At 48.2% G+C, this 60,948-nt stretch overlaps 2 protein-coding genes and 1 non-coding gene across 4 annotated transcripts; 2 read left to right on the forward strand and 1 right to left on the reverse strand.

Moving 5' to 3' along the window:
- The first annotated feature begins 7,916 nt into the window (after window positions 1–7,916).
- On the forward strand, window positions 7,917–21,062 carry CST7 (cystatin F). 2 transcript variants are annotated; one of them, XM_045529080.1, is made up of 4 exons: window positions 7,917–8,040; window positions 17,779–17,951; window positions 19,917–20,033; window positions 20,423–20,531. In XM_045529080.1, the coding sequence occupies exons 1-4, from the start codon at window positions 7,974–7,976 to the stop codon at window positions 20,426–20,428; spliced, it is 363 nt and encodes a 120-aa protein (XP_045385036.1). In that variant the 5' UTR covers window positions 7,917–7,973; the 3' UTR covers window positions 20,429–20,531. The 2 variants fall into 2 exon arrangements, with proteins under 2 accessions (XP_045385036.1, XP_045385035.1); XM_045529079.1 differs by lacking the exon at window positions 20,423–20,531 and adding an exon at window positions 20,548–21,062 and having other exon boundaries at window positions 7,922–8,040.
- Window positions 21,063–24,064: 3,002 nt separating this feature from the next.
- On the reverse strand, window positions 24,065–55,906 carry LOC123622583 (adipocyte plasma membrane associated protein). The gene is made up of 9 exons (XM_045529078.1): window positions 55,746–55,906; window positions 47,223–47,339; window positions 42,663–42,778; window positions 33,589–33,681; window positions 32,203–32,319; window positions 30,959–31,133; window positions 30,397–30,531; window positions 29,752–29,944; window positions 24,065–25,154 (listed from the first exon to the last, which is right to left on the reverse strand). Exons 1-9 carry the CDS (start codon window positions 55,835–55,837, stop codon window positions 24,945–24,947), a joined length of 1,248 nt encoding a protein of 415 aa, XP_045385034.1. The 5' UTR covers window positions 55,838–55,906; the 3' UTR covers window positions 24,065–24,944.
- On the forward strand, window positions 34,075–34,181 carry LOC123622998. The gene has a single exon (XR_006729726.1). It is a non-coding gene; the product is annotated as a U6 spliceosomal RNA (small nuclear RNA).
- Window positions 55,907–60,948: the final 5,042 nt, after the last annotated feature.

Here is a 60,948-nt window from a genome sequence, read left to right on the forward strand (position 1 = left end):
GCCCATGTGGCTAGGAGCAGAAGGTGGCCCCAGGCCACAGCCAGCAAGGAACTGAGACCCTCAGTCTGACAATCTCAAGGAACTGATAGCTGTCGACGAGCCCCTGAGCTAGGAAATGGCTCTTACCCCAGTCGAGCCTCGGATGAGACCACAGCCCAGGCCAGCCCGCACTGGAGCCTGGGGAGACCCTGGCCGGAGGACCCAGCTCAGCCCAGACCAGTCTCCGGGCCCACAGGAACTGTGAGGTAGAGACGCTGCTAAGCTTGTGGTTATTATGCAGCAACAGGCAACTAATACCAATAACTGGACACCCCTCACTGGATTTTCCTTACATGCTGCACACTTGATCCATAGTCAGGTGACCCTGAGGGCAGAGCCTTCCTGGGGGGTCCGCACAGCAATGTCGTCAGTGCCAAGATGGGCTGTGTTTGGTAAAATGCAACGTGTTCGAGCCGTATGCTGAGCTGCGGAAGATGGAGTACAAGAGAGTGGGGGAGACCCTGCCACCCAGGCTGCACCTCCGTCTTCTCCACCCTGCAGGGAGGCAGGGAAGAGCTCCCGGGAGGCACAGCCAGCGGAGAAGGAGAGCATAAAACACCCTGTCGCCACCAAGGTCTGGAATTCCAGAACTCAAACTAGACAGGTAACATTTCTGCCACCTGCGCAAGAGGGAGAAGGCACCCAGCCACAGGGGCTGGCCTCAGAAGTCCCAGCGCCATGCAAGTAAAACCAGAAGTGCAGCTTCACAGCCAGCCCAGGGAGGAACCGGCGGCGGGCGTGGCGTGGCGTGCGCGTTGGAAGGAAGCGTGTGCTCGTGGCCTCCTCGCTATGCCAAGCACCTCCCCCCACATCCTTCTCACCCCGGGGGCCAGGGGTCTCGGGTAGGAGCTCTGCTTCATGACCAGGTCGCCAAGGCCAGCAGGACACTGTGTGCGCCTGCGGGAAGAGGGCAGGGGAGCAACAGCACAGCCAGGGCTTCTCAAGCTTCGGGCCACAAGGCTCCCGGAGAGTTTGTGAAGACGGATTCCTGGGCCCACCCGCAGGGAGTCGGACCCAGTAGGTCAGGAGTCCTGAGAATCTGCATTTCCGTCACATTCCCAAGGACACTGGTCCAGGGACCACACTTTAAGTAGGAAGGAGTTACGTGACAGGTGAGTGAATGACTGGATGAACAGGTAAACGGATGCCGGAGGCCCATCACCCCGCAACAGCTCAGGTGTGCCTTGGATGGGACAGAAAGAGAGCACCGAACACGTCCGCACACTCACACACAGGCACAGAGAGATACACGCAGGCGCTCGCACACCCAGCACGCGTGCACTTGCACACGCTCACACCCACGCACACACATACAAAGCCTTTCAGCCAGACCCGGAAGCACACACAGACACTCGCACACGAGACACGTGCGGGCACAGACACGAGTGCACGTGTGTACCAGTCGAGGCTCTCCTGAGACGGGGCCCCCAGCCAGGCGGCCTTGGAAAGTGGGAGTCCACGACGCTGAGTCCATGCGTAGCCTCTGTCCCTGCCACACGGCCACTTTGTTCATGGGCAATGACGGGGGTGGCTGGGAAAGAGGCTGGCTGGGGCATAATCATCCTCTGCACTTGATTATTAAAATCCCCCTCTGCTGAGTTCACCTTTGGTGAGGTGTTCACATGGGACACAAATATCTTCACATTTTTTGCCCATTCAGAGAGATCTAGCCACATACCTCTTCCCCAAATTTCCTTGTCACCAATCTTCTTCTAGTCATGTTCCTTCTACGGCCCTGACCATCCAGCCAAACCACTGGCCACAGCCCATGAGCTGGTACAATCACATGTCTGGCCGTGTCTCTTTCTAAGCAAAATAAACACCAGGTGCACGGCCCAGAGTTCTGCTAACCAGAGGATTTCCCCTCACCGCTGTCCCAGAAAGGGGCTGTCCCAGAAGGGGGCTGTAGAGCCACCACTGTCCACTTTCAGGTGGCACCTGCATGTCGTGCAGAACCATCTGCAGCTCAGGGCTGTCTTCTCGGCCTCTGTCACCTGATTGCAGGGACTGCCAGGAGGCCATGGGTGCAGGCTGGTGGAGAAGGCCGTGCAGCAGGCGTGGGGACCACAGGCACTTGGGCCACTTCTCCACATAACTTACTTGTGCCCTCAGGGCCTGCTCTGGCCCGATCGAATTTACACCACGTCCGTCTGATGTTGCAGCGCGGCTGTGCACGCCCAGCTTTAAGGCTCGGTGCATCAGACAGCACCCAGTTAGTTCATCATGGGCAGCTCAGGTCGCATGGTAACTTGGTGACCCGTGGTTAAGCTTTCAGTCTCTACTAAGGCCTATGGCAGGCCAAGAGCTATTCCTCAAAGCAAGAGTAGTCATCGAGGAAGACAATAGGACTTCACTCCAAAATCCCACGGGCCTCCCCCTGTGATTCACCTATTGGGGCCTCCCAAAGGCTCCACGCAGCATCCCCGTCTGCCACAGATACCTCCAGCACCACTGGATCTGCCAGGTCCTATGGCCCGAGCGGCAGAGCAGCTTGCACGGCAGCCTGGACCTGTTGCAGAGCCTTGTCTTGTTCTGGGCTCTACTCAAAACTATCAACTTTTTTAGTCACACGGTAAATGGGCTGGAGTCGCACACCCACATGAGGAACATGTCACCTCCAAAATCCAAAGAGGCCCACTACGTGCGCATCGTGCCTCTTTGCTGGTTGTAGGAGGACCACATAAAATGAGTTACCCTTCACCTTAGAAGGGATGTATCAACATGCTTCACACCACTGGATCTCAAGGAATTTCACTAAGGTAGAAGGCCTTGAATTTCTTTGGACTTATTTCCCACCCTCTGACACAAATGTCTTACCAGTAAGTCTAGAGGAACTGCTACTTCTCATGTGCTCACTCGTTCCAATCAGCATGATGTTGCAAATGCAATGGGCCAGTGTGGTGTCCTGTGGAAGGAAAGGCAGTCACGACCCCGGATGACTAAATCGTGACACAGGGCTGGAGAACTGCTGTGCCCTGTGGTAGACAGTGCAGGCATATTGCTGGCCTTGCCAGCTGAAAGCAAACTTCTTCTGGTGGTCTTTACTGACAGATAACAAGAAAAAAGCATTCACCAGGTCAACACATACCAGGAGATGTGTCAATTTCCTCGGGCAATGGAAACATCTGCTACAGCAGCTGCAATTGCAGTCACCACGAGGTTAAGCTTACAAGAACTCACTGTTTTCTCCAGGATCCGTCTTCTGCACGGGCCAAATGGGAGAGCTGACAGGAATGTGGTGGGAATCGCCACCCCTGCGTCCCGCGAGTCCTTGGTGGTGGCACTGATCTTTGCCATTCCTCCTGAAATGTGGTGTTTCTTTTGGTTTTACTGTTTTCCTCTGTAGAGGCAGTTCTGGCGGCTTCCACTTGGCCTTTCCTACCATAGTACCCTCACTCTATAGGTCAGGGAACCAACGTGGGGGTTCTGCCAGGCGCTGAGCATGCCGGCTCCAGTTACGCACTCCAGAGCCGAGGAAACAACCACAGGTGGGTGCGGGGGCCGTTGGACCCACTGTGAGATGGGCCTGAGCTAAACTCCTCTGATCGTCCGTGCTCCATAATCCCCTACTCCGACTGGTGCGCCATGATGACATTTCAGGTCTCCCGGAACAGTGTCAGCTCAGAGCCAGCATCCAGTAGTCCCCAAAAGGTCTCATTGTTTCTTTCTCTCCAGTTAGCCAGGTCAAAAGCTGTAAGTCCCCTTGGGGAAGGCTGGGACAAAGATCAACGAAATATATTTTGGCACTGTGCCAGTGTCCTTCCTCAGGGGGACCTGGCCTCCCCTTCATTCAGGGGGTCTGGGTCTGTAAACTGACTCAAGTCTGGGGTTGATTGAGAGACTGTGACTCTACTTTTATGATACAAGTTAGAATTTTCTTCTCTTTACCTAGAACTTTTCTGCTTATAGAGATCAAGGAAGAATTTAGTGAGCTTCCATTCTATTTCACTTCTAAGAACACCTTGATCAACTAGCTGGCGCCATAGGTTCTCTTGAGTCAGAGGACTCTGAGTGCTGCCTCAGCTCTGCTGTCCATCACAGTGACCACACCCACCTTGCCTTTGTCCTGCGACCTCAGGATCCAATTACTCCCATTGCATTCAGGTCTCCTAGCTGAGTGGCTGCCGTTCCCAAGGCAAGGTCTGGCCTGCAGAGAACAGCGAGCACAGAGCTCTTCCAAGATGCTGGGCTCCCTCACAGTAGAGGTAAAAGTTACATCTTCTGAACTCTCCCAATGTGGGTGAGTAGATCCTCAATGACAAATCCACTCAAACATTCCCATCTCCCTGGGCCTTTGAATCCCTTCCTCTATGTCAAGCCAAGGCAGACCTGGCATTTCCAAGTCACTTACTACGGCCACCGTTTTGATCCCTGTGTCAGGCAACATACCAGACAAACCGTTAGAGCCCTTTCTCACTCTCTGAGCTGCGACATTAAATTAGAATCTCTGTTTACTGAGCCCATATCAGTACATTCAATCTGATCCAGCCGTATGTTCCTTCCACCATTATGCAAAACCTTCAATACCTATTTTCACATAACTCCCCTAGATTCCTGTTTACATAAATTAGAAAACTCAAGTAGTTGCTTTGGAGTGCAGTACACCTCCCCATGGGTCATACTTTGTACTGCACCTTTGGGGGCCTGCTGGGACTTGAGTCTAGTTATAAGCCTAGAAGAAAAAGGGGTTGTTAGGGGTCAGTACTAACAAGAATCAGCATTGTCTTGCATGGCAACTGCCTCAGGGAAGGTCATTACCATTTTCTCAGGAAATGAAGAGTGAATCCCCTCAGACAGGGCATGGGATGCCCCTTTCATGGAAGGTGGGAAGGCCTCTTCCACTGGCAAAGAAGACCTGTCAGAATTTAGGCGCTCAGTGTCCCCGGCTTCGTCCGAGTCTTCCCACACGTCCCCATTCCAACTCACAGGGCCCCATTCTTTCTCAATCAACCCCTCATTTTAACAGTAGACCCCTGAAGGGCTCAGAGTTCAACTTATTGTACATTCAGACAACTAAAGTATGAGATTCTACATTTGATTTTCAGAAATCTCAACCTTGTGGCTACTGGAGATAAAAGTCTCCTTCACAGCATATGTGGCAGCTTTCAGGTCATTTATGCAGCACTTGAGCTGGAAATTCAAATCCCTGAGTTTATCCTCTTCTTTCACCACTTTGTCCAGTGACATTAGAAGCAGCCAACCTCATTATATTTGTCAGATTTATAAAAATGTTCAAAATTATCATATACATAGTCACCTAGCAACTTGCTTCTCACAACTGGTTGATTAGGAGAATCCAATGGAGATATTTTTGCATACCTCTGTTGCCACACCATGGATTACCAATGCTCTCTTCACTACTGGAAGTAGAGTCATTAACAGTCTGTACATCTAATCAGATTAAAGAGCCAATTCCAGAAATCCCAAAACCAATTCAGAAAACTCATCCTTAATATTTTGTTCCATTACAACCGTACTCCTGGTACCAAAATCTGTATTAGTCAGGATTCTCCAGAGAAACAGAATCAATAGGAGATATAGATAGATAGAAATATCTAAAAACATACATACATTTATTATAAGGAATTGGCTCACACAGTTATGGCAGCTCAGAGGTCCAGCCCTAGCAGAGCTGATCATGTACATTTCAGTATGTGTCTGAAGATGAGAACAAGGACAGCCCATAGTGTAAGTTCCAGTCCAAGTCCACAGGCAGGGGAAACTGATGTCTCAGCCAAAAGACATCAGGCAGAGAGAGAAGTCTTTTGTACTCAGCCTCTTTTTCCATTTAGGCCTTTAAAGAATTGGATGAGGCCTACCCACACTGGGGAAATCCATCTGCTTCACTCAGTCTACCAATTCAATGCTAATCTCATCCAGAAACACCCTCACAGACACAGCCACCCAGAAATAGTGTTCAACCAAATATGTGGCCACCCTATGGCCCAGTCAAGTGAACACATAAAATTAACCATGAAAACATACAAACACAGACTTATACACTATGCGTATATGCACATACACCTGCCCCTTTCATACATACTCAGAAAACATATACATTCACACTAAAAGACAGACTCCTAGACACACACGCGCACACACAGAGACACAAATAAACATATTTACACACATCTACACACAAAATACCATGTATACACACACACTTTCCCCCCAGAACCCTGTAACAAGGTTGTTTTAACAGTAGTCCTTCCTGCTATGGTACTTTATGACTTACTGAGGACTACCGTGTGCCTTCGCTTGCCCAGCAGGCCAGGGGATTGGGGGGTGAGGCCATAGAATGTGAGTGGCCATCACCCGCACTCACAGATGAGAGGGTCCAAGGCCCAGAGAAGATGCAGTGCCTGGGTCAAGTCCCATATTCACTCAAAGCTACATCCAGTGCATTTGAAAGTGAGAATAACACATGACACTAACCATAATCTGCCCTCCTGACTTACTGGAGGATAGAGTCTGTCTCCTTGCCTCATGTTTGGCCAATACCAGGGCACCCAAGGCACCGTGCCTCTCCTCCTGGCAGGGTGAATCCCAGACATGACACACATGAGGGCACAGAGGCTGGCAGAAGAGACACCACCCTGGAGCCCTCATGTCACAGCCAGTGACAGTCAGAGAATGGAGGTCCCAGGACTTGGCAGAGCAGGGCAAGCAGAACCATGGGGTATGGTCACAGCAGCCTCTCTTTGCTGAACATCACCATCCACCATGCGCAGTGCTAGATGCATTTCCTGGCAACAGTCCTCACAACAAACCTCTGAGAGGCCCTGAGAGATTATGTGGCTTGTCCAGGTCCTACAAACACAGATCTCACTGCCTAAAATCCTACATGACCCTGCAGGACCCACCTGGTGCAGAGCTTCCCCTGGGATCATGTTAAAATGAAGGTTCTGAGTCAAAGTCTGAGTGTCCAAGAGGCCTGGGGTGATGGCCATGCACATGGCTCCTCCCACGGCGAGGTGCAAAGCTGGCTCTGGCATCTCCTTCCCACTATTCACATTGCCCAGTTCAGAAGGGGATGCATGAAGCTAAAGCCATAACTGCTTGCTCTATTTCAAGCCCTGAGCATTAACATCGAGGAAGTCCCCAAATCCTCACCACAGCCCTTTCAGGGGAAATTGGGTGTAGAGAGGCTGTTCCTTGCCAAAGGTCACCCAGATGTTAAGAGGCAGAGTGGGGATTCCAGCTCCAGCCGTCTGGCTCCAGAACCCCACTCCTAACCCCTGATGCATGGCCAAGGTGCCGGAACTTCTGGGCTACATACTGTTCTTTCCTCTATTTTGCAGGCTTTGAGCCAAAGATAAGATGTAATCAATCACTTAATCAGCAAGCCCTGCTAGTCTGATTTCCAGGTGCAGAAATCATTCATTGGGAGCATTGTGCTGAGGATGTTTCTCTTCTGAAACTGCCCTCTGCAGCGGGAGCAATGCTTGCCTGCTGCTGGACAGATGCTCCCTCGCATGCCAGAGCCTCCTGCTGGGGGCCACTCAGAACGTCGGAATTTGGGGCGGCAGGGGTGCATAGTTTGGAGAAGGAGAATTAAATGATTCTACTTCTGAGAATTCCTGCTAATGTTTTAATGCAACATATCTTCCCTGTATGCTTCGGGGGTACAAAATTGCACCAGGATTTGTTCACGGGTCTCATTTCGCATCCTCCTCCCCCAGCAAGTGATCGCTGCCAGGAAACTTTTATAAAGGAAGCGGTTGACTTTGTGGCGAATAGATCTGGAGGTGAGGAACTTCTGCTAAAAGTGATTCAGCAAGAAACCACCCCTCTCCAGCACCGAAGTAGGCAGCCCCCCAACCCCGCCCGGCCGGGGGGCGGTCTGCTGGGCGGGGCTCCCGCGGCGGCCCCAGCACGGCCCGGCTGCGCAGCCCCTGCCCCGCAGTGCCCGCTCTGCGCTCCGCGGGGCAGCCATGCGGGCCGGCGCGCTGCTCGCGCTCTGCTGCCTGGTCTCGAGCATCGCGGCGGGCCGGGCCCCAGGTAAGTCGGGGGTCTCCCCTGGCCGCCTGGCGCGCAGAGCTCAGGGCTCTGGCCGCTCCCCAGCTGCTTTCCCGGGATTCCCCGACGGCGGCTGGAGCTCCGTCCCCGCCTGCGGTCCTCCCTGCCTCGGGTCTTCCCGCACTTCCCAGGCTTGGAGACCCCAGGGGACAGCGCGGCGACGAGAGGCACAGGGCTCCGGGGCTCTGCCGGCTGAGGGGTGCAATGAAGGTCCCCTGCGATGCGCTCGCGGTTAACCGATTTTATCTGACCGCGCGTCCTTCCTTCCTGGCGATTGCTGTCCTGTGACTTGGCTGCAGGGACCCTAACAATCAGACACTACATCCTTCTTGCTGTCTGCACCCTGAAGGTCAGCGCTGGGGAGAGGGCGGGGAAGAAGCAGAGGACGATTCCTCTGCGCAGGGAAACTGAGGCACAGCCGAGTTGGGTAATTTGCCCAAGTTACATGGTCAGTGAGCTCCTGTCCCCGCCGGAAGGGAGCTGGGCGATGCCCTCCCCAGCACCAGGAATCAGACCATCGTAGTGACCTGCTCAAGTCACACAACCCACTGCCCGGCAGACCAGGACAGCACCCAGACAGGGCTGGTGTCTGCCCTCCCCTCTCTTTGGGAAGGGGCTGGAGCCTGGTCAAAGATGACCAGGCAGAGGGTTTTCAGGCAGGACCAGTGAGGGGGATGGCCCCAGAGACCGCCTCATGGTGAGTCACGATGCTGAAGAGTCAGTGACACTGGGGGACAGACACTGCCTCAGGCTCCCAGATCTGGCCTGGGGTGGGTGCTGCAATTTGGGGGTTTGGGGACAGGGTGGTGAGGGGGCAGCTTCCTCTGTCAGTGACAGAGCCAACCTCAGCGGGAGCAGGGTGGGTGCTCAGCAAACACGTGGTTAACTCGTGGTTGACTGGGAGGGCTGGGAACAGCACACCCCACCCCTGCCTCCCCCTGCTCTGCCTCTTCCTAGCTCACTGGTGATGCCCCCCACCCCCTCCTCAGCCTCCCACCAGCCCTGCTGTCTTCCTGTGCCCTTCCCCCATAGTATCATCCAAGGGGGGGGGTTCAGTGCAGGGAAGTGGCTCCTTCCCAAAAGGGATGGGGAAGGGTCTCCTGGAGGGGACGTGGAGCCCAAGGTCTTAACACGTGCGGATCTAGTAGTTTCTCATGCTGACTGTTGATGGTGTGTTCATCGGCTCATCTCGCAGTGAGCCAGGGACAGTGCAGGGGCGCATGGGGAACTGTTGTGAGTGCTGGAAAGCTGTTAGCGTCGCTTTTGGAGGCAGTGTTGCCTGCTCGTTTGCTGGTGTGTAATTCGGGACACAGCCCTACGGATCCATTCCCCCCATTCCCCAGCAGACCTGCTGTCTGTTGCTGAACCCCAGAGGGAAGCTCCAGAGTCCACACACTCGCACAGGGACACTGGGGCACCTCAGAGCCATACCTACTGGCGGTGGAACCTGGAACCTCCCTGAGCCTCAGTCCCATCATCCATGAAATGGGACGGTAACTGCATTTCCCTCTCGGACCCTGAAGAGGCTTAACTGAGGTGGCTCAGGGAGAGCACTGGCACACGGTGGACCTGGGGGGCCCTCTGCAGTGGCCTCAGCCCCTTGCTCCATCCAGTGCAGGCCCTTCCTCATCTGCGCTGGTGACACCCCCAACACCCCATCCTGGCTTGGAGCCAGGGTGCTGCCATAGTTTCTGGTGCCTCCAACAAGGGCCTTAGGTCCTCATCTACACAGTGAGGGTGCTGGGGGGCCCTGCGTCTGGTGTTCGAACAGAGACGGGAACCTGGGCCACCACCCCCGACTCCTACAGCTTCTCCCTTGGCTCCTCTGAGAACAAACTCCAGAACCGTCCTCGTACATATGGCCAAGGGGGGGGGGGGGCGAGGCAACAGGGCCCCCAAGGGGGGCGCCGTCTGGGCTCTGGCTTCTCTCTGCGCCCAGCGCCAAACAGAAGCAACCTCAGTGCTGAGCCCCAGCGGCACCTTTCCCCCTTGAGCCTCTCAGAACCTAGGAAATTGCTACATTGGTTTCCTCCTCTGCCCTTGGCAGAAAATGAAAAGCTCTTCTTCTTTCTCAACCTGACTGGCATCTGTTCTCGGAAGCTCCACTGGGCTGTGGAGTCACACTCTGCCCCCTCCCCCCTGCCCCCTGCCCCCAGCCTAGCTTGCAGTGGCCCATCTGCCTGGCAGGGGCCCTGGGGTCAAGGAGCCACCTGCTCTCCCATGAGCAAGGTGATGCCAGTCCTTAGCTCTCTCTAGCAGATACCACACGGCACCCAGAGACCACCTGTGGCAAGGGGGCCCCCTGCACCCCAGGAAGGGGTGGAAGAGCCTCCTGCAGGGAGCACTGTGGACTTCCGCAGGCTGGGTCTGGGTCTGCCAGGGACCATAGACCCACCCTCTGATGCTGAGATTTCTTTATTCCAATGGGGGACATCCATTTGCCCTCAGAGACCCCTACTGTAGCCATATCCATTTTGATATGATATTTGATAATAATTACACTATTGCATGTCAGTTATTGACAAGGGCTTCATGTGTATTGTCTCATATATTCTCACCACCACTGTGAGGTGCCGTCACCACGCCCATTTAGGACACAGGGGCTCAGAGAGGTTAAGCAGCTTGCCCAAGCCTGCACAGCCTGTGAAAGACAGAGCTGGCATTCAAACTCCAGTGTGTCCCAGTGGGTTCAGCCGAGGACTGATCGTGGTAGAGACCAGCATCCTGTCTGTGCCAGGGAGACACATGTACCCTCAAAAGATGGGTCCCCTCACAGTTGGGTGGGTGTGGCCCCATGGAACACATGGCAAGCACCCAGCCTCACTGAATTACGTTGGTGTCACTTGACAGGAGCAGATAAGGCACAGGGCTTGGGTGACTCATCTCCAGGTGGGCAGAGAAAGGACACCAGCACCCTGAGTTTGACGTTCACCTCCCAACACCCAAGCCCTCAGGCACAGCCCTCCAGACTGCAAGCTCTGGGACATGGGGGCTGATGCGGGGGTCTCAGCACCCAGCTCAGCACCAGCCCATGACCAGGGCACTCCCCCAGGTGACACAGAGAGGGGCACCAGCAGAGACCGTCTTCTTACAGCTCTTGGAACCCAGGTTCCCTTCTCTGGAACGGTTTCACAAGCGGGACTCCCCCAGCCCCATGGCCCAGGTCACTCCTGAAAGAGGAAGGTGGTGGTCGGTGCAGGCGTCACCAGCCGCCCTCCCTGCTGGAGGCAGGAGCTCTCCTGCACGCACTCCCTTCCCCTCCAAATGGCGAAGTCTGTACACAGCTCAGTGCTTCGAAATGTGGCCATTGTCACAAACCTGTCGCCCTCCTCAGAGGACATGTGTCCAGGGTGTCTTAGATTTTCAGAAAAGTAAATTAAAGGATGTTTATCAAAAATTTGCTACTAGGTTATTTTACCAGCTACTTCTACAGCCCCTTAGGAGACATTTGCTCGTGTGTTTGGTAGTAATTTGAGGGAAGTTTATATTCTCTTTAATCCGCACGGGAACGGTTGAGGATCACTGTAACTAACACTGGGTACCGACAGCATCCCCTAGCTTTGGTGTGGCCTGTTCGACTCTGGGTTTCACTTAAACTCTTAGACATTTGCATGAAAAGTCCATGCACATGCTGTGCCTTTAAATGGGCACCGTGCCCTTGAGTCACAGTCCCAAGGTCAGTGTCAGGATCCTGAAGAAGGGTGTGGAGATGGAACAGGAACAGAAACAGGATCAGGCATCACTTGTGATTTATAAGAAAAAATATATTTTTAAGCAGGAAGTACCAGAACGTTTCCTCCAAGCTTTGCTTCCCATCCTGACCCTCCACTCTAGAGGAGAGACCCCTAGTTTCTCTGAAGCAAGGGATGCTGGCGCTGCAGGACTAAGAGGCGACTTAGAGAGGATGGCCCAGGAGGGTCCTTTAGTGCTGGGCCTGGAACACAGCGGAGCCCCGCGGGGCTCCCGGCCTGTGCCGGTTCCCTGGCGCACGTCCTGCGTCCTGCGCTGTCGAAGGCTGGAGGTGACAAGGATGTGCCCACCCAGAGCGGGAGGGGCTGATTCGGGCCCACATTTCCCCCTTCTCAGAGCAGCTCCGTGCCAGCTCTACGGGGATTGTGCTCCGAGGACACGGGCGTGCACTGCCCCGGCTGTGCGGTGTCCTGTTGTCCTAGGGGCGAAGCTCGGCCGCGCTCTCCCAGCCCCTCAGCATCTGGCGGACACTGGTGCGCGTCACCCCTCACGTGGCTGTGACCGTGCGCCCCGCGGTGGGCGCCTGGGTCGGGCACGTTGTGCCTGCTCAGTGCCCGGCTCAGCACCCACCGCCCCCGCCCCACCTCCACCTCCAGCACCTGGAAGCTGCCTACCTCCCTGGGGCGGGGCAGCCGGGCTGATTTATTCTCTCTGCGTCCTCGGGGGTGGGATGGGGGAGCCTGGGGCTGGCGCCCAGTTCAGCACGTCCCGGGGTTGAGGGGTGGGAGCTGCTCATCCGCGGCGCCCCCCCTTCCTTCGTGGCGTGCCTGGGGCCTTGTTCCTATAGAGAAGAATTCTGCATGCTGACTTTCCTTTCTTCTCACAAGCCGCTCGTCTGTGTGTTCTGAGTCCACGTCACGCAGGTCATCACCGTGGACGTCCGAGTCACCCATCCCCCTTGCTCCTGCCCCATGCATGCACCAGCGTCCCCTAGGTCACTTCAGCTACTTTTTAACCGGGCTCCCACCACCCCCTATCCCTCTGGCTCTCCTGTTTTCCCCTCAGGTTAGAGTCGCAGGCCTGAACCCCGCTAACCAGCTCCAACCTGGCCGCGCCCCAGGGGCGCTCTGCCTCTGCCTCTGCCTCCGCTGTGGCCTCCTGCTAGGTGGCATCTGTCTTGGAGTCTTCTGCACTTTCCATAGCACCTACCAAGAAACCCTTTTTGAATGGGTGTGGGGGGAAGCATGGTCTTTACAATGGGTCAGACCTGGGTTTAGCCACCCAGTACTCCTCCCAGCCCTGTCACCTCACATACAGAATGGGGACATCCGTGCCACCTGCAGGGTGTGAGAAGAAGTGTCCCACAGGTGCCCTCGGGGCAGAGCAGGCACTCAGAAAACTCCAGCGCCCACTCGCCTGCTCCCCCACTTCAGCAAACGCCAGATCCCCCTTCCCTGGGGGGTCCTCTGACAGTGGGTCTGACTCCCGGCTGAGGCCCAGGGCCCCCGGACTTCCCACCCCGGCCAGGGCACTCAAAGAGCCAGTGGTACATCCGCTCTTCACCTGCTCGGTCGCTGGGTTTTTTGTTTTCTTCCCTAAAGATGACTCGCCCTTTGAGATGTTTGTTCTTAACGGTCAGACTTTCACTGTTAATTTCTTTTGATGAATCACGAAAAGTTTGGCTCTTAAACTTTTTAAAAATTAAACCTTTTAAAAATTAAAAATAGAGCTTTTAATATTTGTTTAGACAACTATAAGACAGTCGAAGGTTTACTGACTTGAAGCCTACATTTTAAGAAACATGTAGTTCAATTAAAATGAACCAACTTCAATATTTTTCATAATCTTTTTCTGAAATCTTTAGGAACTAAAGGAACTTTAGAATCTTTAGGAACTAATGTCACATGTTTGCAAGGGACCTTCATCTGAAGGTTAGAGTAACCTCTGAGTTTCACTTCATTTTTTAAATTCTGTTAAATTCAAGCACAATTAAATTTAATACATTTTATCTTAAAAAGTTAGCAGTGGTTACCTTTGAGATATTGAGAATGATTTTTACTTTTTTGTTATACTCGTCTGTATTTTTCAAATTTCCTACCCAAAATAGGTAAGTTTATAATCAGAAAAAAGCCATAAATGTAGTTTTTACAAAGAAAAATATAGACAGCCATATTAATCCACCACAAGGAAAAAAAGAAAAAAAAAAACACTAATCTCTGATGGCAAAAATACACTGAAAACTCCATCCCTTCCACCAAGTGTCTTCGTTCTCTCTCTGCTGCTTAGATGACAGTGATGAGCAGAAACCAAGCTGGTTTCCAAAACAGTTTTTTGTTATAACTAAAACCACACTTGACTTCCTGTCATCCACAAGCACCTTTGGCATTGGGCCCCCTCCTCCCTTCCTCATGTTCCCAAGGACAGCCCCAGGTCTCCAGCAGACCCCCCACTGCCACCACCTGTGTCAGAATCACCTGGGAGCCTGGGGAAATGCAGGTCCCAGGCCTCACCCTGACCCACCAAACCCAGCTCCTGCCGCTCAAGAAACTGAATCAGTTTCTGTTTCCATCTTCGGAGACCTTAAGCAAAGGCTGCAGCGGTCTAGGTGGGGCTGTCGTGAAGGCTGCATTACGGTGGAGAGTCCCAGGGGTGCTTGTGCAGGGCTCAGCTGTGGACCCGCACACACGGACCAGCACGTGGGCAGCACTTCCCGTGGGACAGGGCACTGGCAGTGTGCTGCTTCCTTGGGGAGGAAGGCCAGAGTCCTTGTGCTGCTGAAGCCCAGGCATCCGTGCAGTCATCAGAGACTTCGTCGTGACACTTTTTCTCCCAGGAGTCAAGTCGGGGGACCCATTTGCCAGGTGGTCTGCCTTCAGGAAGGAGCTGATGACCAGAGACAGCTGGGCACCCCCACGGTCACAGAACTTCCACAGACCCACACCTTCTCTGCCCACTCCTGAGGCTCCTTCCATTGCACCATTCACCCCTCACGCCAACTCAGGGAGAGAAGACCCCTTGGGGGGCTGCACAGCATCCTGCTTCTCTGCCCTCAGTGGGGTCTGGTGTGCACCCCCTGTGCCAGGCATTCGGGTTCCAGGGAGGGCCTCTTGCAGACCTCGGCCCTTGCTCTGAGCTAAGATCACTGGCGTCCAGGCAAGGCTTCCCACGGTGCCCCGCTATAAAGCCAGCCCCTCCCGGACCCCAAGCGCTCTCCTCCCAAGGGGTCCTCGGGCCCAGCTTTGCCAGCCATGCCGTAGCAGGCACACAGACAGCCTCCTGCCAGGCTCGAATACTCAGCTTTTGACCCTGCTGTCCAGGTCCCGGCCTGGCCAGCCCACCAGCCCTAATTCCCAGCCCCCAGTTCAAGGGCAAAGGCATTTCCCTGGCTCCCTTCTATTGGGCCTCACAACCATCTATCTACTCAGTCCCCATGGGGCGTGCCTCGTGTCCAGTGGGACACCCCAGATCTGCTCCCAGCGACGATGCTCTGAAAGCTCCTGTGCTGCTGAATTCATGCTGGTGTTTTTCTCCCTGACGTTTCGATTTCTTCATAACCCAGGGAACCATCCTGTGCCTCCACTCCCCTGAAAGTCCACATCCCTTGCCAGCATTGTCTTCTCCAGCAGCCGCATGTCTAAAACCCAAACACATCTGGGTCCCTCTGGCCTCAGCCACATTTAGTTTGGGTGAGGAGGAGGGGTGACCACAGGTCATCACGGAGCCGGGAAGCTTATCTGCTTAGCGTTGCTGCTACGGTCAGCCGGGTCTCCACTTCCTGCTGCTAAACCCGCCTTCCCAGGGCCTGCCCGTGCACTCACCTGGGGCGCTGGGGACAGGACACAGCCAGGGGACGCTGAGCTGAGGACCGGCCAAGCGGCCTCCACCACGTGCAGCTCCTGGGCACTGGAAATGCAGCTCGTGCCACTGAGGACTGAGTTTTATATTTAATTTAACCTAATTAATGTAAAAAAAATCGCTACATTGGCGAGAGCCTGCCTTGTGGGGCAGCTCAGCCCTAATCATCTCCATCACACTAATACGTGAGGACAATCTGGGAAATTCTTAACAAGAGAAGCAGTTTACAAACCTAAAACCCCTCTTCCCCACTCTCCCTCCCCACAATTTATTTAGCATTTCACCCACAACTTTTAACTTATTATTTTAACACAAAAGCAGTCCATAACTATTGTAGAAAAATTGAAAAATATGGAGAAACCCAAATTCGAATCGCCGATGACCTGCCAGCCGGAAAAGGCCACCATTCCCTGGCTGCTGTAGGGAGCTGATATTTTCTTCTTAATCACTTTCAAAGCCCGCAGCCCACCCTACCTGGCCCTCTCGGCTCTTCTCCCTCAGGCCCTGCTCTGGCTGCCGGGGCTCCCTGGCCCTGGGACTGTCCCTAGGACAGCCTGCACCCCCCACACCCTGCTGTTTCCTTGCTTACCTGTGGACGGTGAGGGAGCTGCAGGACCAGGAGGCTCCGGGAGGGCCTGGCGAGCGTCAGGAGGGAGCGAACAAGGAGCCCGACTTGAGGGGGCCCTTCAGAGGGAGCCCAGGAGGGACGGGTCCTGTCCACCTAACCCTGGGACTGGGGAGAAGCCCCACGTGCTGCTTCCCCATCTTTTATCCAAATACAGTCTCCTTGGTACAGGAAGGGCACAGAAAGGCAAGAGAAATCCAGCCCTCCCTGTCCCTAGCTGGAAGGCCATCACGTCCTTCCTTCCAAGGGGAGAAAAGCCACACTAGAAGCACTCCCGGGGCAGTGCAGGGCACGAGGGCCAAGGGCTGCCTCTGGGGGTACCCTGGAGGCGGGATTGGGGGATCAGCTGAGCCTGGAGCCTGGTTCTGACCAGGGTGGACAGGAGGGGGCCCTTGGGGCAGGACGCGGCCAGCACTATCTCTGCTCCACCAGCTCCAGGGGCAGGCTGGGCCCAACTTCTCCTAACGCCCTAAGGCTACATCCTGCCCTGAGCGAGGTTCCCCTGGTGGGGGACATGTTCAGTTTTTCTTACATATGTGGGCAGGGTGACATCACTGCACCACCCTCACACCTGGTCCTCAGCTTCAAATGTGGCACACCCGTGGGGATCCACAGGGAAAAAACCCTCAAGTTCTGTAAAATAATGTAAAGAGGTTTATTCTGAGCCGAGTGTGAGTGACCTCACCCCGGGGAAACAGGCCCTCAGGAGATCTTAAGACGATGCAGCCAAGGCAGCCAGGTTCCGGTTTGGTTTTATACATTCATGGAGACAGGAATTACACATAAAATCCAAAATCAATACACGGAAAATGTACATTGGTTTGGCCCAAAAAGCCAGAATGTCTTGAAGGTGGGGGGGGAAGAGTCTACAGGTAGACTTAAAGATTCTTTAAATAAAATAAACCAATTTGTAATTGGCTAAAGAAATGCAGCTCTGCCTAAAGGCTGCATAGGCTTTCAGTTAAGGAAGTGTGTTAATCAGAGACCAGAAACTCAAGTGACCTGTTAAGTAAATCCATGGCCTGCAGGTGTGGTTTAACCTGTCTTGCATGTTCTTAGGCCGTTAATGACTTAGTATTATGTCTTATGGTTACAAAGAGCAGCTCCAAAAGGGAGGGGGCGTGAGGAGGCGTGTCTGACCTCCCTTCTCCTCATGGCTGGTAACTCAACTTTAAGGTTTTTCTAGGATCCCGTTGGCCAAAAGGGTGTCTATTCAGTTAGCTGGGGGACCTAAGATTTTATTTTAGTTCACACACTGTAGGGGTGAAGGGTAGATGGATGGGTAAGGAGTGGGTGGACTGGTGAGGGAGTACACAAGTGAGGCGTGAGCAGGTGAGGCGGTAGTGGCTGGGTGAGGGGGAATGCAGGTGAGGGGTGGGTAGACAGGTGAGAGGGTACACAGATGAGGGGAATGCAGGTGAGGGGTGGATGGGGCGGGATCCACAGGGTGCAAGAGAAGGACTGAGCACCCCCAAGTGTGAGGCATGACATCTGGACCAAAGGCCCTGCTAGCATCAATGTTCTTGTCTGGTTTTTTGTTTCTCTTTCAGATTTTTGCTCCCAGGACCTTAACTCAGGTGTGAAGCCAGGATTTCCTGAACCAATAAAGACCAATGACCCAGGAGTCCTCAAAGCGGCCAGACACAGTGTTGAAAGGTTCAACAACTGCACAAATGACATATTCTTGTTCAAGGAGTCCCACATCAGAAGAGCCCTGGTCCAGGTGAGTGTCTGGGTTCTGGCTGCACCCCTGGGAAGCCGAGCTGCAGTGACCCCCCCCCCCCCATCTAGAACATTCGCCAGGCCAGGAGCTGACAGCAGCAGACATGGCCAGCGTCACCCAGAGCCCAGCACAAAGGCCCTGAGCCATTTCGTTACGAAAACCTTGCTTCTGGGCAGTCACCAGGCCACTGGCCCAGAGCCCAGTAACAGTGGGAGTGAGGAGGGCCGGGGCCCTAGTGGGGCGAGAGAAACTGATTAAGGCACTGCCCCGAGGAGTGGGCCACTGCACTGCCAGTCAGAGCTTCCCCTGCAAGCCCCCAAGTCCCCCACCCGGCCTCACCCCTCACTCACACCACAGCCCCCAAAGACTCCTTGCTGGTGTGTTCTTTCATGTCCCAGTGCTCTGCCAGGCCACCCCCTTTGCCTGACTCACACCTGCCCAGCCTCCAGCCTGCCTGCAAAGTGCTCACACCTTCTCCGTGGCCTATCACACCTGCCCAGAGCACTCGCTCCTCGAGGGGACGCTGGCAGGGCACAGCCAGGACTTGCTCATCTGGGTCCTGAGAACACACAGTCTGCATGGACACAGCATGCAGATGGCGAGGAGACGACATCAGGAGGTGGCTGCCCACGGTCTCTGCCGTTTGCTAAACACAGGGATACTGCGCAGCTGCTTGTTGACGTGGGGCGCGGCTGTGGATGGCACCCACACCCTGGGCACCGCTGCCTGGAGGGGGAGCCGAAGTGGCCCTGCCCTGGGGCCAGCATCTTCAACAGCATCCATGGCCACCCTGAGTCACAGGATGGGGGTTGATTTTTATAACCTTCCTTATTCTTTTTGACAATTGCCAACTTTTTAAGAGTAGCATAGCTTTACGTGAGGAAGCGTGTTTTTACGTGAGGAAGCATGCTGTAGGTGGCAGTTTGATGTGTAGCCCCGGGGCTGTGGACCTTCCGTGGTGAGGCGTCACCTCCTCCAGGAGGCCAGGGTGATGCTCTGGGCCTGAGTGTCCAAGGGCCTGAGGAAGGGGGTGGAAGGTTGTCCCTCTCTACCTTGGTGATGTCGGGGACAACTTTATTTCACTTGGTATTTGGTGGAGCTGAGACTAAAAATTGAGGAATTTTTCTTGAACTCCTCTAAGGCCACAAATGAGAAGAATGAACCAGGTCACTGGCACGTGGGACACAGCAGGGGGTGTGGGCAGTTTCCGTGGTGCAGGAGGGAGGGAGCAGGCCTTCACCTCTGGCTTGGGGGCCGGGATAGCCTAAGGAGATGTCCCAGGGTGGGACACAAAGCCTGCCTCACCCAGACTGGAGCAGACTGGAGTTGTGGGAGAGAGAGAGGGGTCTCCATCCAGGGCCCACTTGATTCCCGGAGGCTCTTCCCTCACTCTTCTCTGGCACTTCCTGTGATATGTCTTAAGACAGCGATCCCCAACCTTTTTCACACCAGGGACCGGTTTCACGGAAGACAATTTTCCACAGATGGGGCAGGGGGGATGGTTTCAGGATGATTCAAGTGCATTACATTTATTGTGCAGTCAAACCTCTCTGCTAATGATAATCTGTATCTGCAGCTGCTCCCCAGTGCTAGCATCACCGCCTCAGCTCCACCTCAGATCATCAGGCATTAGACTCTCATAAGGAGGCTGCAGCCTCAATCCCTCACGTGTGCAGTTTACAGCAGGGTTCGCGCTACTATGAGAATCTAATGCCACCGCTGATCCGACAGAAGGTGGTGATGTGAGTGATGCGGAGCAGCTGTAAATACAGATGAAGCTTTGTTCACTCACCAGCCACTCACCTCCTGCTGTGCAGCCTGGTTCCTAACAGGCGTGGACCAGTATCAGTCCTCAGCCCAGGAGTAGGGGACCGCAGTCTTAAGGCACCTCTTACTAGCGGGGAAGCCTGCCCTCCTTCCATTCTGTGCTCAGTAACCCAGGACCCTGTCCCTTTCTCTCTCCAGATAGTGAAAGGCCTGAAATACATGCTTGAGGTGGAAATTGGCAGAACAACCTGCAAGAAAAACAACCACCCTAATCTGGACAACTGCCACTTCCAAACCAACCACACGCTGAAGCAGGTACAGCAGAGGGTCCCTTGCCTTCTCAGAACCCCCGTCATCACTGCCCTGACATGTGGCTCCAAACCTTACTCCTGAGGCAGTCGGGCCTCCCAGTACTCCTGCACAACCGCAAACAGGGAGAAGGGGGGCCAGAGACTGCAGAGGACAGCGTCGTCCTCCCCCTCAGACGACCACCCGTCCCTCTGAGAGCCACAGCTCCGGGACGAATTCCCTGGGTTTGGGGTGGGCGAGGTTAGAGCAAGAAAGGCTACCAAATAACTCAGAAATTATATGTACATGATACATATGCTGTATCTCTCTTCAGAGAGCAAGGGAGAGACAGTAAATGTGTCAAAATTTAATAATGATAAATATAGTCTTACATCATTCTCTCAACTTTTCTGTAGATTTGAAAATTTTTGAAATAAAAACCTGGGACATGGGGAGAATGCCGGCCGGGAGGCCCCGGGCAGAAGTATCCGGAGTGAGCCTGTGACAGGAGGATTTTCAGGTGTGCCCCTCTTTGTTTCAGACTCTGGGCTGCTACTCTGAAGTCTGGGTCATCCCCTGGCTGCAGAAGTACGAGGTGCCTGTTCTCTACTGTCACTGACTCCCGCCTCTTCAGCGAGCCTGCAGCTGCGACAAACACATGATGCACGTACTCCTCACCTCCAGCTCGGCGCCATGACCCCCCTAGCCGTCACAGACCCTCCGGGGCCTTTCCTGAGTCACCGAGTGGCCATCACCGAGTGGCTGGGATGGGAGATGATCACGCCTCATAGCCAGATAAAGTATATTATGTTGCATTTTCTTCTAAAATTAACTCATTTTACTGCTGCTGTGCACCTAGATTCAGGGTCTGAGCAAAGGGACCAAGCTGCCGGATGGGAGACGCTGGAGTCGGGGACCCTGTCCCCAGTGGTCCCAGGACACCCATGAGGGCGCAGGGCGCAATCTCTCAGTCTGAGCAGTTGTCACAGCCCTGGGTGGGGAAGCAAGTCTGCATCCGGACCCTTTGTGGACGAATAAAGAGCTAATCATCTCGGAGCAACGGCAGCGGCAGCGTGCTTTACTTTTCACAGGCAGAATCGGGAAGGTGAGGTGAGTGTTGCAAGGGGTCCCCTCACCGAGGGGTTGGCAAGTTTATGTCACTTCCGTGGGAGGCCTGTCCAGTGATTAGCTGCTGGCCAGCACATCGAAGACCACAGCAGCCAGAGGCAGGCAAGCCTGTCGTCATCAAGAACCACCAGGGCAGGGAGCACCCACCCGAGGGAGCCGCCCTCCAGCTGTGCTATCTTCTCTGCCCAAGCCCTCCCTGCTGCCTCTGAGGCCCGGGGCTCTGGGAGCGTGGCACACGCAGAGCCAGAGCAGCCTCAGCCAGAGCACGCAAGATGAAGTGGTGCAGAAGAGGCCCACACTCTCACCTCTAGTTGGTCTCACTCCCAGTTAAGTGAGTGCAACCGGAGCACAAGGCCACGCCTGGCCGGGCCTCACCGCAGGTGAGAATGCGCATGCACAGTGCTCCAAGTGCAGCAGCGCCCCACTGCGAAGCCAGGAGGCCCCAGCTAACCCCCCTGCTCCACCTGGGGAGGGAGACCCTAACCTCAACACTCCCAGGTCTGAACACAAACCTATACCCCTGATTTTCCACACACCACTGGGGCAGGAATTATTCCCATCGCATAAGTAAGGCACACTGGCCAGCCCGGATGCCAGCTGGCTGTGTGGCCCCCAACCTCAGACTCCTGCAAACAGTCTCTCCGTGGGGGCCTTCCGCATAAAATACATCCACCACTTCAATCATTCCCAGCCTGTTTCATGCATTACGTGTTTTTCCCTAGCCCAGCCTTGATGACACAGGACAGGAGCCAGGCTGGCGATCTGGTGAGTCACATGCTAGCCTGACTTCTGGAAGCCAGTGGGCGGCGAGCCTCTGCCCTCCGAGAGGCACCCGCCAGTCACACCACTGCAGACTACTGTTCAGCTGCCCAGAGAGCAGGGTGCCCACGCTCACCATGTGCACGGCACTTGCTCCTCTCTCCAGACTCGGCCCTGCCAGGAGGGAGCTGCCAGGGACAGAGCTGTGGCAGAGCCAAAGAGCAGGTTAAAGGGAACCCCCACCGGACATGAAGCAGGTGGCGGCCCGTGATGGCCTGAAGTCCGTACTGCCAACCCAGTGTGGCCTGTTTTCTAAATTTACCAGCTTCCCCCTGACACAGAGGGAGGCTGTGCCACCATCTAATGTTACTGTCACTGAGGAAATGTAACACTACGTACCCAGGATTCTAAGATATGCCAGAACTATGGCCAAAAAGCAGCACTTTTGTTCAAGGTCTCAAACTGACCAAAACCAGTCAAAATCCTGTCAGAGCCCTGGCCTGAGTGTTCTAGAGCTTTCCCCAGCCAGGCCACGGCACAGTGCTCCCAGCCGTCCACAGGACCTCATGGAGTCAGCTCTAGGGCCACTTGCTGCACATGTCACTCAGCTCTGCTCCTCTTAAGGTTGCTGACAGGCCCAGGCTGTGGCCATTTAATGCTCCCTAAAACCATCAGTCCCTACCACTGCCCACAGGGGACCACCTGTGAGGCTTCAGACCACACTGAGACCCCGGCCACCCTGAGATGTAGGTCTCCCAGAGGACCCTGCTGTGCAGCCCAGTTCAGGGCCGGTGCCCTGCCAGGTGCTGGAATGTCACCCATCTCCCGTTCTCCCAGCTTCACAAGCGTACTCCTCAGCCCGTCACCGGGAGTCCGGGCTGCGCTCTGGGAATTCACTCGGAGCCTCAGTTCCCATCTGTGCAACGAGGCCATTTACACGAACAACTTTCAAAACTACAGACCACTCTGCAAGTGCACGTTGATAATAAAAATCTCACAGTGGGATCTCTGTCCTGTGAAAGGTAATAACTGAATCTTGATGAAGTTTTTAAACAGATAACAGAGGCACACAATCACCTCCTATTCTGAAGAACATGTTAGTAATTCACATTAGAGCAAATCCCTTTCATGTTTGTAGCAAAAGCACATCACATATTTAAACCTAGTAAGACGACTACACTTCACACCTCACCATGCCAAATTACCAGATAAAACACAGGAAATGACACTTGGAGACAGAAAATCAACATCTGAGTCAAAATCAAGACCCCTCTGCTGAAAACTGTGAAAAACAATTTACCAGCTTCTTTGCACTGATGAAAATTCAGCACTAAAACTAAGCTCTCTGTTCTCAATTAAAGAATCAAGACGTCAACTTACAGGCCCAGCACGTTTAAATTGCTTATGACAGAACGATTAGGGATTACCTTGTTATTCTTTACACCCAATATAGAAGGCACAGCATTTGCTATTAAAAAGTACTTAATAATAACTACCAATTTTCTTTCCTATAAAGTTATATAAACAACATCGACAGGTGTTCATCTGACACACATGGGTGGCATCAACTTAACAGCAGTCCTTCTCTGCCTCTGTTCCACTGTGGCTGCCTGCATGAGGCCACCCGAAGTGGGTGCAAAAGATTAACCAGGATTAACCCGGTTTGGACTCCTGACTCTTCCCCCAGCATGGAGCCTGCAGGGAAGGGGAGGGCAGGGAAAAGGGGTCAAAGGCCAGCCAGGGCCACAACAGAGGTGGTCCCGACTTTACCGCAGCTGTCAATTCTCTTTCAGTTTTTGTATCATTACCTATTTAAGATATTGTCTCTGTCAAGTTACTCCAAACACTTCCAGAGACACAATCTCTTGTGTATTCTCACAAACACCCAGGAAAGAAAGGAACAGATGTCGGCGCCATTTTCTAGGCTGGTAAACAGGAGAGAAGTGTTGTGTCGACTTGCCCAGGAACAAGCCAACACGCAGAGGCAGGCGGCTCAGGCCAGCTGCTCCCAAAGGTGCTGCTGCAGAGAGGCCCCGGGGCTGCCCTCCCCAAGCTGCTCAGCGCACTGTTTGGCCCTCAAACGACATCCTCACATCAACACCTGACAGAATGAAACGTCAGTCACTGTTAAAATAATTAAGCAGAGAACAAACTCTCAGGCCACACCATCAAAAGGTTAATCAGCAGAAATCAATTTATCATTATTTACTATCAAAATTATGACCAGTGTGTAGACGTACTTGTGAAAATATACAGTAACTTACAGCACTCGAGCAAGTAGGACATTAACACGTGCACTGTTCACAGGTGTGGGTCTAGCGGGGAAGAACAAAGGTCATAAACAGGACACTGCTAAATGCACCCTGTGAAAGGGACTAAATCACTGATCACCCGATTCCAGCACGGCAGGATTCACAGAAAGAAACCCAGTGACGTCCTCTCTGAGCCGCTGGAGCCAACACACTCTCCCTGCGCACTGTGGAGGGAATGCCTAGGGACCAAGGGCCCGAGTCCCACACAACCCCTGAGGACATGGCTTTAAGTCTTGGCCTCCACAATCCCGTGCCCCCCACAAAGAAAGGCATCACCCCACTTTACAGTGAAGACACTAGAGCTGGCAGGACAGACACAGCAGCAACCAGATCCCCGGGCAGCTCACCTGCTGCCCCGTCCACCGGGCACAGAGCCCTAGTAAAAACGCACGAGGTTTCCCACGTCCTAGAGAATGGTTGTACTTAGAAAGCTTTTTTTTTTTTTTTTTTTTTCTTTTTTTGAGAGAAAATGGCTTTACATGAATTTATCTTCCTGGCAGCAGAAATGTAGAAATGTCATGTTTCCCTCTAAACACAAAGTCGGGCCCAGGTGACGGTTGCTCCTCCAGGGCCTGCACATCCTCAGGGGTTGCAGCAGCTCTCACCACACCTCCAAGGGCCGACAGGTGCATGGGGACACATGCGCCACAGTGTGTCCACGGCTCCTTCTGGACCAGGTCTGGTGCCCGAGCATAAGGCCTCCTAGCACGCGCGGCAGTTTAGCAGCCATCCAGGCTGGCTAAACTGTCTGGAGGCTGAGTCTGCAGAGGAAGGGGGACCTGAAGGAGCCCAGGTACAGGTGCCCATCGTGCTCGTGCACCTCGCTGATGTAGGTGGCCACCAGCCCATCGGGATCGTGCAGGCTTCTCCGGAAGGCGCCACTGTCGCTGAGTTCTAGGACGAGGCTATACCGCGGCACGAACTTCATCACCGTCTCCTGACTAAAGAGCTGGAAGGGAAGCACAGTGCAGCGAGTTTACCTGCTGGCCGAGAGAACACTGGGAACAGCCCGACTGCACAGCAGCCCCAGCCAGGAACAGCCTGCCCCCCCCACAGAGGAGCCCCACAGGGCAGCACCCAGACTAACCCAGGTCCTGCCCCAGCACTGAGACCCTCCCTGCCCCCACCCCTGTGCAGATCAGGCCAACAAGGCCACCCAAGCACAGGGACAGCAGCACAAGTGCGTCTCTGGATGACCTGACTGAACACAGAAACGCACATCACATGCCAGGAAGTCACAACACCAAAGCCAAGGCTTAGAATAACCTCTACCCGCCAGGATACTGGGTCACAACCTGCACGCCTCAACTGGAATGAATGCCAAGTGCTCTGATTATGTTTAACATACTTCAAATATACAGGGGCAAATGATGGAGAGTTGAGAGTAGTTCATGTTAAAAAAAAAAAAAAAAGGCTGGGAAGGTTAAATGAGAAACTCCACCCACCATACACAGCAAGTGACATGGCTTCTAAAGCAGAAAGCAGAAACTCCTCCACTTTCCTCAAAGCTCAGCGTGCAGACCCTGGGGGATACCTGAGCAGGGCACCTCTAGGCTAAAGGACTTAGACTGGGACTCTGTGGCCGCTGAAGAATTTTAAGCAGAGAACCCAGATGGCGAGATGCGTGATTTCTGGCAGAGTGAAGGACACCAGGCAGGAAATTATCGCCAAGTACTCTGCTGCTTGAGACCAATGAATGGAAATTAACAGGCACATTTCTAGCTTTTAATACAAGGGAAAACACCCAGACAACTCGTATCCAATGAATGATGTCTCCCAGTCACTGGAAATATTTAAGCAGACACACAAGTTGACTGTGCTCTAGGCTCAACAGCAGTGAACCAAAGCCGCATCATAGCTCAACAAATCACTAAGGCTTCCCACAACCCCTGAGATGCCACCGCCTGCTGTTTAGTTGTGGAGTCTTCTGCTCTCCTCGCTCCTCTATCTGATCTCAAGAGATCTCATTCTCTCTCATTATTTCAACTGGTCACTTTCCCAGAAAGCTCTCCAATCTCCACCTCTGTTTCCAACCCTCAGTGCTAAATCCCTCACTGCCTGGGACCCATGTCCGCCTGGATTTTCTAACGGCACTTCAAATTCAGCAGAGTCCCCGCTCAGGAGACAGGGCCGGGAACCCAGCCCTCACCCTTGCTTGACCCCGTCCCTCTGTGCCCCACAGGCCCAGTCACCCCAGTCTTGCCATCTGTGTGCCCCCACCCTGGGCCCTGCCCACCCCCTCTCCCCAGCCACCACGACGGCTCCACACCAGGCTCCCAAAGCCAGCCAAGCCCTGCCACAGCTGTTCTCTGCACAGTCACTGCAGTTATCTTTCTAAAGCATTCTTTCTACTACATCAGTCCGCTCCTGAACAAGTCAGTCAAGAAGCCACTCGGAGGGCTGAGCAGGGCAGGTAGGTGTGTACAGATATGGAGACCACAGTGGCCCAGACCAGGCTGTCTGAGCCACGAGGGTGAGGAGGCCGTTCACCCAGGGACAGCTCCTACACGAGGTCAGGGAAGAAGAGGACAGCCCAGCATGGGGTGCCGGCAGGGGCCCTGCAGAGGGGGCAATAGCTACAGACTGGCTACACTTGGGAAACTGATTAAATAGGTAAACACGTGAAGGATAGTGGGGTCCAAATTTCTCACTGCTAGAAAAGAAAGGTACAAATATGGGGAGAAACAGGGGAGAAAACTAGAATAAATCCTGTGGTGTTAAAGTGGAACTGAAGATATCAGCCTGAATTTATGCATTTCATTTCAGACAGAGGACAGGTGTGGGCGTAAGCATGTGTGTGGCATGTGTGTGTGCAGGTGAGCATGAGTCTGCGCTGCATGTGTGCATTCCCTAGCACTGTCCCTTCAGGAGCCTGGGCCAGCAACACCCAAAAGCAGTGAGTACCCTTAGCACCCAGATCTCCCTAGAAGGAAACAGCGCTCCTTGGAGAAACAGCCAATTCCAGAGCTGGCACTGGGAAATTACACGCGGAGCCTACAACAACTTGTGTACCAGAAAACAAGGAACTAGTCCCAGAATCACAGGGACCTGCCCAAGGGCCAGGAGCCACACTGAAAGGGCTCCCACTAGCCACAGGTGGACAATGTGAGCATCAAAATAAATACTAACAGTAACATAATAACCACTGATCAAATAGGAAACCATGAGATGGCACTGATAATTAGTCATCAAGTACCTCCTCACAAAACACCCATTAATTACAAATGGAAAGAGTGACTTCCCAGTGGAGAAGGCTGGCATTCCCCACCTGAGTCAGGTGATCAAAGCTGACACCACTAACGGGACAATGGACTTCACGCACCTCCTGACAGCTGTGCCAGGCAAGGACACAGCTTCACTGCCATGCTGCTCCTGCCAGCAACGCAGAACCTGAATCCGGTCACGAGAAGACACCAGACAAACCAGATGGAGGGACACGCTGCAACACAACTGACCTGTAAGCTCCCAAAGGATCAAGGTCAAAAAGTCAAAAAAAGGCTGGGGAGCTGAATATTCTCCAGACTGAAGGAGAATAAAGAGGCAGCAACTAAATGCCACATTTGATCTGGGTCGAATCCTTTTGTTATAAAGGACAACACTGGGACAACCAGTGAAACGTGAAGGGGGCCTGTGGACTGGACGGTCACGGGGTATGTGTGTGACTTTGCCGGCTTGGATCGTGGTGATGAAGGGGACGTCCCTGTTGTAGGAAAAGTGCACTAAAGCATCTCGAGTGCTCTGGCACGGGGTCGGCAGCTTACCTGCAAACAGCTCAGGGAAAAGGGTTCCTTGTGCCCTTCCTGCTACTTCTCTGTAACTTTGACATTGTCGCAAAACTTTAAAAAAAAAAACTGCAATGACTTGGATAACATTCTGACTAAAATCTAACTCCTTTCCAAGTCCACGTGGCCTGTGGCCCTCTCCTACCTCCCTCCATGCACCCTCTTGCCGCAGGGCTCCCGCCCACCTGTGCGATCACGTCCCACCACTCGGGGACGTGCTGGTTCCTTCTCACACTCAGTCTCCGCTCTCTGATCACTCATTCATTCAACAGTGTTTCCTGGTGCTACCATGCGCCAGACCCAGCTACAGGTGCTGAAGACAAAGCGGTGAACTAACAATAAAAATGCCTGCCCCGATGAGCACACATAGCTGGTCAAGGGGAAATAGACAATGACCACCACAAGAGCAGGTGGCAATCACATCCTTGCCATAGGAAAATTGCCAGTCACAGGAAATGAACACTTACTAAACTCAGCTAGGGCGCACATTGTGCAGCATATTCTCATTAAATTTTCTCAGCACCTAGTCAAATGCTATTACCCTTCCCATTTTACAGATGGAGCAACTGAGGCAGAGAGACCACGTCATCTGCCCAGGGGCCCACAGCAGGTCTGGCCTTCTCCAAAACCCATCTCAGCCCACCCTACCATTCTACTCCCTCCTAGGTCCCAGCAGGAGCAGATACTGGCTCTGTGGCCAATAAGGCAAATAAGAGGAACAGATTTCTGAACAGACAGGATTCTCCACAGAGACCTGCTGAACTTGCTTCGCTGCAGGCCACAGGCCAGCCTGACCCCAAGAAAGCACATGCCGCCTCCAGAGCCCAGCACACAGCCCAGCACCGAAGACTCAGTAACTACTGCCTGTTCCCTCCGGGACCTTATGTTGCAAATATGTAAATATGTTCCTATCTGTCCACATACTCACTATCAATTTCGGGTATCTATTCTGCCTATGAAATGGAACTTGTTGGAATAGATTTCTGCATTATATAAGGGCCTATATCAGCAAGTTATTCCACGGCATGAACACATTGAGCTAAAATTCGGAGTGTCCCATGGACATCACTGGGAAAATGGCAGGAAGAAGAACGTTTAAAGGCTGTGTGGAAGGGGCTATAGCTGGCTGTTGGTGGATGATTTCTAATGGGAAAGAGTTTGGTGTGTTAAGAGGTCAAAGGGCAGAGCCTGTGACGAAGGGCAACTGGCAGTGAGGCTCCAAGAAGGTGGGACAGAAGCTGAGGTGAGCAGGCCTGCAGCCACGGGGAGGGGAGGAAAATGCATCTGCTGACCACGGAGGAGGAGGAGGAGGGGGAGGAGGAGGAGGAGGAGGGGGAGGAGGAGGGGGAGGGGAGGAAGGGAGGGGGAGGGGGAGGGGAGGAGGAAGAGGCGGTGGCTGTGGCGGCAGTGGGGGCCAGTGGGGCAGGGGAAGACAAAGTCACAGGGTCTAGAGGGGAGTGGAGAAGGCCTGGAACAGCCAGGGGAGAAAGGGAAAAGCAAGTGACAGGCAGGGTGGAGGTCCCAGGAGTTATGATGGTAAGGGTGACAATAAAAATACCCAGAAACGGAAACCAGAAGAAAAAAAAAATCAAAGGGTTCAAATGTTTAAAGTTGCATTTTGGAATAAAGAATGAAATGTGTCTTTAGGTAGTCATTAAAAGTACCAAATATAAGCAGAACTAGAATTTTTAGGGCTATAAAGGTCAAAAAAAGATCATGATTCATTTTCATTTTGTTTTCTGGAATTATAGCTGTTATAGTTACCTTAAAAATCATTCTTTTAATATATGGTCTCTCAGATAAGAAATCCAACATGGAAAACCCAGGGTTAGGGCGAATGGTCGACATGCCAACCCAGTATCCCCCGGAGCTGCTGGGTCGGATGTTGTCTGGAAATCCCGGCAAGTTCTCCACGAACAGGTCGGCCCCTCCCTTCATCAGGCCAGACACGTAGACTCTGAAAAATTCACCCAAGCAGGCAGTGAACGGTAGCCGCCCAATATAAGGGAAAAATTTTAGCCAAGCACCAAACTGGTCTTATCCAAATATATTTATGAACACTAATGTAAATGTGTCCATCATGAACGAAGGCACAGTGCTGAGAAGTCCTCGAGCCCTTGGCCCCATGTTAACACACAAGCAGGTCGGGGGGATCGAGGCCCACCGGGCAGGGAAATGGGACCCTGGCTGTACAGTCGGCATCACATCAACACAGTGGCCCAGACTGCGACTCTCAGGGAGGCTGAGAAATGGGGGGAAGAAAACACATCCTTGAATTTTACTTTTATCACAATTCACAAAGCAGAAGGTGCCTGCTGCATCTCAGACTTCTGTCAGCCACATTTCCATGCCCACCCACGCCATGACGAGCTCTGGCCAACAACTGACAGCTCAGCCAACATCACACACCTTCGTATCCTTGCCATGGTCGTTTCTGCCACTAGGACAAAGTCTTCCTCAGGAGACAGCTGGACTCCATTAGGAAACCGCAACTGGTCCAGTAAAACTTTCACTTCTTTGGTCACGGTATCATACTCCAGTAGGCTGTGGAATGTCAACAGCGGAGGGTCACGGGGGGCTTAGAGCTCTGCTCCCCTCTGTGGAAAGTGACTCAGCTTCATGCTGGAGTGACAGGCCCTGGGGCCCTTCCCCTTCCAGAGCACCCCACAGTGAGTCCTCTCGCTGACCTGGGAGCTAGGGCGGCACCAGGGAGGGATGACCCGAAACCTAGGCCTGCCTGGAACCACACCCTCAGATGGGCTGGCCTATTTTATTTCCTCAAAGAAAAAGGGGGAACATCTTGCTCCATTTTATTATATCCAACACTTGTCTCCAGAAGCCATTAGTCCTATTCTAAAAGCTGAAACAGTATGCTCAGAAACACTCCCATGGTTCCTGGAAGCAACAAGCTCTGCTGAAGCGGCCCTGCCTGGCTGGTGAACTGAGCGGATGACCTGAAATACACACTCACCGCCCGTCGTCTGTGCCCTCCATAACCAGGAGCAGATAATCTCGCCTTTGCCATTTGCTGCTAGAATCTGTGAAATAAATCTTCCGCCCATCCCGCGTGATTGTAAGATCATTCACAAAGGACATTTTATTCCCCTCAATGGGTGTCTCGGAGGAAAGCAGCAGCTTCACTTCACCTGAAGGTAAAAAAAAAAGAAAGAAAGAAAGAAAAAGATTTGCTTTCATTCTAAGAACCTGTTTCTCAATAATCTCAAAATATTAATCAGCATAACTGATTTAAAAGGAAAACACTAAAATGAGCTTCGTGTTGTATGTCAGAAGATTTATTCCTTCTTACGGTAAAAAGCAGTCTTAACTATTAGGTGATAATGTTTTCTTAAGACTAACTTCATGAAAGTCAGACCCTTTCTGTAAGGATGAGGAACTCTTTCTCTTATTGAAGCCAACCGACTTTAAAACATCTATGAAGAACATTAGGTAAAAGGCTTTCATTCTATTTGTTTGCTTGAGAGAAATATAAAATGTTCCATGAATCTGCTTTTAAATAAAGTAGCAGTAATAAGTTTTCAAAAATATTTAATCATAGAACACCTATTGAGTGCTAAGCTCTTTCCAGGTATGATCTCATCTAAACCATCAAACAATGCCATGGGGTAGGCTCTATGATCTGCTTTACAGAAGAGGATGCCAGGCACAGAGCAGCCGTGTCACCCGCACAGCCAGCAGCGGTCGGGCTGCAGGGCCTCTTCCAGGCCCCACACACTGCACGTGACGACAGAGGCCTCCGCAGCAGGACCCTCCACCAAGAAAGCACACACAGCGAGTGACACTGACACCGGGAGCAGCGGGGAGAGAAAGCAACAAAATGAAAAGGCAGAGACAAAGGAGAAGGTGAGAGAGAAGGCAGAAAACAAACAGAAAGACAAGCTGTAGAGAGATACATGGGGGAAAAAAGGACAGAAAGAGGTCTAACACCCTCAAAATAAGTCCTTTTGAGACCCTGTGGCTAAAATACAAATAAATGCCAGAGGAAATTAGGGTATGGACAAACACAGTCATGGGTAGGGAGTTTTCTGGTGGTAAAAACCAGCTGATATTTGTAGGCAATGCTTTCAGTACTATTCAATCAGTAAGAAACATTAGTCTCCAGCAGACTGTATTTAACAAATCCTATTAAATCTACTTACACACATATTGTTTAAGATCTGAAATCATGACAGAAGGAAACAAGATATTGCCACGTACGTTTCCAGGGATTTACTTCAAACAGGCCCTTGTATGCATCAGCCACAAACAGAGTCCCATTGGGCCCTGCCCGGATGCCCAGGGGTCTCCCACAAGCAGGCTCGTCATCTCGGGTTTCTAGGAAAACAGACGGAATCAGCAGCTGGTCCAAGATGCTACCTGTGCCCTCCTCAGTGTCCAAGTATCTCATCCATCCCTTCCAAAACATGCATTGTGTGCACAGAACAAAAAGGACCGCGACATTAGAGCTAGAACTGCCCCTGAAGGTGCCCACTATGGGGGCTCACTGTGGGGTGCTCGCTGCAGGTGCTCTCTACAGGGTGTTCACTATAGAGTGCTTAGTATAGGGTGCTCAAGCAGCGTACTTACAGCCAAAATGGAGAGGAAAAAGGAAGCACAAAGACTGAATGTAGAATATTATCCCATCAAGTAAAACTGTGGCCAGCACAGTGGTTCACACCTGTAATCCCAGCACTTTGGGAGGCCTAGGCAGGATTGCTTGAAGCCAGGAGTTTGAGACCAGCCTGGGCAACATAGCCAAATCCCATTTCTATAAAAAAAAATTTTAAAAACTATTATCTGAGCATGGTGGCGTGCATTTATAGTCCTAGCCTCTTCGGCGGCTGAGGAGGGAGGGGGAGGGTCCAGCATTTCCAGCCTGAGCAACAGAGCAAGACCCTGTCTTTCAAAAAAAAAAAAAAACAACTCATAATCTGTGGGTGTCCATGAACACATGAACAGAAAAATGTCTGAAAAATTATTCACTAAAATGTTAATAACCATTACAACTGAGAAGACTGAAGTGATTTTTATTTTCTCCTTTGTACTTTTGTGTTATCTGCATTTTATAGTGAGAACGCTTCATTTTTATGAAAACATTCCAGCTACTAAAAATAACTAATAAAAAGTCTTAGTTTTTAAAGTCAGATTCTTCTACTCTAGTTTTTCAAAACCTGAGTGACTTAAGGGTACCTTCACTATGAATGACACTGCTGAAATTCCTGAGAAACCAATGAAGGAACCAGGTAATGACAAAGCCACCTGCTTTTCTATAGCTACACCCTGACCACACCTATTCACCCCGTGAGCACAGACAGAGGCAATGGCGAGGGGCAGGGGCCCTGCAAAGTACTGAGCAGGCGCCTGGCCACTGCCCAGCTGGAACTTGGGGCTGTAGAGTGACCCTGAGGCACCATGAGGCCCAGGGACCACCTGGCCAATGGAGAGCTTGTAGTGACACCCACGCTGTGTTCCATCTGTCAGATGGGAGGGGCCCTTTCTCTCCAGGGTGAAACTGACTGGTAGGGAAAAGCATTTCACACAGCCCGTGAGCACCTTTCTGAACACTTGGAAGAGAACATGTCATGGGGATTGTCACCAACTTACTGCATGGGCCTGAACCAAACCGGGCGATGGTCTCTACTTCACCATTTTCAAGTTTTACGACCCGGCCGTCCGCTGTCCCGGTAAACATCACATCTGTTTGAAAACACAAAAAGGAGGAAGAGCAGTAGGAGGTCAGCCTAAGAACTGTGACCACGCCACCTTCTTCTGCATCTGAGGGGGCTTATGTTTCTCCTCTCCAGACAGGAAATGCCAGTTCTGAAGATGAAGGAGAAGTGACGTCTGGAAATTAGAAAAATCCTTAAAGCTACAGCAATAAAACTGAGGGCCTAGAGAGTCGGCCTGTGAGTCTGACCCGGACTCTGGGGTAAGGGTGCAGCAGACGCCAGCCAGCTGCAAGGACTTGCTCCAGCCCTGACACCCTCAGCTGAGGCTCAGGAGCCTCCATGTCTGCTGCTGACGCTGATCGTATCCAACCAAAGGGGAAGAACTGCTAGGAATCCTCAGGAGAAAGTTAAAGCACATTAAGCGATCACCTTAGCAGCACATATACTAAAATTAGAATGCTACAGAGAAGATTAGCATGGCCCTTGAGCAAGGATGATACACAAATTCATGAAATGTTCCATAGTTTTTAAATGTATATTGCAAACTCATATGTGTATTGTAACCACTACAAAAAAGCAAAAGCAGAAGTATAACTGGTAAGAAAAACGAGAGGATGGAATCATATAAAACACTCAATTTAAAACTACACAAGGCCAGAGAAATTAGGCAAGAGCAAGAAATAAAGGGCATCCAAACAGGAAAGGAAGGAGTCAAATTAGCCTTGTTCACAGACAACATGATCTTATATTTAGAAAAACCTAAAAACTCCACCAAAAAACTGTTAGAACTGATAGACGATTTCAGTAGTAACAAGATAAAAAATCAACATACAAAAATCAATAGCATTTATACACACCAACAGTGAACGATCTGAAAAGACATCAAGAAAGCAATCTCATTTACAATAGCTACAAAGAATATACTAATAAAAATATCTAGGAATTTTTTAACCAAAGAAGTGAAAGATCTATACAAGGAAAACTATAAAACACTGATGAAAGAAATTGAAGAGGACACAAAAAAATGGAAAGCTATTCCATGCTTATGGATTGGAAGAATTAATATTGTTAAAATGTCAATACCACCCAAAGTAATTTACAGATTCAATGCAATCCCTATCAAAATTCCAATGATGTTCTTCACAGAAATAGCAAAAAACAATATTAAAATTTATATGGAACCACAAAAGACCCCAAATAGCCAAAGCAATCCTGAGCAAAAAGAACAAAGCTGGAGGCATCACACTACCTGACTTCAAAATATACGACAAAGCTATAGTAACCAAATCAGCATGGTACCAGCATAAAAACAGACACATAGACCAACAGAACAAAAGAGAGAACCCAAATATAAATCCACACACTTACAGCCAACTTATTCTCAACAAAGAACACACAATGGGTAAGGACAGTCTCTTCAATAAATGCTGCTGGGAAAACTGGATAACCACACGCAGAAGAATGAAACTAGACCCCTATGTCTCACTATACACAAAAATCCAATCAAAATGGATTAAATCTTAAATCTAAGACGTGAAACTATGAAACTACTAGACGAAAACATTGGGGAAACATTCCACATTGGTCTGGGGAAATATTTTTTTGTGTAAGACTTCCAGAGGAAATATTGGCAAATGGGATTTTATCAAGCTAAAAAGCTTCTATACAGCAAAGAAAACAATCAAAAAACTGAAAAGACAATCCACAGAATGGGAGAAAATATTTACAAACTATATGCTTGACAAGGAATTAATAATCAGAACACATAAGAAGCTCCAATAACTCAGTAGCAAAAAAAAAACCAAATATTAATAACATCTAGGAATTTAAGAATGGACTAAAGATCTGAAGAGACATTTCTCAAAAGAAGACACACAAATGGCTAATAGTATATGAAAAAATACTCAACAACACTAATCGTCACAGAAATGCAAATCAATATCACAATGAGATATCATCTCACCCCAGTCAAAATGGCTTTTATCAAAAAGACAGGGAATAACAGATGCTGGTGAGGATGTAGAGAAAGAGGAATACTTATACACTGCTGGTGGAAATGTAAATTATTAATAGTACAGCCACTATGGAAAATTGTAGGGAAGTTCCTCAGAAAACTAAAAATAGAACTCCCAGATGATACAGCAATTCCACTATTGGATATATAGCCACAGGAAAGGAAATCAAGATATCGAAGAGATATCTGTATTCCCATGTTTATGCAGCACTATTCACAACAGCCAAAAAATGGAATCAACCCAAGTACCCGTAAATGGAGGAATGGATAAAGAAAATGTGGCAAAAATACACAAAAGAATGTTATTTAGCCATAAAAAAGGATGAAATACTGTCATCTGCAGCTCCATGGATGGACTGGAGGTTACTATGATAAGAGAAGTAAGCCAAGCACAGGAAGATAAATATTGCCATGTTCTCACTCATAAGTGGGAGCTAAAAAAGTGGATCTCATGAAGATAGCGAGTAGACTGGTGGTCACCAGAGGCCAGGAAGGGTAGAGGGTAGAGAGGATGAAGAGAGGTAGAGAGATAGAAGAAATAAGACCTAGTCTTCGATAGATCAGTAGGGTGACCACAGTTAACAATTGTACATTTCAAAATAGCTTGAATATTCCTAGCATAAAGAAAGTAAATATTCAATATGCTGGATATCCCAATTGCCCTAATTTGATCTGTACACATTATGTGAATGTATCAACATAACACAAGTACACCCAAAATATGTACATATATTATGTATTAATTTTTTTAAATTTTAAATAAGAAATAAAATTACAAAATGCAGAGAAAGACTGAAGGAGAAAAACAAAAACAAAGAACAAGGGCGAAAAATAGAAAACAGTAACAAATATGGTAGATATTAACTGAATATATCAATAATCACTGTCAACATAAATGGTCTAAATACACCAATTAAAAGAAAGGCATTGTCAAGGTGGCTCAAAAAACAAGACCCAACTATATGCTGTATACTAGAAACCCACTTTAAATATAAACATACACATAGATTAAAAGTAAAGGAGTGGAGAAATTACACCATGCTAACCTTAAACAAAAGAAAGCAGGAGTAACTATGTTAATTTCAGACAGAGAAAGGACTTAAGAGCAGGACTTAAGAGCAAGGATAGTTATCAAAGATAAAGAGGGGCATTACATAATAATAAAGGGGTCAGTTCTCCAAGATGACATAAGAACTCAACATGTATGTGCCCAACAACAGTGCATCTACATATGTGAGCCAAGAATTGACAGAATTGCAAGAAGAAATCAAATCCACTATTATAGCTGGAGACATCAACATCACTCTATGAGAAATCGACAGAGCAGGCAGAAAATCGGTAAGGACATAGTCGAACTCAACAGCACCATCAACCAACTGGATATAACTGACATCTAACAACTACCTCATCTAACAACAGCAAAATATAAGTTCTTCTCAAGCTCACATGGAACATTCACTAACTAGACCACATTTGGGGCCATAAAACACATCTTAAAAAACTTAAAAGAATAGAAATCATACAATGTCTACCCTCAGACCACAATGAAATTAAACTAGAAGTCAGTAACAGAAAGACAGCTAGCGCCAGGTGTAGTAGCTCACACCTATAATCCCAGCACTGTGGGATGTTGAGGCAGAAAGATTGCTTGAGGCCAGGAGTTTGAGATCAACCTGGACAACACAGCAAGACCTCATCTCTATAAAAAAGAAAACAAAAAAATTAGCCAGGCATGGTGGTACACAATCTGTAGTCCCAGCTACCCAGAAGGCTGAGGCAGAAGGATTGCTTGAGCCCAGGAGTTTGAGGTTACAGTGAGCTATGATCACAACATAGCATTCCAGCCTGGGTAACAAAGCAAGACCTGGTCTCTTAAAAAAAAAAAAAAAAGGCAGCTGGGAAATTCCAGAATTCTTGGAGATTAAATAATATACTTCTAAATAACATTATGGATAAAAGAAATCTCATAAGAAATTAAAAATAATTTAAACTGAATGAAAATGAAAATACAGCCTATCAAAATCTGTGGGATGCAGGGAAAGCAGTAGAGGAAAATTTATAGCACTGAATACATACATTAGAAAGCAAAAAGATTTAAAATCAAAATTCTAAGTTTCCAATTAGGAAACTAAAAAAAGAAGAACAAACCAAACCCAAAGTAAATAGAAGAAAATAAACGTTTAAAAAATAGTGAAAAAAAATCAATGAAGTTGAAAACAAAATCAATGGTGAAAAATCAATGACACCAAAAATTGGTTCTTTAAAAAGACCAACAAATTTAATAAACCTCTAGGCAGGCTAAGAAAAAGAGAAGATACAAATTACTAATGTCAGAAGTGAAAGAGGGGCCATCACTACAACCCATGGACACTAAAAGGATAATAAAGGAATATGATGAACAATGCTCACAGATTTGACAACTGAGGTGAAATGGACCAATTCTTTGAAATATAAAATCTGCAAAAACTATACAAGAAGTAGACAATATGAATAGCACTATATCTATTAAAGAAACTGAATTAATAATTAACAACTTTCCAAAACAGCATTACACCTAGATGGGTTCACTGGTGAATTCTACCAAAAATTTAAGAAATTATAACTAACTCTTTAAAATCTCTTTTAGAAGATAGAAGCAGAGAGAATTACTTCGTGAGGCCAGCATTATACTAATACCAAAATCAGACAAAGACATTATAAGAAAACTACAGAGCAGTATCTCTCATAAACACAGATGCAAAAATCTTCAACAAAATATTAGCAAATAAAAGCCATCCATCTACAAAAGAAATTACACACAATCACTAAGTGAGATTTATCCCAGGTATGCAAGGCTGGTTCAACATCCAAAAATCAATTAATGTAATCCATCACATTTACAGTCTAAAAAAGAATAATCATATGATCATATCAATAGATGCAGAAAAAACATCTGACAAAATCCAATAACCATTCATAGTAAAAATTCTTAGCAAGGTAGGAAAAAAAGGAAACGTCCTCACTTGATAAAGAACATCTACAAAAACCCTAAAGCTAAAATCATGCTTAGTGGTGACAAACTACAAGTTTTCCTGCTAAGATCAGGAACAAATGTCCCTTCTCATCACTCCTTTTCAACATCATACTGGAAGTCCTAGCTAACGCAGTAAGACAAGAAAAGGAAAGAAGAAGTATAGAGATTGGAAAGGAAGAAGTAAAACTGTCCTTGTTCACAAATGACATATTGTCTATGTAGAAAAATCTGAATGAATGAACAAAAAAACTCCTGGAACTAATAAGCAATTATAACAAGGCTGATGGATACAAAGTTAATATACAAAATTCAATCACTTTCCTATATTATACTAGCAATGAGGAAGTGCAATTTAAAATTAAAACATAATACTATTTACATTAGAACCCAAAAGAATGACGTACTTAGGTATAAACAAAATATGCACAAGCTCTATATGAGGAAAACTACAAAACTATGATGAAAGAAATCAAAGAACTAAATATTCCACATTCATGGATAGGAAGACTCAATAATGTCAAGATGTAAGCTCTTCCCAACTTGTTCTATAGATTCAATGCAACCCCAATCAAAATCCCAGCAAGCTATTTTGTGGATATTAACAAACTGATTCTAAAATTTATATGGAGAAGCAAAAGACCCAAAATAGCCAACACAATGTTGAAGAAGAATGAAGTCTGACACTACTAAACTTTAAGACTCTCTATAAAGCTACTGTTATCCAGAAAATGTGGCATTAGCAAAAGAATTGACAAATAGATTAATGGAACAGAATACAGAGCCCAAAAATAGACTTGCATAAATACAGTCAACTGATCTTGACAAAGAAGCAAAGGCAATACAATGAAGAAAATACGGTGTTTTCCATAAATGGTGCTGGAAAAAATGGACATCCACATGCCAAAAAATGAATCTTATACCCTTCACAGACCTTATATCCTTCAAAAAATTAACTCAAAATGGATGACAGCCATAAATGTAAAATGCAAAACTATAAAAATTCCTAGATGATAATATAGGAGAAAACCTAGATGACCTTGGGTATCATAATGACTTTTTAGCTATAACACCAAACGCAGGATCCATGAAGAAATAATAAAATGGACTTCATTAAAATTAAAAACTTTTGTTCTGCAAAAGACACTGTCAAGAGAATGAGAAGACAAGCCACAGAGTGGGAGAAAATATTTGCAAATATTTCCAAAAATATTTGTCTGGTAAAGAACTGTTATCCAATAAAAGAACTCTTACAACTCAACAATAAGAAAATGAACAACCCAATTACAAAACGGGCAAAACACCTGACTAAAACACCTCACCAAAGAAGATATGCAGATGGTAAGAAAGCATAAAGATGCACATCATCATATGTCATCAGAGAAATACAAAATAAAAAAAACAATGAGATACCACTACACACCTATTAGAATGGCCAAAATCCAAAACACTGACAACAAAACTACCAGAGAGGATGTGGGGTATTAGGCACTCTCATTCATTGTTAGTGGGAATGCAAAATCATCCAGCCACTTTGGAAGACAGTTTGGCAGTTTCTTACAAAACTAAACTTACTCTTTACTTTATCATGCAGCAATCATGCTTCTTGGTATTTATCCAAATGAGTCAAAAACTGTGTCCACACAAAAACCTGCACACAGATGTTCTGAGCAGCCTTATTCATAACTGCCAAAACTTGGAAATAGCCAAGATGTTCTTCAGTAGTTGAATGCAAAAATAAACTCTGAGGCACCCACACAATCCATACAATTATACAGTGCTAAAAAGAAATGAGCTATTGTCTATAGCCATACCACCTTGAACATGCCCAATCTTGTCTGATCTCAGAAACTAAGCAGGGCGGGGCCCAGTTAGTACTTGAATGAGAGAAATGAGCTATCAAGTCATGAGAAAACATGGAGCAAGTAAACTTAAATGCATATTACTAAGTGAAATAAGTCAATCTGAAAAGACTACATACTGTATGATTCCAACTACACGATATTCTGGAAAAGGCAAACCTATGGAGATAGTAAAAAGATCAGTGGGGCTAGATGCACCTATCATCCCAGCACTTTGGGAGGCCAAATGCAGAGGATCATTTGAAGCCAGGAGTTTGAGACCAGCCTGAGCAACACAGCAAGATCCCTGTTCTCTACAAAAAATACAAAAATTAGCCAGGCGTGGTGGCATGCACCTGTAGTCTCAGCTACTGGGAAGGCTAAAGCAGGAGGATTGCTTGAGCCCAGGAGTTTGAGGTAGCAGTCAGCTATGATGATACTGTTACACTCTAGCCCAGGCAACAGAATGAGACTGTCTCACCAAAAAGTAAAATAAAATATATCAGTGATTTCTAGAGGTTAAATTGGGATGGAGAGATGAATAGTCAGAGCACAGAGGACTTAAGGCAGTGAAAGTACTCTATATGATACTACCACAGTGGATACATGTCCTTACATTTACACTAAGAGTGAACTCTAATGTTAACTATAGACTCTGGGTGATTAATGATGTGTCAATATGGGTTCATCAATTGCAACAAATGTAACACTCTGCTGATAAACTCTTTTTCAGAAAATCTCTACTTTCTGCCCAATTTTGCTGTGAATTTAAAACTGCTCTAAAAATAAAGTATATTTAAAAACAAATAAAATAAAGCCTGATAATTGGTGATCACTCTCCCCCAGCACTCCCCTGAGGCTAGCTGAGGCTAGGAGCTCCCTCACTGGCAGCAACCTTCCAGCCAGCCCCCAGGACAACTTAGCAGCAGGGCCCTGGGTGCCTCCCTGTGGTTCAAACCCACAGGGCATAATGAGAGAGGTCCCCACTGTGCCTGGCCAGAAATGTCACCAAGTAAACCAGCTCCTCAATGTGGAAAGAGAAAAAGGCAGGACCTGGTAACAAAGTACAATGAGAAGCAACCCCAGCAGAAAGGGAGAAGACAGGAAACGCAGTCTCTTTGAGAGGTAAGAAAAAAAACACTGGTTTTTACTTCAATTCCTATTAAGCTCCAGTTTTAAATAGCAGTATTTGATTTTTCACCAAAAAAAAAAAAAAATTATGAAATGGGCCCATTTCTACAATTTTTTTTTTTTTGTGGCTAGCAAAGTCAAAGTTGTTTCAAGAAGAATAAGTACTTCATGATAGAACTACTTTTCTTTTAAGAAATTGACATTTATTAGTAAGTTTCATAATTATGAAGCTGGTCGAACACCCCTGGAAGAGCAGCCACTGACCAGGCTTAGAAACAAAGTAGAAGCACACTGGTGTACCTGTCCACAGCCACTGCCCGGGTGACACACTGTATTTCAGAACGGCAAGCAGCATTGCCAAATAAGCTGCTCAGAAATCCTCACAACAGTTTAAGTTTGTAAACCCTTTCATTAACTGTGTGTTTTCAACACTAAGCTTAATTCTCATTTTAACAGACAGAAAATGCATGTTCCAGTTGCTAGAGACGCAAGTATTAGAACCAGACCCATTTCTAGCTCTCAAGCTTGGGCAAATGTGACGCAGATGGTCACCCTTAAGTGTACCCAGCAAAGTGAGCTTTAAAACAAACAAAACAGTGGAAGTATTGAGAATCGTTTGTCTTCATTTCAAAATGAAATCTATACAAACTGAGCTTATATATGCTGTCAAGTAACACGTACCTAACTTTGATAAGTGAATTATTAAACATTAGTGTTTAATAATCAGTTGCATTTTGCGATTTTCCCTTCACAAAACTTTGAGCACAATAAAGTGCTCCACAGAGTTCAAAAAGATGAACTCAAAATTACCCAGTACCAAAATGGCCCAACTCAGACAGACGACACTGGCACAAAGAACCATTCCTGCTGGGCCACTCCCATGGGATGTCTGCAGGATGACACTGCTAAGGACCTGCAGGACCACCCCCTGGCAGCTGCTCCCCGGCCCCCTCCAGCAACAGACAGCCTGAAGGCCTCCAACTCCAACCATGCAGCCCCCAGGGTTTACTTACCCCCAATATGTGCTATGGACTCCGGCCCAATAAGTTGATTTTCAAACAGTCTCTCTGCCTGTCGCAACTTCGTATTTGGTTGCAGAACACCGTGCAACAGGGGGGGGTCTTTGAAGCTGCAAAATAATGCAATTATAGGGATTCGTCGATAAAAATATACACGAAGAAAATGCTTACTGAGGACCAACTACATGCATAACTCCCTGTTCTTTTTTAGAGGGCACGTTCCAAAAACATCCTCAGTTGCCAGAAAGACAAAAGTTAAGAAAACACTGTTCTAGGATATCAGAAAAGGTCAAAGTACAAAATAAATATGAAATATAAATGTGCTAACACAGGGCCTTCGGCAGCCCTGTCACCTGAGAGCACCCTCACCACCCCAGATCCTTGCCACTATCCAGGGCCTCAGGACAGTTTGGCCCCCTGACTCCTGAGACTCACACAGCCAGCTAGAGCCCACATTTCACATCTGATGGCCTGGCCTCCTGCTTCAGAGAAGACAGAAGGAACAAGGGGAGACTGTCCTGGTACCAGAGCCACCACCCCGTGGTCCAGTACAGGCACACCTGCCCCCGACACCCCACAGGGCCCACCAGGCTCTCCCTGATGACCCCCACTGGGCCAAGGGCCCTCCTCATCCCACAGCCTTGGCTCCAGTAACTCTCCCCTCCCTTCTCATCTTTCCCAGACGTGTGCAAACACATCACGTCTCCCAGCCCAGCAGCAAATTCTGCTCAGGCCACTTTTAAATGACAGACGTCACTGAACGATCCCCTTCTCGCCATATCCTCTCTACCACCCTGGCCCCGGGCCACCATCTTCTCTCCCGTTTCCTCCCTTGTCCCCTTCAGTCTGTTCTCAACCCAGCTGCCCAAGTCAAATCAGGACCTTCATCTGCTCAGAGCCAGGCAGCAGCCCCATCTCACCTGGAGCCAAAGTCCCTGCACTGGCCTCCTGGCCCCACGTAGTCCAGTCCCACCACCTCTCCCACCTCTCCTCCTCCTGCCCTTGGCGCCCCCCATACCGGCCCCTCCCTGCTGGGTCTGGGCCACCTCAGGTCCTTCTCCCTGGCTCTCTGCTCCACCTGGAGCACTGACCCCCCTCACCAGTCCCCTTTGCTCCACTCTCACCTCCTCGGGAGGCCTGCTCTGGCCACCCAACTGAACATTGGACCCCTCCCACAAACCCAGTCCCCAGCCTGTTCTATGTTCTTCACAGCACTCGCCAGCTTCTCATGTACCATATAATTCACTTTGGTTTTGTTTATTGACTGTCTATCCCTACTAGAACACATACTCGGGAGATCAGATACAGCATTTCTTTGCTGTATCCCAAGCACCTGGTACCCACCCTGGCACACAGAAGGCTCCCAATGAACACTGCCAGGGCAGAAGAGAGGGAGGGGTAGTACCTGCCAATACCCTCCCCACCCCGCTCTCCAGCAAGGCAAAGAGTCCAAGAATAGGAATGAGATTTGGGGAAAATGCTACTGACAACAGTAAAAAGGTCTTCTTTAAAGCTCTGTTCAGAGCAAAAAGATCAAGAGGCAGCCCCCTGTCTAGGGCATGAGGGGCTGTACTCACAAAAGCAGAGTTACCAACCTCCGCTCTGCCTGGGTCATCTCTAGAAACTGGGCAGTGTGAGGTCACAATGGTAAACAGGGTCAGGCCAGAAGGCGGGGCAGGAGAGGCATTCAGCTGGTGGAAGTGCGTTTGGGAGCCTACCTGCAGGGCGCTAAACGACCTCCTGTGGGAGCTGAGGCCACACTTGACTCTCCAAGAAAACAGAGGACAGACCAGGAAATGTGGCAGGACAGAGGGGTGGCAGCTTTTCCAGTCTGGATTATCATGCAGTTGGTTTCCGTATTTAGGGGAAAAGGTCACCAGGAAGGTGGCAGGGCTTTGCCAAAACCCTGCCCCGCAAAGCTGCCTTCCTTTTCCTTTCTGGAAGATTAGAGGACTGTCATAGACATACCGCATCAAACACCTCTCAGCATGCATTTGACAAAGTAGTGAGACGTAAGCAGAAGGGCAGGGTGTCAACTGGTCATGAGTGGCTGGCACAGATGCACAAAGTCCTGCGTCAATTCACTGATTCTCAACCACAGTGAAGTGAGCCACTTGTGGGCCCAGAAATGGTCTGGACCGCACAAAGGATTTCCTAAGCACTTTGGAGAACCAGCTCTGCGAGGCTCCACATCTCTCTCCCTACCACAGGAGGTCAGGGCACGGGGGATGCTGTTTCCCTTCTCCTCTGCCAGTCTCCCGTGGCTCCAGCCTGAGTGTCGTGTACTGTACTTCTATTTGCTCATGATCTCCCTGACCACCCATAAAGAAGGCTGCTATTTTTTATGTGTTATCTTTGAGTTTCACTGTTTTGTCCTGGTAGTAAAATGTGTACTTCTGACAGTACTGTAACAACACTCAACTGCTAGCAGAGTTACCCTTCGTCTCAGACTTTAAAATTACAGAGACAAAATCCATTCTCCAAAATACTACTGTATTGTTTCTATTAAATTTTACTTTAACTGATAAATCTGTTCTTAAAAATGACTGGAAACATCCATATCCTTCTAAGAAAAATAATCTTTTTTGTTCCTTTCTGGATGGAAACCATGTCCTTCCACTCCCAGAGTGGCCATGGGCTGTGGATCAGGAAGGCGGCTGCCGAGTCAGGGCTTCGGGGCTGGGTCCTGGCCGCGCACGTGTGTGGGACGCGCTTATCGCTGTCGACTGCCAGTCTTCTGCTTTTGCTCTGCGTTTTGGGACCCATCTTCCCATTTTTGAGCATGTCATTTCCAAATTGGAGCCCATGAGAGAGACCCGTCAGCCGCGATGGTTTCCTTGCATTTCTCCTTTCTTCCTCCTCAGGCTCATCTGCTCCACAGATGGACCCTGCTTTGTGTGACCTCAGTGCCTCAGTGGGCCATGCTTCAGCGTCTGGCCACGGCTACACACCCCTCTTCCCCTGTATTTCTTCACCACTCTTTCCACACATAAACTCACCTTTCCTGAGATCAAAGGTTTCTACCCACTGAAGCTCCATCCCCTCTCTCCAACTCAAGACTCAATCTTCACGGCTTTCCACTTCCCCCCTTTCCCCAGGCTGGCCCCCAACCCCAGCTTCTGATCCTCAGCTGTGGACGCCATCACTCTCTTGCCGTTGCCATCTGGATTGTCCAAGACGGCAGTTTCTAGGTCAGTTTCTACTTGGGGTGGACAGAGACATCCTTCTCCATGTTGAGAAGGGTTGGCAAGAGAGAGGTCCCTCCCCCAGGATGTCCTCAGGCCTCACTCAGGCAGAAAGATGCATCTGAGGACCCTCTGGCACGCCAGGAATTACAGACCCAATGCTCTTACAACTGGCTAGAGTCCCCAGGCCTCACCCATTCTCAATTTTATGTGTACTGAGCATGTTTTTATAGCACCTTATGCCTTTACTAATTACAAGCCAACAACAAAAAGGTGACTTTTGTATAAATATGTCAACCTAAGGTCAGAACTGTGTCCTCTTATATCTCTGTATCCAGCTGCATACCTACCTTACGCATACTAGGTGCTGAATGCATCTTTAGTGAACTGAATCCAACATAAAGTTTTAATTTTTTATAAAACACCAACACATTATTCAGTTGTATATGTTGTATTCACTCTAATTAAACATGGTTCTTGTCTGAAGTTTTTAAGGCCTTACATGGATTAACTCACTTAAACTTCAGACAGCTTCACTCCCATCAGCAGTTTCAAGGGCAAGCAGGAACTTGCTAAGGCAGACTACACAACCAGGCAGTCCTGCAACCAGCTTAACACTGAAGTCCTAAGTCATCACACCAGTGGGAACCTGGCTCTGTATTACTATAATTGCAAACATGAATATATTTCATGGGGCCCGTGGGTATATACTACTTTTTTCAAGTTCAAATGGACTGCATCACTTATAGCTCTCTACCAGTGAAAGGTAACTTAGCAAAAATAGTAATTACAGGATTTTTTTTAAAGTCAGTTGCTTAGAAAATTTTTTTGTGTGTGTGTGTGTGTGACAGAGTCTCACTCTGTTGCCCCAGCCAGAGTGCAGGGGCATGATCATAGCTCACTGCAACCTCAAATTCCTGGGCTTAGGCAATCCTCCTGCCTCAGCCTCCTGAGTAGCTGGGACTACAGGCATGCGCCACCATGCCTGGCTAATTTTTTCTATTTTTAGTAGACACACATATTTTTAGTATTTTTAGTCTCACTCTTGCTCAGGCTAGTCTTGAACTCCTGAGCTCCAGTGATCCTCCTCCCTCTGCCTCCCAGAGTACTAGGATTATAGGCATGAGCCACCACACCCGGCCAGTTTGTGAGGTTTTTGAAACAATGACAGGGACAACATCATGCATAAACTCTGAGTAACATCTAATTCAACACAAAGCCTCAGGTACTAAAGAAATCGCATAGCTCTGTGTCTCATAACTAACCTTTCAGATCACATTGATTTAATCACGCTCCTTTCCCTAGAAATTATTTAAGCCCATTACATTCCGTCGAGCGACCCCTCCCAAGGACTGCCGGGGCAGCTCACCTGAGAGGCTGTGGATCTATAGGAGAATCCAGCAGCATCATGGCTCCAAGCAGGGGAACGGTGAGGGAAACAGCCAGCATCAAGAAGGTCACTCGGAAAACTGTGCCACTAAAGGAGCTGCCAAAAATAAAACATACAAAAGAAATCAGGTGAGACTCAAGACAGTGACAAACTCAGCTGCTCTGAAAGCCCTTTCACAGGAGCAGGGCTCTCGCTCTGTTTCCCAACTTCCAGGTGGCTACCCTCATGGCCTGTGATTAACCTTTAGCACTGTTTGCTAGGATTGGTAAACATGCCTTTGCCCCCCCCCTTTTTTTTTAAATCTTTCAGCTTTCCAGTGTGTGGGATATGCTGACCAGTTATTTTCCAGATCCTGAAACCTCTAGCAGAGATTTAAAGAAGGCAAACTCAAAGAATGGAACACAAAGAATAACGGGAGAAAAGAGTTCCAATGATGTAAAAGATACACACAAGCAGGTGTTTCTCAAAGCCACGATTTCCTGGTGTGTGGATTCAAAACAGCAACACTCAGTACTGAGTGTCCCTAAGAATCTTTGGATAAAAGAGAGAGAAATTCATGAAGCAAATGGAAGCAGAACATGTTTCTAAGCATCCAATTCCCCAATCACTTTCAGAACCCACCTTTAAGAATTTAAAAGGAAACCCCAAGCTCTTCCACCTGGTGGAAGAAGTCTGACAGATACTGACAGTTATCCACATAGAATCTATAGAATTACAACCACAAGTCATCATCCCTAAAGCTTTGGGAAGATCTGAAAGCTGCTTTGGGAATCTTGGATGAAGTTTTTGGACCAATGACCAGTACTGACTAAAATATCTCTGAACCAATCCTCACATACATTATTTCTCGTCTGGTAAAAAAGTAATAACATTTAGCCTCTTGCTATTAAATAAACATCATAGGATCATTATTTGCTTACATAAATTGCATTCAAATACTAAACACTTAATATTATGATTAACTTAAAGCAAATAAAATCACGAGCTCCTAAGCTAAAGATTTTTTTTCCATGAAAAACATTAAAATGTTGACGTAAAGAAAAAAACTAAGACTCACACTTAACCACACGGACTTAAGGGCAGTGTTTGATGTTTGACAGAAGGATAATCCTCTGCGATTTAAACGTGTTTAACTCTGTCCCTGGAACAGTGTACGACGTGGAGGCCTGGGTGCTGGCCCTCTTTCCCAACAACCAGCCACGCAACTGCAGGCCAGTTTCTTCACTGCAAAAGCCCACAGGTTCCCCATGTGAAACGGGTGTCAGGCAGGGCAACCTCAACGACCTGCCCAGTTCTGAACATGCATGATTATAACAAATGAATAAAGCAGAAAATAAAATACATCTTTCTGTTTCTACTGGGGTAGGTGGAAATGAAAGACAAAGGGAAAGAAAAAGGAGTGGCTTTCACAAAGGGCCCCTGCAGATATGTGGGACAGATGACTGAAGAGCAGCTAGATTCTGCCACCAACTGAGCAGGCAGGAAAGACTGTTCCCAGAGCCTCCAGAAGCACAGCCCTGGTGGCACCTTGATTTTAGCATTGTGAGACCTGTCCAAGACTTCTAACCTACAGAAGGGTGAGATAATAAATTTCTGTTGTTTATACCAATAATTATGTGGTAATTTGTTATGGCAGCCATAGAAATTTTTTTTTTGAGACAGAGTCTTGGCTCTGCCTGGGCTAGAGTGCCATGGCGTCAGCCTAGCTCACAGCAACCTCAAACTCCTGGGCTCAAGCAATCCTCCTGCCTCAGCCTCCCAAGTAGCTGGGACTACAGGCATGAGCCACCACGCCCGGCTAATTTTTTCTATATATTTTTAGTTGGCCAGATAATTTCTTTCTATTTTTAGTAGAGACAGGGGTCTCGCTCTTGCTCAGGCTGGTCTCGAACTCCTGAGCTCAAAAGATCTGCCCGCCTCGGCCTCCCAGAGTGCTAGGATTACAGGCGTGAGCCACCATGCCCAGCCAGCCATAGAAAATTAATAGTGTTCTAATTAAACTAATTCCCAGCACCTGGAAGTGGGGTGCTGCTGTAACAAATATCTAAAAATGTTTTAGCAGCTTTGGAATCAGGCTGTGGGTGAAGGATGGAAGAACTCTGAGGAACAGGACAGAAAAAGCCTAGACTTCCTCGAACACCGTCAGTATTAAATAGAAATATGGGTGTTAAAAGCTGCTAATGAGGTCTCAGAAGGAAGTGAGGAGCACGGTAGAAAAAACACATTATCTTAGAGAATTCCTAACTCGTCCTGAACAGACTGTGAGCAGAAACATGGACACTGAAGGCGCTGCTGGGAGGACTTGGAAGGATGGCAGGAGCACGTTATTACACACTGGAGGAGAGCGGATCCTTGTAATACAGTGGTAGAAAGCTTGGCCAAATCCTATCCTGCAGTTATGTGGAAAGTAGAACTTGCAAAACGCTGAAACTGGACACTTAGCTGAGGACATTTCCAAGCAGAGTGCTGAAAGTGCAGCCTGGGTTCTTCTGCTGCCTCCTCCTCCACAGCAGGACACACAGGGGGGACAAAGCTGACCACTTCTTTCTCCTTTTGGCATTTTAGCTTTGCTGATGAGAATTCTGTGTCTATTTTCCTTCTGATAATCTTCTAAAAATGAATTTTGTCCTTAAATTCTTTCTCTTCACTCACATAGGGTTCAGAGCCCATCTACCACCTAGGCCAGGTAAAATGCCAGGTCATCAGTCTTTACCCCTTTTATCAGGTGGGAAAGGAAGTGGTCTGGCTCCCACAAACCTAAGCAAAATGCTGCAGACCCAGTCAGGGACAGGCCTGGAAGAGGGCAAGCAGCCAAGAAGGGAAAAGTCAGATCAACTCTCCCTCCCAGTCCTGTCTGCAAACCCCAGGGCCAAATAACTCTTCTGATGTGACTGACTTATGCCAGTCAGGGGTCTAAGAACCACAGGTATGAAAATGCCTAAAAGCACAGATCAACTATGACCCCACACGACAGCAGACTAATGTACTCAGAGAGGCCTGCAGCAGGGAAAGGTGGGAGGGCCACTAAAAGAGAAATGGCAAAAACACACAAAGTAAGAATATGCCATGCAATGTGCTTTACATGGGTGACCAGGGGGAACGAGGTATCTTCTGCTTCAAGAATGAGGAAAGTAGGCCGGGGAAGGCTCAAGTGGCTTGCCCACAGCCACTACAGGAACTGCAAGGACCGACACCTGCGGTCAACACCAGCAGCACCGCCTGCCAAAGACGAGAGGAGGGTAGAGGACGCCCAGACCTAGAGCCCTCAGAGTCAGGGTTTGAAAAATCTCTGTAAATATTCACAATAATTTGCCTGTTGTAGATATTTCATAAAAATGGAATCACACTTTATGTGACCTTTCCTGGCTGGCTTCTTTCACTTAGCACATTTTCCAGGTTCATCCAAGTTGCAATATGCATCAGTACATTGTTCCTTTTGTTGGTTGATTTTGTACATACCACAACTTGTCTACTCATCTGTTGATGGACATTTGTGGTTGGGGGGGAAATGGGAGTGAGTAATTACTGAGTACGAAGTGTCTGTATGGGGTAACAAAAAAGTTTTGAAACTAGAGAGAGCTGGTGGTTGCTCAACATTGTGAAAACACTAAATATCCCTGAATACCCACTTCAGAATGGCTAATTTATATGTTATGTAAATTTCACCTCAACTTAAAAAAAAAGTTAACAGTGATAAAAATGTTCTAAAATGTAAGATAATTGTTGCAAAACTCCATGAGTATACTTTAAACCATTGAATTGAACACTTTAAATGGGTGAATTTTATGGCATGTGAATTACATCTCAATAAAGATGTTTAAAAAAATCAAAATCAATGACTGCACTATGCAGCCACTCTAGAGGCTGGGACACTCTTTAACCCAAGTGATTTTCTTTAAGTGGCCTGAAGTCTTCCCAAACGATGGAAATAACAAAGTACCTCTACAAAAGAGCAGGGCTGGTTAAAAGTACAAATGACAGAAGCGAAATGTTTTTGATAGTGTGATTCTTTTAAAAGCAGAATCCCAAAGAGAGATAAAAACATTCAAAGGTGCCTACTGAAGACGTGTGCCTACTGTTGGCAGCAAGCACTGCCCACAGGACATTACAGTACGGAATGCAACAAGGATGTTCTAATTCTTTAAAGGAAGCTGATGTAATCACCCCCAGTGGAGGAATAGTCCCCCTGGGGTAGCTGTACCATGTTCTCCTTCACTTGTGGCTGTCATTAACAAAACACTCTAACCAAATGCTGCTTTGCTTTTTCCTTGCCTAACACAATTCTACATAAAACAGATTCTTCTCATTTGTCTGACTCCTACATTGTTAACTCTCCTGTACCACACTGCAGCTTACATATCTAAAATCTCAACTTGGTAACCTGACTCAAAGCTTGTGACATCCTGCTTAAATATCTGATTGTCCCTCCACACAATGGTAAAGACTTAATTATGTCCAAAACAAAAAATCCAGCCAGGACCGAAAGCGATGGTACATACAGTCAGAAACGTGGCTAAAAGTCCAGGGACAGTGACCTGTGTCCCACATCGTCCATCCTTGCTAGGTACTTAGCAGTAACACCCTCTCACTGATACAGAGCATAAAACCCTGGAGAAGAATCTAGAGGGCCCCCAGTCCAGTGCTCCCAAGGGCAGCCAGCCCTGCATTGCTACAAGATGACCTGGGCAGCTTTAAACAAGGCCTGGAGATTCTGGTTTGGTAGCTCCACAGTGGCCTTGGGAACCCTTTTTTATTTTCGTCAGTTGTTCCTGAGGTACAGGGGGACACCACTAACCTTATCGACTCCCTCCCCAATGAAAGTCCACCAACACCTCCCCGCCCCCACTTGATCATCATCCAGCCTCTACTGGAAAGTTCTGTTGTCAAGTCTTTGAAAGGGTAGCTTAAACTAGAAGCTCCTTGAGCAGTGCTGTCCAACAGCACTTTCTACAATGATGGAAATACAGCAGCCACTAGCCACATGTGGCTCCTGAGCACTTGAAACGGAGCTGGCTTATTCTATAAATGAGGCAAGCATGGCTTGTACCTCTGTTCTGGGCACAACACTTACTTTAAGGTTCATTAGCTTTTTGACAGGCCCTGCTTCTTGTCAGTTCCTGCAAACTCAGTCAGCTATAATTCCTCTGCCCTTTCTCCATGTTTGCCTTCCTCCGCCTCTGCCCACCCATGTTATTTTAACTTAAATAAAGGACACCATATTTATCTGATCCATTTTCACTGACAAAGTGCTGCACGTTCCCATCCTGTGCTGACACATCCAGGAAGGCTGGTGACTTACTTCTCAGGTGCAGTTTGAGAAATCAATTTGTTTACCCCAATCTCTCAGAAGAGCTGGAGGAATGCTCGCCTCTGTGAGGACATCTGCACCCTGAAATTTCCTACAGTCTTTAAGGGCAAGAGGCAACCTCAGTGCTGCAACAGGATTTGATAATTATTGTTGAGTTACCCATGATTTACAAAATCCTGTGATTTCACCAGCCAAATCTGAAGGGTATTCTCTAATTCCTTCTGCACACAGGACATCACATTCTTGAATCTTGGACTGAAGTCCTGACAGACACACTCCAAGAGATCAAAAATGACCTGTGATTTTTGTGGAAAACCTGTTAGCCCCAAATCCATGATAGACCAGCAACCTCAGGGGTTAAGGTGATCCCCACCTGAGAAAGCCAAACAGCAACAAGTCCTGTCTTTTAAGTGACTGCACCTTGAATTTGTTCATTTTGCACATTTCTTTAAGCTGGAGCTCCTAGACTCATCATTTTATCCTTGAAAAAAATTAAGGAATTAAGGACCTGTTAAAAGAGCCATTTGAAAACACATACCCAGAGCAGAGCCAAGACAAAAACTCCAGATCCCTGACTCCTCATGAATGAGTTCATGAATTTCTCAATGCCCCATCCGTTTCTCCACACTGCCTCCCTTACCCTTCAGTCTTGAAGAGAAAAAAGTAAAATTGACCCAGCAGAGACTTTTAATTAGCCTAAAATCCTTCATAAGTTTATTGAAAAAGCAAAATTATACAGAATGTAATGCATTAAAATACACTAAATCCTCAATATATTCACTCTGCACTCCTAAACAGTTACATATGCACATTAAACAGCTCTCCTCCTAGATAGAACTGTGCACCAAAAGGGAAGGAACAGTTTCAAAGTGTTCAAAGTGTACAATTACTCCCTCAATAAAGTTTCTAAAACATTTTGGGAAATTGATGCTAAATCATAATTATTAGCTTGTAATGGTATGCTAAAGTGCTTAGCTCACCCATGTTCCACATTGAATAAAAGGATTTAACAACCAAATTCTCCATCATAGCTCAAATACAGAAATTCAAGAGCTTTGGCATAAAATCTTATTTCCAAAGCATAATTTTAAAAATATGCCTCTTAATCACTGTCCAGCTGCCAGTTCTATCCGTCATTCATTTTCATCTTTTACTCTATACAATATAAACCACCTCACCTACATACACCTACATAGACCTCATCACTAAAACAGAGCTAACACCCCTTTCACGCCGAGTCAGAAGTATTGCTAGGTGTCCCTTCTGCTGCTAAAATCTATTGTCCTTCTTCTATTAATTTAATAATATGTCTTTCAAGGCTTCCTGTATCCCATTTAGTGTATCTAAAGTTTGTTCTAACAGTTTCGTGTTTCTACCTCCTTCAGAGTCCTTTACTTCACCCACTGTACACGGCACTTTCCTGACTCATGTTGAACCCTGAACTTTTTAGATAATCAAGATGATCAAAAAACAAGAAGAGATAGATGGAAACATAGGCAAATAAGAACAATGTTCACGAACAAGGAAGTAAATAATCTAAATACAAATATTAAAGGCACACAGGAAAAGATCAGGCAGCAGAAGATGACTTTGGAAAATCCAATTTACTTCATCATTAAGGAAGAAATCCCCACAGAGAACCAGAACAATTTAATTAAGTTTGCCACTCTGCCCTGGAGCCAGGAGTGCCAGAGCAGCAGACCCGAGAGTAGGGACACTCTAACAAGTGCCCTCAGGTGCTGTATGCCCAGGTTCTCAACACACTGCACCTCAGGATAAACTCGGGCCAGCAGCTCTTCCATTTGTCATGGAAAAGGGCATTGTTTTCATAGTTTCTGTAGTAAAGCGTTGCCAGTCTCTGCAAGACCATTCTAAAAGGCTTCTAGTCATCAGCAGATGACTAATTCATAATATCCACAGCAAGTAGGATGAACAATTTGTCCTGGTCTGCCCTGGTTTAGCGCTGAGAGTCCTGCATCCTTGGAAACTTGAGTCTAGGGCAACCCAGGATGGCTGGTCATCCTACCATCAGGATGTACGGCAGCATCTTCCTGATCTTTCCACTGGCCTGGGGAGTCCACTACTACCACAAAATCTCTTCTCCAAATTGCCTTTCTAGAGCCTAAATAAATACTCCTCTCTGCTATTGCTCTCCTTCAAATGTGTTCCTCTTATTGTCATTAGTGAATAAATTCAGGCTGTCAGGGGCAGAATTGCCTCTCATTCAGTATGTACCACACTCCTTGGCACACTGCTGATGACCAATAAATATTTCTAATATTTCCATCAACATATAAGTCAATCAGTTCCACAACTTTGAGCTTGGTTTATGGTGCCTCTTGGTTCTCCCTAGAAATTCAGTTACAAAACTCAGGACACAAAATTGACAAGTGAATTTTAAATATCTTATACTGAAATCTAGTTTAAGGCTCATGCTTCCATTTGTAGCTAACAAAACATAGCATACTTAAAATTCTGGATGATTGGGGGAGGATGCAAAGGCCAGAAACCTGAGATTTACTAGGCACCAACAACCGGTCTCCTGCGTTTCTCCATCCCTATCAGGAAAACCTGCAAGGCTAAATTCTCACAAAAATTGCCTACAATGTCATTTCTGTTCTCCACTCGATTGAGCACCACGGTGAGGACTGGTCACGCAGCGTGAGGGGCAGGGGCAGAAGAGCAGGTGTAGAAGCCAGCTCTTTCCCGGATCACTAGGCGGGACCCCAGAATTTTTTCTGACATCCCTTCAGGAAAGTGTGAGCGGTTGACAGGGAAGACGCAGGGCCGTGGCCAGGTGGCTGTCCCCCGGGGGATCAGGTGAGCCAGCAGGAAGGACAGCGCGAAGGGGCGCAGAGAGCGAGAGGAAGGCAAGGTAGCAACTGCTCCGGAGGTCGGGGCGGGAGTGAGGGGCAGGAGCGGCGCGGGGCGGTCTCAGGACCCCGAGAGCCGGGGAATGACACCGCGACTGGGCGCAGGGTGCACCCGAAGCCTCAAGAACCTGGCAGGCGCATCCACTTTGTCGGAGCCCGTTTCCTCCTCTGTAAAAAGTGTTATGCCTGAGGGCTGCTGCAACGCACTTGGCACCGCATTTGCCCTACTGCTACTGCTACTGCCGGCGCTGAAGTCAGGGAGGGTCGTCCTCGCTCCTCGCGGCCCCAGCTCCAGGGCCCGGGTCTGGGGGCCCAGCCTACCTGCCGTCCTTGGCCTCCGGGGCTTGGCCATCGTCCGTGACGACCTGCGGCCGCAGAGGCCGGCGCTGCCGCAGCCCGTCCGCCTCGCTCATGGCGCAGGCTCGCACTCTCCGCACGCCGCCACTAGCCGGCACTGATCGGCGCAGGCTCGGGCTCGGGGCTCCAACTTGGGCTCCAGGCCCGCCCCGCCCCCTGGTGCGCGGAAGTGACGTAGCACCCAGGGGCCAATCCACAGCTCTCACCCGCCCCTTCCGGCCGCTGCGGGGGGCGCCCTTAAGAGCGGCGCTGCTTGGCTCTCGGCGGCGGGTGGTTGCAGGGCCGGCCAAGCCGCGGCCGGTTCGGAGGCCTGCGGAGCTCCTTGCCCGCCTCGGCCTCTGGCCTGGAGCGCGAGCGGCTTAGCCCCTGCGCTTACCGCCTTGGTTTCACTTGGTTTCTGACGGTGGGACGACAGTCATCATTATGCACGTTGGCAGTGTCCGACTGAGATACTGGCCATTTTCGTCGTTAGAGAGGGTGGCGCTGTGTATTAAATGGCAGAGACCCGGTTCTTACAGGCAGCGTAAAAACTTAGCACGTTCATGCTCTTGGAATGCAGTAACGCCCGCCTGAAAATGAGAAAATGTTTCCCTTTGGTTAAGACTAGATGTTGAATATTACATCTTTTTCTGAAGGTTACAACAGACATTTCATAAAGTTTGCAAAAGGGTTACCTTTAACTATAGGCGGGATATGAATAGAAATTATTACTAATAACAACTAAAGCTTAAGAAAGCATAAAGCAGGCATCGCTTTGTTCGTCAACAGTATCATAGTGAGCCAGCTGTACTTCCGGGCGCTGGGAGATGGTGGTGGGCAAACCACAGACAAGGCCCCTCCCTTGTGGAAATTAAACTTATGGGAGAGATGACTTAGATCATCATAAAAAATACATGTAAAAATTTTAATGATTACTTCAAAGGGAAAGAATTTGATCTTGCAAGAGATTTTACAGGTGAAGGGATTGAAAGATGAATAGAATTTGGGGGAGAGACAGCGAGGAGGATTTCCAGGCAGAGGAAACCAAGGCCTGTTATCAGTGGCAGTTGGAACCACCTCTGGAAAAGGCTCATTCAAAATGCAGTGTAAAGAATTAATTTCCTTATTGCACTTGGAGGCTTTCCTGATGCAAACGTGCCATTACCTTTTCTAGTGCTAGATGGCACTAGAATTCCACATGAATGTTACGTATTCATTCTAAGAGCTAAAGAACCAGCTTGAGGGAAATGAAGTCTCATGCCAATCCAGTTCTATGGAGATTCAGGCCTCAGCAACATTTTCTTTCATTCCCTGTGGTTGAATACAGCCAGTATAGCTATTAACAAAGTGCTCTATGATCTGGCCCCTTCTTGGCCTGCATCCCCTATTTCAGATACTCAGGATTGCATGCCATTTCTAATTCCATGCCTCCCTGCTCTGTCCATATCATTCCTTCTTCCTGTGGTACACTTTCCTTCACCTCCACTTGGCCAAAACCAGGACCACTTCAAGTATCATTGCTGAAAATCCTCCCCCCAATTTCGCAAGAACATCTTCCTCTTTGTTTCCAAGGTACTTTGAACATGCCTCAACTGTAGCATCAAGCCCATTGCATTGGAGCTATTTGTATAGCATGCCCAGTGTTAAAGCCTACTGAAGGAAAATAGCTAGGAACACATCCATAAGAAAAATAATAATAAAAGATGGGTTTATAGAACTTGCTGCAGCATAAGAATGCACCAGAAGACCTATAAGGCTCCTCAAAATCAGGAAGTTATGGAAAGGTCCTCATGGGGTTTGGGGCTGGAGTTAGTCATAAATAGTCTTGGCAGGGATTGGTCAGAATTTGTAACTGAGAAGAGTCGCTAGAGGAGCTAGTAGTCTTATCTCTGGAACGAGTCCATGCAGAGTTACTGGAGTTCTGTTGGTGGTCTTATCTTGAAGTACATGGGTCTGCATGAGCTGGTGTTAAAATGGTCTGAATTTAGGTCATTTGTGTTGCACAGCATGGTTTTTATATAGTTCTGTTTTTGAGTCATACTGAAGTCCACTTTGTTATATTTTGTTTCAGTTCTTGGTCCTCCCACCCCACCCTCCAACCCAGCTGCTAACCAGGTCGACATCTTTTTCTTATCATGCCAAAACCAGCTGTTGGCAGAGGAATGTGACCACTATGATTGGTTAGATCAGGTTTCTCAGCACTATGGATACTTTGGGCTAAATAATTCCTCATTAGAGGGTAGAGGGCCACCTGTCCTGTGCATTGTAGAATTTTTGGCAGCATCCCTGGCCTGGCCTCCACCCACTTAGATGCCTATAGTGTCCCACCTGGTCATGATAATCAAAAATGTCTCCAGACACTGCCAAATGTCCTCTAGGGGACAAAATGGCCCCTGGTTGAGCACCACTGGGTAAGACCAACCAGAACCCACCCTCCACCCTGGGATTGCCCACATGGAAGGCATTTACCTCAACAAAATCAGGGCTCTGCCAGCATGGAAGAAAAGGCACATGGTGCTGGGCAGGCAGCCAACAGTGTGCCTTGCAGCCAAAACTGGAAACAAACTCTATTTCTAGTCCATTACTTTTTTTTCCAATCCAATGTTGCTTCAGTTCTTTCCACAGAGATTGCCTGAAAGCCTGCCAGGTGCCCAGTGCTGTGACAAAACAAAGGTGAAATAAGGTCAGCCAACTTGCGTGGGCATTATATCTGGGAGAATTGTAAAGCATTTCTGTAGAAGAACCGCAGTGTGACTTGAAGGCAAGTGCCATGAGGTGGGAGTGGCCAAAGAAGCTTCTTGGAGGAAGTGGCCTGTGCACTTGGATAAGCAAGATTATAATGCGCGGGTTGGGGGCCCAGGGAAGGACAAGAAATAGAGTAAGAGGGAAGATAGGGTGCTCAGGGATCGTTAAACAAGGACATGATGATCAGGGGTAGGCTTCAAGGTTACTCAGCTAGGATCTACAGAGCAGGATGAAAACAAGTCTACAAAAAATAACATTGCAAAAACCAAAGACAAGGAGAAATATTAAGAGCAGCCAGAGGGAAAGCGGTAGATTAGCTTTAAATGACCATTCATTAGTTTGACAGCTGACTTCTCAACAGAAATAAGGGAAAATAGATACCAATAGGAAAGAAATCTTCAAAGTGCTTATAAATAAATAAATAACCAGGCTAGAGCTATTTACCCAGTGAAAATACCTTTCAAGAGTAACAGTGAAGTAGATATTTTAAGATAGACAAAAACTGAATGAATTCTTTTTTACCAGCAGACCTGCACTAAAGGAAATTATAAAGAGCCTTTCAGGCAGTAGGTAGATGATTCTAGATGGAAACTTGGAAAAGATAGATGGAAAGGCAAAAGATGCAACAGAATGATAAATATGTGAGTAAATCTAAATTAATATTGTCTAGAACAATAATGATGTATACAACAATAATAATAATGCCTTATGCAATTAAAATATTAATATAAAGAGAATTAAAATGCATGGTTTATAAGTTGGGAGGGAGTTATGTGTTGTTAAAGTGTTCTTAGGTCTTTGTATTGACTGGAAGGAGGGTAAGGTACCAATTAATATTGAACTTTAATATGTCAGAGCTGCAATTTATAATCTAGGGTAATAATTAAAAGAATAGTAAAAGTTTATAACTTCAAGCCAATCGAGAGAGATCAGAAAATGGAATAATTAAAAATAGTCATTCTAAAGGAAGGCAAAAAAGAGAACATAGAACAGGCAGGACAAATAGAAAGCACTAAGTTAAATGAGAGATTAAATGCCAAGTATATAAATAGTTATATTAAATGTAAATGGACCATTTAAATGGCAAAGATTACCAGAGTGGTTTAACAACCAAAGTGCAACTATATTCTGTTTCAAAGAGACACACCAAACAATGTAAGGATATAGAAAGATCAAAATTAAAGGGATAGAAAAAATATTGCATGCACACACTAACATGGTACCCAGTGACTACAGAATGTATTTCTTTTCCATCTCACATGAGATCATTATAAAAATTGGTGATAGGCTGAGTCACACAGCAAGACTCAAAGGATTTCAGAGGACTGAAATAATAGAGTAGGGTTCTGACCACAGTGCAATAAGCTAAACATCTTTGACAAAACTAGAAATGACAAAAACTATATGTTTGGAAATTTTAAAAATATTCTTCTAAACAACCCATGAGGCAAAGAAGTCACAATGCCAAGTAGAAAAGCCAGACCTGCATTCCCAAAAGGGCACATTGCCTGTCCTGACCTGGCCTGCCAGAGGTCAGCTAGTCTGTTTGCTCTGCAGCAGTTTCTTTGTGGAGTAGCAGAGGGGTATTGCATCAATACCAAGCACATAGAGGAAAGGAGTTCTGCAAGCGGGAAAAAGAGGGAGCCTTGCCCAGAAGACCTGGGGCAGCCCTGTTTGCTAATTGTTTCTGTAGTACCCACGGGAGCATTGGCGAGTGCCCCACAGAGTAACTACAAGGAAGCATCAAAGCAGGCGAGTAGACAGCCTGACAGTTTTTCACAGCGTCTTTGTTTTTCTTCCCGTATCTGTAGTTTGAGGGAGGCAGCTCATCCTCAAAACTCTGTTAGGAATGTATTACAAGCAGGACAGTCCAGCATGCCTTTCTTTTTTTTCACACCTTCTGTACATTGTGAAGGAGGAAAGTTTTTTAATTTGTGCTGGTGTAACAAGGTATCATGGACAGGTGGCTTAAACCTCAGAAATGTATTTCTCACAATTCTGGAGGCTGGGAAGTCCAAAAGCAAGGTGCCGGCAGGTCCAGTGTCTGTTGAGGGCTCGCTTCCTGGTGTGCGGATGGCCATCTTCTGACTGTGGCCGTATGAGGTGGAGAGCAGAGAGAGGGAGCAAGCTCTCTCCTGTTCTTTTATAAGGGCACTAATTCCACTCATGAGGGCTCCACCCTCATGACCTAATCACCTCCCAAAGGCCCCACCTTCTACTACCATCCCGTTGGGGGTTAGGATTTCAGCATATGAATTTTGGGCATGGTGGGGAACACAAACCTTCAGACTATAGCAGAAGTTCTTTCTACCTACATTTGATAACATGGATACAAACCATCTGATATTCATAGACCCAGAAATGACATATTTGTTTGGCTTAATCCTGTTATGCAGCAAAATTCCCAAACAATGATGAAGAGAAAAGTTGTATAACTCAGATT

This window comes from Lemur catta, chromosome 17 (assembly GCF_020740605.2).
Source record: "Lemur catta isolate mLemCat1 chromosome 17, mLemCat1.pri, whole genome shotgun sequence".
Lineage (NCBI taxonomy): Eukaryota > Metazoa > Chordata > Mammalia > Primates > Lemuridae > Lemur > Lemur catta.

Excerpts from the sequence above, each read along its gene's own strand:
- CST7 (XM_045529079.1), top strand. The coding sequence starts at position 7,974 with ATGCGGGCCGGCGCGCTGCTCGCGCTCTGCTGCCTGGTCTCGAGCATC. Across the intron at positions 8,041-17,778 it reads CGCGGCGGGCCGGGCCCCAG|ATTTTTGCTCCCAGGACCTT; the intron begins GTAAGTCGGGGG and ends TTTCTCTTTCAG. Across the intron at positions 17,952-19,916 it reads TCAGAAGAGCCCTGGTCCAG|ATAGTGAAAGGCCTGAAATA; the intron begins GTGAGTGTCTGG and ends TTCTCTCTCCAG.
- LOC123622583 (XM_045529078.1), bottom strand. The coding sequence starts at position 55,837 with ATGAGCGAGGCGGACGGGCTGCGGCAGCGCCGGCCTCTGCGGCCGCAG. Across the intron at positions 47,340-55,745 it reads CCGGAGGCCAAGGACGGCAG|CTCCTTTAGTGGCACAGTTT; the intron begins GTAGGCTGGGCC and ends TATTTTTGGCAG. Across the intron at positions 32,320-33,588 it reads GTTTGGTTCAGGCCCATGCA|AAACCCGAGATGACGAGCCT; the intron begins GTAAGTTGGTGA and ends CTGTTTTCCTAG.